The sequence below is a fragment of the Nannospalax galili genome, unplaced genomic scaffold (genome assembly GCF_000622305.1).
Source record: "Nannospalax galili isolate Female #2095 unplaced genomic scaffold, S.galili_v1.0 scaffold284, whole genome shotgun sequence".
NCBI classification, from domain to species: domain Eukaryota; kingdom Metazoa; phylum Chordata; class Mammalia; order Rodentia; family Spalacidae; genus Nannospalax; species Nannospalax galili.
In genome coordinates, this window is record NW_008354281.1 from 876,129 (window position 1) to 936,156 (window position 60,028).

General features: G+C 38.2%; 1 protein-coding gene across 1 annotated transcript; it reads right to left on the bottom strand.

Moving 5' to 3' along the window:
- Nucleotides 1-6,501: 6,501 nt before the first annotated feature.
- On the bottom strand, nucleotides 6,502-43,033 carry Trhr (thyrotropin releasing hormone receptor). Its single transcript, XM_008851500.2, has 3 exons — nucleotides 42,799-43,033; nucleotides 41,398-42,274; nucleotides 6,502-7,250 (listed from the first exon to the last, which is right to left on the bottom strand). The coding sequence occupies exons 2-3, from the start codon at nucleotides 42,184-42,186 to the stop codon at nucleotides 6,843-6,845; spliced, it is 1,197 nt and encodes a 398-aa protein (XP_008849722.1). The 5' UTR covers nucleotides 42,187-42,274; nucleotides 42,799-43,033; the 3' UTR covers nucleotides 6,502-6,842.
- Nucleotides 43,034-60,028: the final 16,995 nt, after the last annotated feature.

Genomic DNA, 60,028 nt, shown 5'->3' on the forward strand with positions numbered 1-60,028 from the left:
TATGTGTGTGAGTGCACCTGTGTAATGAAATGTCAGAAGAGGGCATTGGATCCCCTGGAACTGGAGTTACAGATGGTTGTTAGTCACCATGTAGGTGCTGGGAACCAAACCCAGATCTTCTTCAAGAGCAGCCAGTGCTATTAATCACTGAGCCAGCTCTCCAGGCCCACACAAAAATATTTGAGCATACTTTGTTATTGTCGAAAAGTGATAGTAAGAAATATTTGAAACAATTGCACCGAACAGTTTCCCAGATTATAACTACTTGTTAATAACTGCGATTTTGCATCATATAATAGTAACATTAAATGAACTCATTAATACCAGTGTAATCATGGATAGCATGATGAGTTAGTCAGCTTTTGATTAACACATATTAAATTTCTTATTAAAATGAAAAAGTATCTATTTATGCATTACTTATAATTATCTGAATACATCAGTGGTACATTCTGGGTAATAATGAATCTAAATGAACTACTGGGAGCAAATGGTTTAAAGGTAGACCAAACATGCAGTAATTCAAAGAAAAGAAAGCAAAAGAGCCAGATCTTTCAGTTTGATGTTTTATTGTTCACCATACACATGCAGGAACAGACACAGTTTCTCTCTATAGAGCACAGAGTACTGCACTTTCTTAAAGATCTTTGTCCCTCAAGGACACAGTGGCTAATTTTCAGTGATGAGATGAGTCATCCTGTTCTCCTACTGGTAAAGGAAACCAAAGCATTCTGAGGCACATCATGAGCAGCATGCATGTCAGCAGTGTCAAGGGGATGAAAAGCTACTCAATACATGCTTTTCAGTTTCATGTTTAATACTGAAGCATAAGTTAATGAAGGACTTAGGTCCCTGAGCTATCCCTGATCTCTATATTTAATATAATTGGACAACTGCACAACTGTTAAGAATCTCACCTCGGCATCGTGTGTGTGTGTGTGTGTGTGTGTGTGTGTGTGTGTGTGCATGTGTATGTGTATAAACATGTTCCCGTATATGATGACAACATACTATAGAAAAAAAATATATATATATATTGTACTTTTCACTTGGAAAATTGTGACTATAAGAATGCGTTTAGAACTGTTACAAGACAAAGAGTGTACTATGTTTTCTATAGAGGATAAGTAAAATTCAAAAGGTTGCAAAATGCACATTATCTTTCTTTTGTACACTTTTACTTTATATTTTTAGGTTGGTGAATATTTTATCTTCAAATGTAAGTATCAGTAGGTACTTTGTATCCTTTAGTTTACTTTCCACTAGCTGCCTTGCTTAGCTAATCTCTGATGAACTTGACCTGTACTGGACACATATCCTCAATATCCAGAGCTCTTTCTATCCTTCTGCACTTACTCATCTTATTTCTCTTATATAGATTGTCTTTCCTTACCTATCTAAACCAAATCTATCCTTAAAAGAAGTCATAGCCTCTTTACAGAATCTTCCTAATGACTCCAAAACCCCTGATTACTTTACCCCTCGAAGAATTCTAGTTTTTCTGTCTGCAATCACACAATTTGGTTTTCTACATGTTTTGCTTTTACTGAATGTTTCAATCATTAAAATGTAACCTCCTGAACACAGAGGAAGTTTTTTTAACCTTTATTTCTCATCATTAAATTAGGTGACAGATGTGAGTGCTGTTGGAATTTTCTCTCATGATATATACATAAGAGTTAGTTCTGGCAAACATTTGATACAATGTAGTACTTTTCAGTGAGCCAAGAGAACAGTTTAAAACAACAAAACAGAAGTAAACGAGTTATATAATTGTGAAGATAAATCTGTGGGCAATCTAGGCATCATGAGGATTTTAGATTAATATTTCTTAGTTGGAGAGTCATTGATTTACTTATTCATTCATTTTAACAGAAAGTTAAGGTCACCATCTAAATTTAATTTGTGAAATACAGAGATGAAATGGATTTGCCTTCAAGGAATTTTCTCGTTATTTGCTTATTAAGAGTTGTTTGATTACCAAAGGTCTTGATGGTTCTATATACAGGTTCAGGATTAGGTGATTTTCAAGGTGTGCTCAGAAAACCATAAGCATCAAAATCAACCAAAAATGAAAATTTTTTGAGTTAGATACAAAGCACATATTAAGATAAACTCCTCAATAATTTTTATGTATATCAAAGCACAGGTGGCTCATTATTCATGAATAGAGATTAAATATTTTCTTCCTTACTGGGGCATCCTATTTCACTTCAGCAACATAATGTCCTTATTGGCTCTGAATGTAGATCGTTGGTTAGGTGAAACCTTGCTCTGGGTCATATTATATTTGTTTTCATTTCTGGTAAGACTTCATCTTTATCACTACTAGTCCAAGACATTGTTGAGGAAGCTCTTACTTGCTCTTGTTTGGCACAGAATAGGCACATGCAAAAGAATGGAGTCCAACGGTCTGTAAAGAAGGAAATATTCACTTGTAGACTTTCAGGACTGCTAGCTAACTCTACTGATTACCCCATCTCTTCACTTAGAACTTCCAAAGAGCTTCACATTTCCATTATTCCAGTTGAGAGTCTATAGTATATATACACCTCCATCAGGACGTACAGCCACTATGCCAACATGTGGTTTATTGGCCACTAAATTTTTTTTATTGGCTTGCTAGATCAACATAGTTTTGGACAATGTGCCATCTTAATTTGCATTACATATTCAAGCTTTTTTTCATTTTCTAGATATAATTCTTAAAACATGAATTAATCACCCTCTGTTGGGTTGCCATGAATTTTCTTGGTATAAGAGAATACTATTTATATCTTGTTTGCCCTGAGAACACTGAGTGCAAACATCCATGATCTGTCTTGTCAAAGGAGATCATTTGAGTTTTGCACTCAGAACCATATAGATTAAACTTATCAGTACAGTTCATTTGGTGCTAACCATCTTAATGATGAATTACTCCTCAATGTACAGCCCTCCTGAAAACATCAGTTGTTGGATAATTTAAGATTATAATTATGAACTAAACATACAACAAAAAATTACAGGATCTTCTTTGGTTTTGTTTCTTCTTGTGTGTTATAAGTGGAAGTTAAGAATTAAAATAGTTGTTATTCCTAATCAGAGTTCATAAAATATAATCAGAATATGTAAATAATTCTTATATTAAGTCACCTTAAAACATTTGCAGGTAACTTAAAAGTTGCACTATGACATATTTTTGATGTGTCTAATTTGTATTTTTAATGTTGCCTAAGAGTTGCATCTTGAAGTCATATTATCTGAGCCTGTTCCTGCTCAATGGTAAGAATGGGAAGAGTCTTATTTCTTTCAACAAATTCTAGCAAGAGTTGTACATACATTGAATGTTCTTTTGTTGGCTTCTGACTGAAGCTTATGAAATGTCAAACCTCTGCTCTGTGAGAAAAAAAAAAATCCACATAAAGTAGCTCAGCTCTGAACATGAGTCCTGCCATATGAATCATGACAAAGTTAAAACAGGATTTAAGAATCATCAGACCAGTTTTTCTGTTATTTAAAAGGGATTTTTTATAAAAAAATGATCATTTTATACCATTTTATTATACATAAGTATACTTGACATAACATTTGTACTTTTACAAATACTTCAGGTTCAAGTTTACTTTCAGGAGGTTAGAGGAGTCTCCCTGCTCTGAGGAGGGATGAGAGTTTGAAAGGAGGGAAAGACAAAAAATTATCAATAGAGGGTTCTGTAAATTTCTTCATATGTGTTAGCGTAAAATTTATATTTTCTCAGTTTAATTTTGGTTCTGGTGGTTACCAGCTAAAGAAATAGAAAATAAATTGCTAGAGATTCTCATGTTTGTGTCTTCCGAGCCAGTGAGTGATTCCAAGCATTTGAAACATGTTTCTTGAACTTGAGGTTGACTAGGTTTCTGAGTGCTCTGTTACTCACATTTGGTCTCCTGACTTGACATATAATATTCCAACCCCTGTGGGAGTTGAATTGAGAGGCAAAAATAATATTGGCTATGATATTTGTAAAATTCATAGACTCATGGGTTAATGATTTAAAATATTTTCTTTCTATTTTTTATTACTTTATAATTTTTACAGATTTAAAGTAGTTTAGCATGACATCATTAATATTTTTGAAGGAGAGGCCAGAAGAGCATAGCCCTTGCTTTACTGAAACATACTGTCCTGTGATTCAACATACTCTGAAAATGAAGCAACTCTAATATCCACTTAAGACTTAGTTATACCAAATTAAATTCTAACTACAGTTTCTTCTTTGTCCTTATCAAATCTCATCCATTTCTTTTGGTAAATTTTTAAGATGTATGGTTCTGTGCATTTCATTTACTTAAAAGTATTTAGAGAATTTGAATTTTTTCTATTCATCTTCTATATATAGAATATTTATTCTGTGCTAAACTTTAGAAATATATTCACCACACTGAGGAAGAAATTCTAAAAGGGAATTTGTTTGCTTGTTTTATGCATTCACTTTTGCCCACTTTCCTCAGGTGTGTAACCTAACCAAAGGCCCTCAGCAATTAATAAAATTGGAAGTAATAAAATAACGCGAAGAATTTTATTAAGGGAGTTTCTTAATAAGTTCACTTTACTTCACCAGCACATTTTAATTTAGCTTCAGTTCTCATTTGATGATATGCTGTTTCGATCATTTAAAGACATATTTTGTAAGTTAATGTACCATGATATCAAATACTTTATAAAGCTATACTTCCTTTGTGTAAATTCAATTATTTGTTGGACATTACATAGGAACATTTCATTTTCCAATGGTATTTGCTTAGAGCTGAAACACTATGAGGTGAATTCTTTTGAATCTCCCATGTGGTCTAAAACTAACAGATTAATAACAAACAACATTTCAAAAATTAAAATGGGAAAACTGAGCCCATACACATAAGCCCTGCGTGCATTATGTGAAATACATTTTTCAATATCTGAAATTATGTGTGTGTGGCCATTGGGTCATAAGAATTTTGTTAGAAGGCCAGCTTTGCAAAAGAAAACCCCTTCATATTTTCTTCCTTTAGTGGTCACACTGTCTAGGAAAACAGCATGGATACTTGTTTCCTGGTCTCATCATCAAAGAAATTGCAGCTGTCAAGACGCTGTGGTGAAGACAGCGGTGGTTAAATATAGTACCTACCAGCATGCCTGAGGTGTGCTGGATACTTTTTGATATTAGTTCTTTTCCCTAATGCAAAAGGTCTAATATATTCCAATTCTCTTTGTACATCAATTTAAGTACATGTGGGTACATGTTTATTTGGACTTGAGCCTACACTTACATGATTTGAAGTTGGATCATTCTAGGATCATTCTAGTGCCCTATTCATATAACTCCTAGAATAATATTTAACCCAAAATGAAAATTCAGTTTAAATACATTGCTTCATGCCATGCAGATAGACTTATGTACTTTTAAATATTTGATTATCTCTGTTTTCTCATATGGTGGGAGAAAAACAAAAAAACTATCTTCCCGTGGTAGATAAGGCTAAACCTCATATAAGTACAATCACTAAGCTTTCATCAAGGGCAATTTATACCTCTGGAGATCTGACTGGCTAAACCTTGGTGGCTGAGTCATTTGGAGGGGGTTAAAACAGGACCTGAAAAATGTCCTGGGTAGATGTGCATTCATACCTGTCTAATAATGACCAGAAGGTCAAAGTTAAAACTAGATAGATGAGATACTGATAATAGGATGAAATCAGTTTGTGTATTAAAATTAAATCCAGCAGAGCTGCAATACTTTGATTTAGAATCTATAAACAAAATATGACTACTTTAAAAAAATGAACCCACACATATGACAAGCAGGGAAAAAGGAAAGATAATTACAGGCATGTCAAAATCCACACAGGACAAGGTTCACTGGGAGGTCTTCATCTTGAAGTTCATAGCCAGAATCTGGTCGATTTAGAGTAACAGAGAAACATCAAAGGGGTTTGCAAACTTTTAAGCTGGAAGGAGTCATTTGACATGGCTCAGTAGTTTATGAGCAAGAATGTTCAAAAGAATTTCTTCCTTTAAAGTTTCAGAGAAATGGTAAAACCATGCTTTAAATATTAAGCCTTATGTTGTCTACATATTGCAAGATTCATTGTATGTTAGCTGGTATCTTCATAGAAATTTCAGATAGTTATGCCTTTGTCCTATCCATCTCTTAGGAAACTTAAAGAGTTGGTAAAACCAGGATTCACTTCAGAATCAAATCAGCATATTTCTCCAGTTTATAATTTTAGTTTTATTTTACATTATAGTTGAATGGCTATCTACTTTGTAAGATAGAAAAGCTATCTCTGATTATTGTAAGCATTATGAAAACCTTTTACGAAAGCAAAACATGTTTGTTTGAAATCTCATTTGTACTCAACAAATAAAATTTACTTTTAGTTTTTCACACAGTCTAGATATTCACAAAATAGCACTACCTTTTGCTAAAATGAAATATTAAATTATTTAAAACTCTACATGTTGCCAAATTACCAAATACATAGATACTTGGAGTGTGTGTGAAATTACATTTGATAAGGTTATTATGAATGACTTAAATCTATGTCTGAATTTTACTGAAATGTCATTACCCCAGAAAATATAGTGATTTCCCACATGAAATGAGAAAGACTATATTTTTAGTTTCCACCAGCAAGGTCTTCCAGAGATAGGTCTCATTTTTGTGATACTAGGTTGGTAAGAAGGAAATTTAAACCAACCTCCTGGGTTAAAGTATTTAGGGCCAAGACTTGCAAGAGTAGGGGCCATGCCTCTGCTCTGTCTTCACATGTAAGTATTGGCTTTGTGGATAAGTGCACAGATTCTTATCCACTGTGGTCAATTTCTTTCTAATTCATTAATCAACTCTGGCTAAAGGTTACCTCAGATGCCACGCAGGTGTCATTAAATGACACTTTTGTGGCAGACATATAGGTGTCAGTGATGGTGATGTCATCTAGCTCTGTGCTAAAATGGTCTGACTCCTTGATGACGCTGTAATTGAGAGCCACGCTGTAGTTAGTAGGTTTTTCTGTTGGCTTCTGCTTGCAGTTGCAGAGCTTTCTGAAGGCTGCACGGAATTTCTGGGACATGAGATTGTAAATCACTGGGTTGATGGCGCTGTTGAGATAAATGCAAATTCTGCAAAAGAGCAAGAACCAATTTTCTTGGAAAGGGCTGGAGAGGAATGAGTTGACAACCACAAGAGTCCTGTAGGGCATCCATAAAAGGGCAAACAGAATTACAACAACTGCAAGCATCTTGGTGACCTACGGAGAAACAGAGAGAAATGCAGTACAAACACAAAAGGAAACAAAACAAGATTACTACCCCTCCCCAGGCCCTCCAATTCCCACCCAAATCTTTATTTCCCAAACTGTAGACTGAGACTGCATTTCTTTGCAGGTTGTTTATTTGGGAGGTGAAACCAAAAAGCAGGATTGAGGAAGTGAATGTCACAGAGGAGGAAAGAACAAGGTAGGGTGATGGCTCAAGTTCTGCATTTCAGAATTATCTGCTTGAAAGAAGAGAGTCATTTATCTACATGTTACCCATTATTTGTTGACAGGTACCCTTAAGGATTTTTAATACTGGTGTACTCCCAGAACTTTCTTTCTTGGGAACTCTTGAGGACTTTAGAGGGGAAATTGAGAGAGAAAAGAGGAATGACATACAGGACACCCTAGGTGCTGGAGTGGACTGCAGGCAGGGCCCATCTACTATAGCAGTGGATGAAATCAGAGGCTGGCTCAGCCTTTTAGCACAGGCCAACAAAAGTGTCTGTGATAAAGCCTTAGGAGGTCTAATTCCATCTTTCCTTAGCTGTAGGAAATTGTCCTAACTTTTCTCATAGCTCATCTGCAAAATGGAGGCAATGACACCTTCTGGAAACAAGTGTGGTTACATAATGGTGTGAAAACGACAAGCAAAAACGCAATGATTATTGAAGGTCTACCATGTGCCAGATGCCATACCAGATGTTATGTATTTGTTGCCACAATAACCAACTTAAAACGCTTCAAAATAACTATTTCACTTTGAAGATTAGAAAAGCGAAGGCGAAGTACTGTTGCTGATCAGTATGTTGGTGGCAGCTGCATAGTCTTAGAGCTGAGACTGAAGTCCATGTTGGCCTGAACCCAAACCTTTTGCTCATCCCACAGTTTAGCTTTCTTTTAGCTTAAAGGGAGGTAGGATGCAGAAAAAAAATTCTGTAATTTTACCCAGAGCTGAACCATTATGAAGTATAAACAAAACACAAAGTGTAGGAAACCAGATAGGACAAGATTAATATCTAAGATCTTACCTTAGTGCTTAATGAGATGCTAGAACTGGTTTGGACTTACAGTAAGGTCATTTGGCTTTGACTCTACAAGTGGTTTTAAGACCTTAATCAAGTCACTAGTCCATTTGTACATCTGAAGATATGCCTGGGTATATTGTTTTCCTTTGTTTGCAGAGGTATTGAGGAATAAAATGAAGTAACGAACGAGACAGGGCTTTGAAACTCAAAAGCATTGTGGAAATACTACCCTTTTATTAAGGGCAATATAAAGAGAACACAGTATTTCAACTACATGACAAATACATGAAAATTATAGCAGAGATTATCTTTGAGTACAGGAATGATAATTTCTTGATGTTCTTTAAAAATGGGTATGCTGGCACACGCCTTTAATCCCAGCACTCAGAGGCAGAGGCAGGCGGATCCCTGTGAGTTCAAGGCCAGCCTAGTCTACATATTGAGTTCCAGGTCAGCTGGGGCTACAGGGAGACCCTGTCTCAAAAAGACCGAAAAAAGCAAAACAAAACAAAGTTTTATATACTTAAAATGTTTTCAGTTATTTTTAGTCACTAACAGCATTTGAGTTCAACTTCCTTAGTTGAACATTTTGTGAATGCTCGAAAACTAAAAACTACCAAACACAAGAAACTTATTTTTCCTCCATTGTTCTTTTCTGTTGTCACAATGAACAGCTCTGTCAGCAACCTCTGACTTGCTCTGGCATTGAGGGGTATTGTTCTGGTCATAGAGAAGGGCTTTAAAATCTCAGTGAAGAAACAGAGACTCTACATCTAGACAACTACTCTATCATTAGTACTGCTAAACACTCAGTTTTCACAGCATATTTTATCTGGTAACTGAAGCCCTCAGAGTGCTTTGTGCTAGAAGGTTGCCCTTGTTCCCCAACCTACCCATGTCCTCTGATCTTAGGTTATATTTTGTCTTTGTCTGTACCTCTTCCATTTGAGCTAGAAAGGCTACGTGTGTATGACATTGTCAGGGAATGCTATCCCTTTGCTCTGATTTTTCCTTGATTTATAGATACTTTCTAGTCTCCTTCCTCAGTTTCCCAAGTATCTTTTGCTTCATGACTTCTCATCTGTGGCATATTTAGCCTTTAGCTCTTTTTGAACCATTCTTAACTTCCCATTTTCCTGCCATGACCCTGGTGAGCTTTCTATATACTCTAAAGTTACTGTGACCAAGATTACCACTGCCAAGCACATTTTCTCATCATCTTCAAGCTCTTTCTGCTTCCATGAACTGTGTCCCATGTCCCATGTCCACTGCTCCCCCCCCACCTCACCTCCTGTTCTAGGCCCCTCACTGCTCACTGATTTTCACTTCTGATTTAATGGTTGTAGGATACTTAGCACTACACATTTTACAGTGTGAGTAGAGAAGTTGCTCCCTGGGAAGATGCAATTTTCGCATGGGTTCATGTAGACCAAGTAAGACATTCAAGAATCTGACTTCTTTTAGAGGGAGGGAGGGACGATCCATTCAAATTTCAGGTCAACTCAAACTGTATTATTTCCTAAGCAGACTTTCAAGATTACAATAACTATTTTATCTGTTTCTGAGAAATCAAAAACTTAGTTGAGCAATTAATATCCTGAGCTTTGGAGGGAACTATAGAAATTATCACCTTCATTGTCACCACCCACCACCATCATCATTATCACATCTCTGCCTTTATCCCCAGCCTGGTTCCTGAGATTCACTGACATCAGACAACGGCATCATTCCCCACCAAGGACTGTGTATCATACTTTGGAATCTCTGCCTTGATCTGCAACTAGATCGCTACTGTCACATTTTAATCCTTTATGACAGTCTAGAGAAATTTAGTAAGTGCTATATAAATATTTAATAATTCTTTGAGTAAATTAGCATTAGCTATAGTTTGCATATGAATAAATTGAAGTTTAGAGAATTCAGTCAGTGATCTAAGACAAATAGATGGTGATTGGACAGTAACAGTTTTTTCATTGCCCACAAAGAGATTTCTGCTGTGTTATTCCCATTGGGGTCACTAAAACACTCCTAGGTTTAAGCTCAACACCTTATTGCTGCCAAATTTCATTGGAAGAGTTACATTTCATGGTTATCTTTTATCTACTATTATTTATGTACTGCAAGATGAACTATGGAAATCGCATTTGACATCTACCTGTCTCTGGTTACTTAATGTCATTGAGAGAAGTAAATTTCATTGTGTTAAAGAACAGCAACTAGGCTCGAGGCTGGCATCTCTCTTGCTCTTCTGCAGCATCCCATACTCATGTTAACATTATTGCCGAACATCTCGTTGCAATGAATTATATCCCTTGTCCAGTGCACAATGAATACCTTCAAGGTAAGAGTAAATGCCTTCATTTCTTTGCTCTCAAGAATTTAGTACAGTATGTGACATAAAGCACTCCTTAGAAAAAGGTGAATAAACTCAAACAGAATGAATTACTTTAGACTTTGTAACCATGATTCACTTGAGGTTTAATACCCCAAACTATTGTTGGAAGACTTTTGCAAAGATCTTATGCTTTAGTGTTCAAAAGTAACTCCTCTTAAAAATAGGTCAGATGAACTAGTAAGCTAAGATCTTACCACATTTAAGCTTTTTGATTGAAACACATTTAAGAGAATTTTAAGGATCGAAAATGAAATGAATATGATGTTTCTAAGACTAAGAGGACCTTGTGTTTCCCATGAGATGATAGAGAATATATTTAATCTTATAATTATTTTAATTAATTTAAAATATCCTTGATCATGTTTAATCATCTCTGAAGTACAAGGTTTTAGTAGCACCATTGTCTGGAGCCTACAAAGAAAATACCCTGGAGACTGCCTTCACGCCTAATTAATTTCACTGTGGTTATCAAAGTTTTATTTGTGGTGTTATTCATTATGCTGGATAAAGTGAAAATAATGGAGGTTTGGAATTGGGCCACTGTTGTTAAGCATTAATTTATCTTTTTCTTTGGCCAGGGTAGTGAGTGTATAGTAATAGAAAGGACCACTTATTTACTACAGACTCTGCCCCAAGTCTTGAATGTCTTCTGAAACATGACACTGTTGGGAGAAAATGATCTTATAGCATATTTTTAACTGAGATAGATCCTTCTAGTTCATTCTAAATTTCTCACTTGCATCTATATTATGCACAGATGTGCTGGCTTTTGAAGATTTTACTGCCTTCCAGGGAAATACGGCCGACGCCTCCATTACCTGAAGTCGGATGCACTGTGATAAAGGTTAGAACAGAGCTAGTGCTATGAGGGTAGCTGGTCTGAATTTGGGTTGAGGGATGGTTAGGTTTCTGGCCCAAGTAACATCTATACTAAAATGTTAAGGTAAATAGAGGTGGAAAGAATGGCCCTGTGATTTAGTGTGTGACGATGTAGAAGTCTGTGAATAGAGCAGAGCAAACAAGTTCCAGCTGTAGGCCATGCATTGTGGAGCTACTCGCTCCCTAGCAAGACCTGGACACCATTACAAAAGCCATTATTTTATGACCAGGCTATGTGACACTCTGTACAGTGTTTGGCCTCCATTTCTAGGAAAGACACAGCTGCAATGGAAGTATAGCTGCTCTATCTAGGGCATCACATTATGTTTAATTATTAACCTTTACTTAGATTCCTCCGGGCTTTGAAAGTTTCTTTGTATTTCCTTTTATATATGGCCTTGACAATTCTGAGGAGTCTATCAGATATTTTATAAAACATACCTCACCTGGAGTTTGACTAATGTTCTTCTCTTTAATAGGCAGAGTCTAGAGTTTGGGGAGTGGGCCACGGAAGTGAAAGGTTTTTGTCAACAAAACGTATCTGGAATGCATGTTGGAAATTTGACTTATTCTTGACGTTTTGGCTGTTAGCCTTAGCCTTTAATAGCTGCGTCATCTCTTGTTTTGTTGAAATGGATTTGCATGTAATGAAATTCACACACTTACAGTGTGTAATTTAGGAGTCTTTAGTATTTTCACAGAACTATGCAGCATCACCATAGTCTAATTTTAAGCCATTTCGTTATCCCCGAAAGGATCCCATACCACCTTTCCTCTTCCTCCCTCAGGCTTTCATAGCTATGGATCCGTGTGATGTTGTTACAGATTTGCCCATTTGAAGATGTGATGAGGCTGGAGGCATGCGGTGTTTTGTATGTTACTTGCATCATTTAGCATGATCTTACAAGGCGAGGCTCTAACATCCACTGGTACTTCATTTCTTCGTATTGCTGAGTAATATTCCGTAGTATGCATATATCACATTTTAGTTATCCATAAGAATATGAAATACTCCTCTACTCTTTGATGAAATTCTGGGAGATAATACTTATTCCCAGCAAAAGTACTAATTGACTTTACAGGGATATCAGAGCTCAAGAAAGCTAAAAATAGAGATAAAACTATAATGGTTGGACATTATTTTTTATGTTGTTGTAGAAAGCATGAGAGTAGGAGTTGGAGAGCTAGTGCTGTGCCTCCAGAGGGTCATAGTTTGGTTCCCAGCACCCATATCAGGTAGCTCATACTGCCTTGTAACTATAGCACCAGGGGATCAGGTGCTTTCTTCTGGCCTCTGTAGGCACTGCACTCACATGCACAAACATATGCTCAGATATATCACATAATCAAAAAGAAAAATAAATCTGAAAAAGAAATAGATAACTATGAAATCAGAAAACATGAATAAGATAAGACAACTTTTGAAGTAAAGTATTACTTTTCTACACTATAAGAACTTTCATTTTTCAGACAAAGCTGTTTGGAGTGGGTTCAAAAGAAAAAGAGAAGTGAAGCACCTGTAGATATGTCTGTTGAGATTTTGCTGGAAAGAGGAGTAGAGAAATCAAGGACTTGCAGGAGAGGAATGAAAGCATCAGTTTTCCTTATTTCTCACAAGGATGGAATACAGCGCACACCTTTGTTTGCTCAGGAGCCATTTCCATAAAGGAAAACATTTATGATCCAGGAGAGAACAAAGAACAGGATGTTCAGGAACTGTGTTCTAGAATGGAGGGTGTCTTCCAGAAAGAACAGTTAATGGGGGTAGACTCCTTTATGTTTTCAGTGTTCCTTTCCTGCTCAGCCACATTTAAGTGCTCGAGACAATGCACCAGAAAAAGAATCACCTTTCTTATAACCTCTAGAATCCTTAGTAGAGTTCTTAGCAGTTAATTGTTGAAGTCTCTGAAATTAACAAAATTCTTCCATGTCATCAGAGTATTTGTGTTCATATACCATTAAGGTCTGTGGGAGAAGTGCTGAGGTTTCCAAAGTGTTGAAGAGGAGATGGAAAATGAGCTCAGGAGGCTGAGAAAAGGGGCATACAGCTCAGGGAACAGAGGGAGCTGTTGATTTGGCTCTAGTTCTTATTTTCTTTCCAGATAATCATAAAAATCAATATATTTAATGAGTTAAGACTTTCACTTGCTATACATTTTGCTTCTGAACTATTTGGAAGTTATAGCATTGTTGCCAGGAATCACTGATCACCCTGGAATCCCTTGTGTCTTTTGTCTCCAAATTTGAATCCTGCATTTAAAGAGTTGTCACAAGGCAGACAGGAGTCCCTTACACCAATCTATTTCCCAGGGAAAGAAGCAAATAAAAAAATTGAAAATGCAAAAATAATCACACGAAATAATGGAAACTTGCATTTCTTAGGACACAGCCCAATTAATCACACATTACTTATTAGGCTCTGGTTCCATGGGATCTGGAGATATTTTAATTAATTGCCAGAGATCAGCTTATTAGTCTGCCTAGGAAGTCATGAGGATTTGATTCATACCTCTGTTCCCTAGGATATTTAGTTGGAATTCTTGCACTGATTCAGAAAAGTATCTGAACTTTGATTCTGTTAATGAGTCAGAAAACAATTCTATCTGTGGTAATGGCATTTGCTGCTTTCTGGAGACAAAGAGCAAGGTACTGGCCTGTGCTGTGATGAATGGCAAAGTGGAACAGAAGAAAGAGGTGGGATTGGCATGCAGCATCAAGGTTTTACCATCTGTGCCTGCCTCCCAGAGACATGAGGCAGGACACATAACTGCCATCTGCACCTCTCCTAAGTTCTATACATTCCCAAGGAGTAGAAAAGTGATGTTAGTGCTAAAAAGGCAAACTCATAGAAGAGAGGTGACAGCCATGTCATTAAACTTGTATTGAGAACTATTAACCTCTTTTTTTCATGAGTGATTTTCAAGGGGTCATAGTAGGAAATCTTAATTTGTGAACAGGTTCTGTATCAAATTTAGATTCCACATAGATAATACCAAAGATATGCTTTTGGTTTCAGAGGAAACATAAACCAACAACATGCTTTCTCAGCATCTACAACGTGAACGGTTACAAGTCCTCAGCACAAAAAACCTGCCACATAACAAGTATTCAATGCACGGTTACATTACTATTGAGTAAATATTTACTTTTAGAAAATATATGTGGGTTAAGGGTTTTCTAAATGAACAAAGTACTGTAGTTTTTGTACTTTTTTTCTGGCTGGAAGAATTTCAGTTTTAGAAGAATGCCTCCTCCTAGAAACAGTTATTAGTTAATGAATACAACACAGTTAGCCTTTAATATTCTAATGCCAGCCTTTAAAGGCTAACAATACGTTCTGTGTCTGGCCTGCATCCATGTTCTCCTGCTTTCTGCATATTAACAAAGTGTTCTGAAACTTGAGATATTTTGCTTTCAGCCCTCAACCAAATGATCAATGACCTATTTCATTTTGTTATATTAATTGAACCAGTTAAAGGATAAACTAGGTTTGGTAATTAAATAAATCTAAATATAACTAAGTTTCTGCCCTAGTTGGGGGCTCTGGGATTTTCTCTTACAGACTATTCTGTTTTGTTTTGACATATATGTGGACACTCAGTTTTTAAAAGACAGTTATAATCAATGTGGGACACTGTGTATCATAGAGTGAGATCATTAGTGGGGTCTGAAAGCTGAATAATGAGAACGGAAAGTGGCTTGGAATCAACTCAAGGTCAATTAAAGTATAATAAAAGTGAATAAAAGCTGAGTGGTGATTCATGGTGGCAAGATCATGGCTGTCAGGCTCTGTGCTCTATATGACTTATGGATTTCTTGACAGGAAGCCATGCAGGAATGTGAATACATGGGTTTCCTGACTCTTCCTGTAACTGCTATATCTAAATGTTTCCATTTGGAATCACCGCTCTAAGAAGTAGAGTGCTTTCAGAGTTCTACCTGATTAAAAATGTCCATGAAAGAATCTGCTAAGTTCCCCAATAGAGAAACTTTGTTTATATTTGGTAATAGTTGAGAGAGAAATAAGACTTGAAGGGAGGGGGCATAGTGATAGAGGACTATAAAAATATGGGAATATAACCATGATGCATACAGCAATTTTTTTCCCTCCATGGTTCTAGAAGGGACTGAGGAAGATAAGCAGTTTTTCTTAAGACAGACATAGGAGGGGCTAAAACTGGAGTTGTCTCACATACCAGCAGAGTCACATGACCTGCATTGGGAAGACACCAGTGTGGGAGTGACATGATGATGTATTGCTGTACAGTACACCAGTACACAGTGTGACCCTCTGTGATACTCAAAGTTCTTCAGGAAAATAACTATTACCTAATGAAGTATGAAGGCTTTGTATAAAAATCTGGTACGGGATGAAGGAGAGATGAAAAATACAAGAACAGGGAAAGAATGATGAAACTTTGAGCTGTGTGAAACTGAAGTGCAATGCTAGCTTATACACAAACTAGATTGTATGAGAAAGCTTTGATTTCTAAGAATATCTGAATAAAAGCTGAGTACCTGTTCTATGAAGACTGTGTCATATTTACTTGACATGTCTCAGTTTAGAATGGGAAAACAGGATGGAAAGATATTCTACTATGGTAATAAAAATTAGAAGATGAAAGGGGAGAAGAGAATTAAGACATTATCTGTGATATACCATGAAATACCTTGGTATTTTCCTCCTAAGTACTCTAATTCACCTACATTGTGGTGCTGGTTAGATTTTTAAAAATGTTTTATTCATTATTTTTATTTTATGTGTATGAATGTGTTGCCTGCATGTATGTGAGTGCACCCGTGTCATGCAATGCCACGGAGGTCAGAAGAAGGCTTTGTATTCCCCTGGAATTGGCGTTAGGGACAGTTCGTAGCTGCCATGTGGGTGCTGGGAATTGAACCTGGGTCTTCTGCAAGAGTAGTCAGTGCCCTTAACCACTGAGCTGTCTCTCCAGCCCCGTGGCGTTGGTTAGATTTTTGTCAATTTAATGCATACTAGAGCTCCCTGGGTGGAAGGAACATTGACTGAGGAATTTCCTCCATCAGACTGTCCTGTGGCCAGGTCTGTGAGGAGCTTTCTTAGTTATTGATTGAAGTAGGAGTGCCCGGCCTCCTGCAGGCAGGTACCATCTTTAAGCAGGTGGACCTGGGCTGTATAAGAAAAGCAGTTGAACAAGCCAGGGGAGCAAGTCTGTGAGCCGCATTCTTCCATGGTTTCTGCTTCAGTTTTTGCTTTCAGGCTCCTGCCTTGAGCTTCCCTTGTTGATGGACTCTGAGCTGTAAGGTGAAATAAATCCTTTCTACCCAGGTTGTTTTTGGTCAGAGTGGCTTAACATAGCAACAGACCAGCAAAGTAGAACAGTTGTAGAGGATAAGACTGAGGTCAGAAAACTAATACACTAATGATGGAGAGCCATCGTGAAAGCACATGCATGTCTGATGCCCAAATCTTCTTTTTCTTTTTATTGAACACCTTGAATTTTGAGAGGATATTTTTTTGAATGCCCAAACCAAATAAACAAAATAATTTAGGCTTAAAGTTGGAATTGGTGGAGACTATATGTAGGAAGGAAGCAAAGAGAACAAAAGTTAATTCTTATTTCCACACAAAACTGCATGCCTGTGGTACCTGACAAAGATGCTCTTATTCCCAGTGTGATGCTAAGTCCTGATGGGACAGGTTTTCAATGCTTCTGAATTCAGGGTTCTTCTCTTACAAGTGGAGAAACAGCTGTGTACTCAGAACATTTGCAGTTAGGCTTGATGCAAAACTTTCTGTGACTCTAGCAACTACTGCCGCATGGCGGCTTCAGGATTGATTACTTGGTCCTGGTAACACTGTGTGATGAAAGGCTGGCTTCTCTCCTGTTGCCTGGATGTTTTCTTGTTCACAGGAGGTAGATATTTGGAAACATGCTGCGAAATGAAAATCTCAGCTGGCAGCACTGAGATTCAGATTACAATAACATCTGAATTTAGAAAATAAAATGTCATTCTGATTTTTTCTTTTATGAGCCATGCTGTAAAAAGTGCTACATGTTTATCTACTGTGCTTTTTGGTTTGCTGTTGAGCCTTTGCTGTGTTTCCTTTCTTCCACGTAAATTACTGGTAAACTGCTAAGCATGTGAGAAAGGCTGCCTTTTATATCTTGCTTTGGTTTTCTTACTTTTCCTATTTAAGGCATGATTACTGATCCTGGTCATTTTGTATTTGGAACCAGGCCTTGAAATTCTAAATGGCTGAGCATCTTGGCTGGGCATCTAGGATTCTATTAGCTGTAACACTTCTCTGTAGATATCGATCCTTTCTGAAGGTGATATTTTCCCAACCTTGTCTGTTTCCTGTGATTCCCCTCACTATATAGCCTGAGTCTTGCAAGGGTGACATTTTAGACTAAGACACAGACTAGTGATTCCTTAGCTCCTCACTCACTCAGTGGGAACTAGGAAACCAGATTTAAAGTGTAAAGTGTGAATGATGGAAAGGAAGAAGGGAGAGGTGATTTCTACATAGAAGTAAACACTCAGAGTTTCTAAGAGGGCTATAGGCATTAAGTTTTCACACTATTAAAACTCTTGGACAAGAGTCATACAAGGACTTTAGTCATACAAGGACTGAGAGTGCTTGGGAAGCATCAAACTCCTGCACCTGTGTCCCTCTCAGGAGACACAGGGGCCGGTCAGGAGTTAAAGAGCTAGTTTTTAGACTGTGCTGAAAGCATGCACAGAGTCAGATCAAACTGGGACCAGGTATGTTTTTTGTTTTCAGCAAACAAATGCACCCTTTTTCACAATCTCTGCTTTATTTTTTGTTTAGATAGGGTCTCCTATAACCCAAGCTGGTTTCCAAAATGGCATCTTCTTGCCTCTACCTCCCAAGTGATGTGTACTACCACACTTGGCTTGATTTTAACTCTCTGATGTGCTTGCTAAACACAGTATTTAAAATCGAAAAATTTTGTTCTAAGCTTCAAGTCACCACTCGTTCCTGATTTTTTTGAGTTTTGATTATTGCATTTAATATGTGAATGAATATACCCGGTGATTAATTGCAAGGAAGATATGGAAACCCAATGTAATATCTTTTCTTCTTAAAGGGCTGTTACACTCACTATCCTGCCTTGAAGTATGCATCCTTGGTTAAGGGTAACCACTTTTTCACTGTGAAAGCTTCTTTTAAGTGAAGCTTCTTTGCATTTCTCTGTTTCTTATCTCTTTGACTAGAAACTCATTTGAATCTATAAGGTCTACGAGGCAAAACAGGGCTTACTAGCCTTGGCTATGTGGCCTAAGCTTTCAACACAGATTTGTATGAATCAGAGACTTTTGGATGATGTGGTTTGTGTTGCTTTGCAGTTATTATGTAGTGGTTAAGGGGTCAGGCTTTTAAAATAAATATAGCTGGATCCTATTTCTAGTTCTGCTGCTATCTGTACAATAGGGGAAAGCCATTTCAATCTTCTAAGCCTCAGTATACAAATCTGTGAAATGCAGGCAGGCCTGAAGGATCAATGGGGAACCGGGTATGGTGGCAGTCACTTGTGTTCCCAGTACTCAGGAAGTGGACGCAGGAGAATCTTAAGTTCTAAGCAAGACTCAAATAAATAACAAAACCCTGTCTCAAAAAACAACTAACAAGAACACATGAGCTAATTTAGCAAAGAACCATCATAAGTACGGCGTTCAATAAATAACTAAATTTACGTTATCTAGAGTAGTGAAGTTTTTCACTATTTGGAGGATATGAGGGAAATAGCCAAATAAAGTAACACAATTTATATAGTAGTAATACTTTGTATAATACTTACTGCATCTTAACCACAGCACCAGGGACTCCATCGAATTATTTAACCTTTTTAGCATTTATGAGGTAGACATTTTCTTCATTTTGGCCATCTAGAGAAGTTAATATTTCTAGAGAAAATGGTGAATACTAATCCTTCCCCAAGCCGTGCTCTCATATATCCCTGCTCATTCTATGTTAAAAACTATAACCCTAATTGATCTTGTTCTTCCATTTGTCTACCTGCTTATGGCTTCCTTTTTCTCCCTAGAATGATGAGTCTCCTTGTGAGGGGCAGCACAAAAATCTGGCATATCATAAGTGCAATAATGAAGAAAGAGGTCATTGATGCTGTTCGAAGCCTTGCTGTCTCCAGGGCTGGTTTGCACTCCCAGCGTCAATCACACAGCTCATTATTATACTGTATCTTCTTTCTTCTCTGGCTTGTAAAAATCTTGATGGCAGGAATAACTTTTTATTGAATATTTTTAGCTCTACCCTACAAGTTTTGGCATAAAAATGCTTGAGGTTAAACTTAGAAAAAGAAAAAGATTCTTTCTAAAAAAGAGATGATAAATCAGACAATGCATGGTGACAAAAGTTTTCTGAGGAATAGTCTGTTATTCTGTGAAAGTGAAGAATTATGAAGAATTATTGGTTATATTGTTATAAAGAACTTAGGAAAATTAAAGAATCAAGGAGATTCTATCTCAATGTGATTTATACTTGGTTCATTTCCCATACTAAATACTGATTGATGCTATGTTAATGTAAACTGAAGTGAAATGGGATTTGCCACCAAAAGATAAAATTCTTACTCTGACAGCTATTCTTGTTCTGTCTTATATGTCTCCTTTCACATTCAGTCATTTGTGGCTTCTCTGCCACTCAGAATGTAGAAAAAGCTCTTCCCCCAATGTCAGTTTGAATGTGTAAATTACAAATTGTCTCTTATGGTTTTTGAAATCAAGGATTATTTAGTATAATGGTCAAAGCATCTTCTTTAGAGGATACAGAGTTAAGAAGAAATATGCAAGTTACTAATTTAAGATGCTTAATTGCAAGCTTGAACTTTTCTGGTTTTGCTTTGTTTTTTAAGTTCTGTTGATACTCTATGAAAACAAGCAATAGAGCTGCATTAGCCCATGATCACAGTTTACCAACAAATAGAACAGTTGAATGCATTAAACAAAGCAGACAAACCCCATTCAAACTAGTACTATGATTTACAACTAATATTTTCAAATCTTTTATCTAATTTGTGAGTCTCGGATATAAACCAAATAACTGTGGCTTTGCTCTGGGACCAAAGTTTTGACTTTAATTTTTAGCATTACCTCTCTACCAAGTTATGGTAGCACTGTGATTTTAATAACCATAGAATCTCCTGTTCTAAAAGAGGAGAAACCCCAAGAATAATTACAACAGTTGTTATGCAGTTGTGTACAAACCAATGTAGGAGGTCTTGGAGAAGACATTTCCAGTGATGGAAGGTGACCTCTTGGCTCTAAGTGAGCCAGGTCCCCAGCTTCTCCATTAAACTGTTGTAATCACCAGTAGAAAAGCCTCTCCAAACCACAGTAGTCATTCTGGGTTAGCATCCTGGCCATAGAATTTACCAGTTACTAGACTGGGCCATCATTATTTCTAAGTTTCAGGTTTCTCTTTAGTAAAATGGTGGTGGAAATTTCATCTATCTCATAGAGGTGTTGTGTGGATAGAGGCAGTGATGTAAGTACTCATGTCAGTTCTTGGAACAGCACAACTGCTAGAGAAATGAAAGGTATTTTTTAGAAAACAATCACTACTTTGCTTCATGGCCTGGTCAAAATAATTCACTTATATATTGGTTCATTTAATTTCTGCAATAGCATATAAGGAATGTGTTTTAATTATCTCCATTTGGCAAATAAGAGAAATCATGCAACACTTACAAATGGTAAAACTAGCATCTAAATCAATCAGAATAGTCTCTTGTCCCATTTCTTCTCACAAAGGAAACTTATTTCCCGGGTGAGAGATTGCCATCCTTTCTTTCACAAAAATGAAGAACGTTAACACAATATTTGCATAAAGGATCATTTATCGCATCTTTTCTTACTTAGCATTCTACATAATGGTCCTTATTCTACTATTGGGGAATGCTTCAGTTCCTAACCAGAGCATAAAATGTACTTTCTTTTAGAATGAGTGTTATCAAATGTTATGAAATGTAATTGAATGGTATTATTGATGGCATACTCTTGCTAAAAAGCCAAATGACCTGTGTAGGTCAACCTGCTGTTTTCACATTTCATCAATAGGAAAGACTTGGTTGAGTTCCAAGCATTGATTTGACATTTGTTCATTTGTGCACAGCGAATCAAGATTTGAAAACAAGTTATTTGAAAACTGTCCTATTTTAAATGACACATTCTTGTTTCATCATTTTATTATTATCCTTCAATCCAAATTTTTCTCCTAACACTTATATGTTGCACTTTTGTATAGCACATATGTTTACTTATTTCCCTACACTCCTTTCTTTTGGAATGTAAGATTCATGGGATAGAGATTTTTGTCTTATTTGTTCATTGCTGTGTCCTCAAGGTCTAAAGTAGTACCTAGAACATTTAAGCAGATAGTGAGAACTTTTTGTGGAATGACTAAATGAATAATTGTTATATCTGTAAGAAAAAGTTTCCTTTTTCTTGGACAGATTTAGCCCTCTCTATGTGCACCTTGTGTGTGAGATGCTATTAACACAGAGAAGTATGTGAAGATGTGGCTCAAAGGCTGTGATTATATGCTAGAATTTGGAGGATTTGAATGTATTATGTCTCAGGTCCCTCATCTTTAAAAGCAATAGGGGCAATTAACGACACTTAAAAGTCTCTTGTCACCATGCCTGGGTGTACCAAAGGGCCCAGTATTTTTACCTACCATAAACACTAACACTTGCCTGATAGCAGTACAAATGGGACAGACTATATTACAGGTGCCATTGTTGGAAAAATCAGACAAGTAGTATCGTCTGTGATGTTAAAGGAAGAATCGATGCTAGAATGTTTGAACAGTGATTCTTAAGCTATAATGATGAGGTCTAAGGAAGGTTTGTGCAAATATTTGGAAGACTTTCTAAAAGTCTCCATGTTCTAGATCCTGTAATGTTACTCTACCTTTAGAATTTGTTGTGAGGTCATTCTGTTACTGAGGGAAAATTCTGTTTCACTGGCGTTAGAGTGAAATAAATATGTATAGCAAATACAATATTAAGATACAACATGTTCAAATCTTTATGATGAATGTGAGCATTGCAGATGTATTGGTTAGTTAGTATTTAAGAAAACACTACTTGTTTCAAAGCTTTTTTGCATGGTATTTCCTTTACACTAATGTGTAACATTTTTAACGGGGCGTTTTATTTCTGAATACCAACACTTTTATTTCTTTTTAGGGAAATTGCTTTTGTGAATTTTATGCTTGCTAAACATCAAGGTGTTTTGTGACAAATTATGGGTGTTTCTGAAAGCATATCTTTCTCATTGTTAGAAAATATCTTGAAAATATCTTATGTCCCCTTAATCTTTGAGTACATGTTGGGTCAGTTTAGGTCAATAAAAAAGTAACCTTACTCACTAAATGGGATTCTACTGATAAAAGCTTTGGTTTTTTATATAGCAGAATTATCCAACAATAGCCTTCATTTGCAAAGTTAGTATTCCTTTCTTAAATGCTTTGTAAGACATCCTTAATGATTGCTAAGATTTATTTCAGATAATTAATGCTCTCATAACCCAGAAGTTTGTACATTTGACTATCAGGGCATAATAAGAAAATGTTTCCTTCTGGTGATTCAGTAGTTGTAATTAAAAATACATTTAAAAAATCAAGATTGCTTTCTTTACTTATGGAATGTATATACACAAATCTCTGTTTTAAAACATGATTGTGATGGGGAAAATAAGCCAGGTACAATTCAGTAATAGATGAGTAATTACTCTAAGGAAGTAGGTGGAGATGAGGAGGAGCCATCAATAGAAACTGCTATTCGTCAGCTTAAAGGGCAAGGTCAATAGCAGCAGTTTTCCATCCTTCTGAATTTAGACCTGCAATGGATTTTTGAGTGGCTGACACAAAATCTGGAACATTCCCCTAAGGAATAAACAAACATCTTGTGGTGCTGTGTAAGAGCAGTGCATTGGTAGAGAAAGACTTCTGGCCTTTTCCTTGACTGCTCTCTATGGTCTTTATGAGGTAAACACAAAATATGCTTGTCAGCAAATGAGGAGTCAAGCGCTCTTGATGTGTTGAACTCTGTTAATTGAGAGCATTTGCATTTCATGGCACCACATTCCTTTTGAGGTGAAATCAGTAGCAAAGTAAAATCAGGAACCTTGGGCTTTTATCCAAGACTAATTTCTTCTAAATGGGTTTCTGGGTTTCCAGAATTCTTCAGAGACAAAGTGGAAGGAGTCAGGACAACTTGGTTAAAGAAGGAACTGGCTGAGCACCAGGTATGTGACCTGAGGATGCAGATAAAGGAGAGATGCAGTTTAAGATGTGGGGAAGGAATTACTACCCATGAGCTGAGGGAGGTGTCTGACTTCTATTGATTTGGAATCAGGCTTCAGATGGAATTTCAGCAAATGAAGAGAGCCCTGCCTTGTGGTAATTCATCCAGTCTGGTACTCTACCTTAAGATCCCTGTCTCAGTGAAGGAGAAGTAGAGAGCTACATATTGAAATTGTGCCAACTGTGATGTGTTTCTGTTGTGGTAGAAGACAAACAGCCCTGAAGACAGTACCAGCTTAACTTGTGGTGAACGAACTGGAACATCTGGAAAGTGTTTACATGTCACTAAGTTCAGGTCTCCTGCGATTTATGATCTTGCTAGCTCAATTTCCCAAACATGAATGTTATTCTGTTATCATCCAATTTGTTACCTAGCTCCCCATTTTCTGCACTGGGCAGCTAACTGTGTCTCTACTGGTGCCCCCTCTACCTCCTATTACCTGCATCATTCTCAGTCTTTCTATTCTACCAAGAAAATAAAGACCAGCTTGCAAGGATTCATCAATTTCTGCCCTATAGCCTAGAATTTATTAGTCTATGTATCCTTGTTTCACATTTGTTCCTTTTAAAAATATTTTATTAATTATTTTTATTTTATGTGTATTAGTGTATTGCCTGCATGTAAGTGAGTGCACCCGTGTCGTGCAGTGCTGCAGAGGTCAGAAGAGGTCTTCTGATTCCCCTGGAACTGGAGTTAAGGACAGTTCGTAGCCGCCATGTGGGTGCTGGGAATTGAACCCGGGTCCTCTGCAAGAGCAGTCTGCTCCTAACCGCTGAGCCATCTCTCTAGCTCCTGTTCCTTTTTTATTTTTTAATTTTTAAAAATTTTTATTATTTTAATTTTTTGTTTTATGTGTATGTGTGTATTGCCTGCATGTAGGTAAGTGCACCCATGTTGTGCAATGCCCGCAGAGGTCAGAAGAGGCTGTCGGATGCCCTGGGATTGGAGTTACAGACAGTTGTTAGTTGCCATGTGGGTACTGGGATTGGAACCCAGGTCTTCTGCAAGAACAACCAGTGTTCTTAACTGCTGAGCCATCTCTCCAGCCCCCCTGCCCCATTCCTTTTTTAATTCCCTCTTTTGCTCACACATGTATCTATTTGCTTACTTGAAACACACTGGATATTTCCACATGAGAGATGACGTATGAGGTGCTGTAGATAAGTAAATTAGACACAGTGTCTGCTGATAAGGCAAAGAAGATTTCTGTTTTGTAGCTCTTCTTGCTCCCTCGGGCATCAATATGAGTCTTGCTTTAATATCCACAAATAATTCCTTCTACTCTATTAGGTGAGTCTCATCAAGAGTTAAGAGGCTCAGGTTTCTTCTATCTTAAGGAGTAAAGTCAACAAAAATGCCTTGTGTCCATGTCACTGCTGGTCTACCAGGCTTGTCTACTGTTATCTCTTCCAGTTCTTCTTCCACTCACCATCTAGCATCTCTACCTGGATCATTCATTTTCACCAAAGCTTTATAGAAACTATACTCACAAAAGTTGTCAAGCCCCTTTGGGTATTTTTCAGTCCTTATATTTACCTTTTTATATTGATCAGTATTGAAACAATCCCCTCATGTTTCTTCTGCTTACTATCTGGATATTTCATCTCTATTTATTCCCCAGATTCTTCACTCATTCTCCCCAGAACTCTAGCTGTTCAAAGTTTTTTCCTAAACCACAAAACTTCCTCCAGTGATCATATCCACTCTTCTGGTGTCATCAATACCTTACCTATATGCTAATTGTTCAGAAATCTATATTTATAGGTTAACTCTTTCTTCTGAATTCTAAATTTATATTCTAAATTGTATCTTTGTGAACTTCAAATACATCATAGTTAAGATAGGCTCACCCCATTGAAATCTGTTGTTCTCCATTTACTGTCTTCATTAAGGCAAAGTATGCTACCTGATTAAAAGCAACAATAGCTAATGGTTATTGTGTCAGGACTCAGGTTTGCTTTGCTTAGGGGGGGACCTACTGGCTTTGGGGCAGAGGGTCTGATTGGCGACAGAGTCATAAACTCTGGGACCTGTGTCTTCCCAACAGGCCAACTTATTTTAAAATTCAGATGGTTTTTATACATCCTAAGGAACTAGCAGTCACGTGGGATATGGCAGTCACATACAAAGATTTAGGGTACAAAGAAGCAGGACATTTAGTCTGTTGGTTTGGACCAGAAGGATTCTTAAACTTTTACTCAAGGTTATCAATGCCCATCCAGTAATTTATTGGCCACAATGTTTTCTTTCTTAGAGCTAAAAGCATGGTGAACTTTTAGCTTTTAGCTCAGGAGTAAACCTTTAACCTGGCCTAATCTCTTAGCCAGGGATAGCTGAGTTATTTGTTCAGGACAAGGAGATGAGCTAAGGGTTGTTGACCAAGATGCTTTCCCACAGAGCAGAGAGCCTGCACTTTTATGACCTGGCCACTTCCTCTTGCCAGTCTAGCAGTGTTCTGCAAGACAGGGATTATCAGAGCAACTGTGTTCAGTGCCTCTCCCTTTAGCAGAGAACGCAGCCTGGACCTGTAAGTTTTAGGCTCACCTCACCCTAGGGTCTGGCATCCTGGTTTCCTACATTATTGTTTCCATGTTCCAGGCACTGTGATAAGTACTTAGTTTTTTGTACTAAATCCTAATTACCTTTGAACAAAGATATTATTATTATCCTAGATGTACACACCAAGAGTCAAGATTATAAATTAAGTGGTTCCTGTCACTTAATTGTAGGGAGCCAACCCTGGCTCTAGCATTATGCTATGAGGTTCTAGAATTCTCAACTGTCACACTACTTTCTCTTTCAGTAGTTCGAGTGCCACCTTTGATGTCTTTCTTTTCTGTTTTCTTCCCATCTATTGATCTATTGATTCTGTTGTGAGTGGATGGATGTCTTTTCATCCTCAGTACTTTTTATCTTTAGGATATCCCTTTGCATGGTGACTCATATTGCTGCAGACCTCACTTACATGATGTATTTGACTTTAGGTCAATTCTTTGCCTTTGCTGAAGTTAGAATGATATTCATAAATCTGACTACATTTATTTTTGCCTTTCAATCTGTTGCTGACTCTGCAAAAATTCATGGAGCACTCGGCATTCACCTTTCTTCTGTCCTTTCACTTACGGTAGTGCCACTTCTCTTACTGAGTCACTTGTTTCCTAAGCTAAGCACTGCTGCTGCCTGAAGAAAACACACTGAGCTCTCCCAGGGACATAAATCCCCATAAAACTCAAACAACGACTCCAAATGGAGAGGCATAGGATGCTTTACCGGTTCACAGCTACTATATAATTATGCTCTGGGCAATCTGTCCAAGGGGTATTGCTGGAAGTTACTTGTACTGTTTATGAAAGGGTGCAGTACTTTATTTTTCAAAACGCTACCTATTTTGATTTCAACTAAATATGTCTGTGAGGTGTTAGAATTTTCCATTTTATTTCACACATGTATATCTTTGTCCTTTTCTGCTCAACTCTTTCTCAAATACCACCACGCAACACTAACATGTTCTGTTTGACTCAGTGGTTAGGCTGCGATTTCTATTTTAGATGAGTCCACTTTACTTTTTTAACAGTCTTTCCTTGCTCTCTGGCTTGTTCTTTCTTTTCTTTCCCTCCCAACTGGGAACATCCACTGAAACACTCTTTAGCCCTCTGGCCATGTACTGAGAAGGAAAAATGGTTCTTTTATCTTTCTGAAAGTCTCTGACCTTCTTGTAGTCCCTGGGACGTAACAGTTATTGTCAGTTTGCCCTTCCCTTTTTAAGAATTCAATCTTTGCCATTCCTTCTTTCCATGATTCCAATGATTGTCAAATCTGTACTCATGACTGAATATTATCACTCTCCACATATAACTTCTAATCCTAAGTGAAACATTTCTTATAGTTTTTAAAGTATCTTTTTTTAAATATTTATTATAATATTTTAGCATTTTCAGTCACCCAAAGAAGCCCTTAGAGGCAGATTTGATTGTTCTATTTACTTCACCCTTTATGAGCAGGGTTTACTGATCACTTAAGATCAGATCAAGAGAGGCATCATGAACACCAGAGAGAATGGATTATGTCTCCGTTCTTGTAGAATGCACAGCATGGTGAGAGAGGTAGTATTTGATAAAATTATCAACAGCAACGTGGGCTGTGCAGATGAAACCAGCAGTACTACAAAGAGAACAGAGACACCAAGTTCCACTTGGGGAGGGTAAGGATCTGTCTTGAGTGGTGACCCACTAGAAGGTGGATTGGAAATAACAGGCCAGTAAGAGGCTTAGGACTGCTTAGGAACAGGGGAATGGCTGCACTGGCTTCGAGGTGAAAGATTGAGTGAGAAAAGTAGTGAGTGTGAAAAGTAATGAGGGAGCGGAGCATCAACATCCCAAGAGACCATGATAATGGCTTGGGTTTTCAATGTACAACAAATATTGGAGGTTTTTAGGCAGAGTAGTGATGGCGCCTTTTGCATATTAAATGATTCTAGCAGCACTGGGAGATGACTCAGAAGAGGGAATTAAGAATCAGGGACATTGGTTATGGAGCCTCTGCAAGTCTGGTGATTGGCCACCTCACTATGGTGCAGAGAAGAAATCACAAAAGTGAAACAAGTAATTGCAATAGAAAGGGGAGGTTGAAAGTGGGTTGCATTTCTGAGGAAAGAGTGACTTGATAAAAATGGCATTTGAAAAAGTCAGCTAAAACATGAAAAGGAACTGATCATGATATTGCAAATATACCTAGAGATCACTGAGGGCCTATTTGGAATAGAACTCCAAGAGCAAAGTGGCTAAGATTTCTAGAATGAGACTTTCTCTAGCTTTGCCAATGCATTATGTGAAGGCAGAAAATGTTCTTGTGTTTGGTTTTCTAGCCTCGCTGGCCAAACCTCAGCCTGTGTGTCTTTGACATTTATTGTCCATATCTTCATAAAGTGAGCATTTGTTCTCCATGTCTCAACTTTCCTCAGACAGAACATACTCATTTTCATACTGGCCTTTCTTCTATTCCCCTATTGATAACAAAATTTCACATCTTTTCCTTCCCTTTTTCTGAAATGACTTCTTTCATTCTCTTTAACCTACCTCTCCAAATCTCCACTCCTCTTTCACCCTACCAGCTCCAAGATGTTTAACTTCCACAAAATTCATCGTTATTTAATTTTTCTCTTGCCTTTCTGGTGACATGCTGGAGTAGAAGCACCGTGTTCAAATCCTGACTTTGTTTCTAGATGTGTGATCTGGGGTAAGCTACTTAGCATTCCTGTGCTATAATTACTCCCTACTTCTCAAGGTTGATGTGGAGACTTACTGCATTTGTTCATTCATGCTAAGCACTTGCTTAGTAGGAAGTACATAATAAGAAGTCAGTTAGTAATGTTTAGCTTCTGTTGTGTTTGTGACTTGGAGGTGTATTTAGTGTGCTTCTCTCTGAGCATGTAATGTAACAGGAACTGAAGGAACATTTACTGATTTAGCCTTATTAATACTCTGTTAGAGATGTCAACCATCTACCTATATTTCAATTTCTTAAATTTTGTCTACTCCTTTAGGAAAGAAATACAGTCTATTATTTTTATATTTCTTTCTTTTTTTTTTTTCTTTTGGTCTTTTTGAGACAGGGTCTCCCTGTAGCCCCAGCTGGCCTGGAACTCCCTATGTATACCACCTGGTCTCAATCTCATAGAGATCCACTTGCCTCTGCCTCCAGAGTGCTGGGATTACAGGCATGTGCCACCATGTTTGGTGTAATTTTATAGTTCATGAATAAGGAGTGAATAAATGCTATTTGAAAGTAATGTATAATTTAGATGTAGTTAGTTGAATTTGAGGGTACTTATGTACATTTCTTCAGAGAAACCTAATGAGTGAATCTTGTTAACATCCCATTCTATGCATGAACCAACTGAAGTATCAGTAAGTATAATAAATTGGGTTGGCGAGATGGCTCAGCAAGTAGAGGGCTTGGCTACCAAACCTAACACCTTGAGTTCAATCCCTCGACCTGCATGGTAACAGAAGACCAATCCTGCAAGTTGTCCTCTGACCTCTATGTGTGTACTGTAGCATGCGCACCCATAAACACACACACACACACACACACACACACACACACACCCCAAATGTAATAAAAACAAAAATGTAAATAGTATAATAAATTAACTTGCCAAAAGTTAGATAATGATCTGGAATTTGTGCTTTTCAGGCTCGAGAACATGCTCACTTGCCTTTTGTATGGGATCTTTAGATCTACCTGTAACCTGAGCTGAGAAGCTGAGTGGAACATTCTGGAAAAGCACGGAAGTATAAAAATGCAGAGAGGGCCTTATGAGGATGGGCATAGAAACATAAGCAAAAATCACAAGGCATAAATGAGCTCGCCCTGACATAGTCCGAGTTGACATATTGGGACCAATGGAGAAGGAATAAATACAGATAAGACTGGTCTTCTTCTTGCATTCTGTGCTATGCTTAACAATACCACTGCCCGCTCTAGCCAAGAATCTGGGATTCCTTTTAAGAACTGCTCCCTTCCTTATCTGCTACATTTATGTTAAGTCCTACTGATTTTGATTCTTAAATATTTCTCATCTGCATTGCTTCCTAGTCTCCTGTACCATTCCTTCCTGCCTGAAGTCTTATTTCCTTCTTTCTGAATTGCAATAGCCTCATTCCTGTCTCTGATTCTGGATTTGCTAGATAATACAGTTCTTAAGAATAAAGTCCCAAGCATCAAGTCCCATGTGCTGTTGTCCCTAATAAAGGCCTTCAGTGATTTTCTACTGATTTAAACCAGGTTTAGATACCTTTTGATGACACAAAGGGCTTACTCAGCTATGGGCTTATTCTGGGCAGCTTGGTTATACAATTTCTGTTGGCTTGAAAGTCTGTGCTTTTTGTGTTGGCCTAGCAAATGCCTGCTTATCCTTCAAAAGCAGGTGTCTTATCCCATTTGAGGCTTGCTTTCCAACCTTAAGTACAGTAATAACCCCTTTATCATTGCCCCTTATGTATGCTGTATACCTTAACCTCCTGTTTTTCCCTTGTTATGAGTGTCAATCTGTTTTATTTTATAGTAAGCTCTATAGAGCAATGACTGTTGTTGCTTCTCTGGAATAGTGCCTGGCATGAAATCAGTGCTCAATAAATGTTTATTAAATTAAAGAGACAAGAGGTGAGCAAAGCCAGGAAAAATGATAGGGTTTTGAAAGCTAGTCAGAGGAGACTGGAAATATATTTTTTTAATGGGAGATGATGTGTATGAAGTATTTTAGGAAGACTGGCCACATGGGGACACTCAGTTGGATTTATTGGTGCCTTCACGCTGGTGCTCATATTTGCTTTCTCTGGGTTGCCACTGCTTGGCTTCTCTCCCCTTCTGTTCAAAGTAGCTCCTTCATTTAGGGGAGAATTTTGAAGGACTGTGGGAGAGTCAACTGCATTTCTTTACTACAAAGTGAATTATTGTCTTTGCTATGTTTCTAAGTTAGCTTGTGCTGTTTGTAGGGAGAAATCTTCCTGAAAGATTGTATCTACTCAATCATCATCATGCTAATTAGTTCCAACTGGGTTATTTTGACATTCAAAGAGGGATTTAATAAAAGGGAAGGAAATTTTACTTATAATTGGAGAAGGATATGGCACATATAAGCAGTGTTTTGCAAAATAGAGTATTGAACTTACTGAGGCCCTAAGTGCACAAACCTATACTCTTTTAACACTTTTATTTATATTGAATATGAAAAGCTACATATTTGAGACATAGCCGCACATATAGAAACATATTGTAAACATTGGACATTTATTTCTCCACCAAAGGATGGAAGACTGCAACATCCTGTTTGCTGATTTCTATAGCGAATTCACATCAACTATGGCCAATCTTAAGCAGTCTTGTGATGGTACTGGATGTAGACGTGGAAGGGACAGCCAACCTGCTCCTGCAAAACCCATGCTCCTTGGTGGCAGCACAGCTCTGTATCCATACACTTTGGGTGACCTAGTCTTTACCAAGTTCAATGCTGAGGAGAATGGAGGGGACAAGGTCTTACTCTTAATGATGTTAGCAGGTATTGGAAGACAAACAGGTTAACAATTATGAACTGAAAAATTTCTAAACCAGAAATATATGAGAAGTACTGTGAACACATAGGGGACACCTTACATGTGTACTGTTAGCTGGGGGTGGGGGCAGTTATATGAACTGGACTGAGAATTTCAGGGAAGGCCTTATGAGGTGCACGAGACATTATTTGATTTGAGATTTGGAAGACATTTGGAAACTTGCCAGATAAAGGGTGTTCTGGCTGAGGCAGAGCATGTTCAGAGAACTGCAAATAATTCAATGTTGCAGGAGCATAAAGTGTGAGTTGACAGAGCCTTGAGGGATGAAGCTGAAAATATAGGAAGGTGCTGGGATCTTATTTGTTACTCTAGGGGGTTTAACTGCTGGGCTTCAGGGAACGCTAAAATTATTTTTAATGATGTAGTTCTGTATTAAAAAGGTCCCTTAGTCAGTAATGTGCAGAGTGGTTTGGGAGAGAATGGGATGGGTGTTGGAGAAGCTGGTGAGTGTATACTGAAATACAGCAGTGAAAGCGGGTGAACTGGGACAGTGGCAGTGTGGGTGGAGAAGTGGGTCATCTGTGAGTTACCCTAGAATTACTAGGACTTGGCTATTGCTTAGATTTTGGTAAAGGGATAATGGCAGAAAAAGGTATTAGGAACATAAAACAGAAAAGAAAGAGGTAAAGACTTCTGAAGGGGAAAATGAGCTTAGTTGTAGATGGATTGGATCTAATGTGATTATATGATATCCAAGAAGGAATTACAAATATGAATCAGGAGATATCTTTTTCAGAACGAAATACTGGAGACTCATGGGTGGTGGGTGTAAGCATGGGAGGAGAAGAAATATAGAGCTCAGGAGCAGGTTTGGGAAGAGAAGTAGGACCACAATGTGTTTCAGACCTTGTTTACCAGTTAGTCCCCTTAATGGTACTGGACAGTTCTCCCTGAATGTGCCCAGTCCCCACCTATTCACCCCTCATTGCTGCTCAACTCTCTTCCTTCCATTTCTACTTGTTGCTGCCTTAAGACATTCAATCCATCTCTATAGGTGTGGCACAAAATGCCAGGTACTCTTCTGTTATTTGCTAAATGAACATAGCATCAAACTGCCTTCTAAATACTTATCTGTATATCTGAATATTAATGGGGCTCTCACTCCTCATCAGACAGGCTTCTTATAGCAGTGGTTGGTGGTTAATACAGAGACTCATAACTAGTCCAAGTACAGAGAATAGGTGACTGTGGAGTACTCAGTCCACAAAGGGACACCTATACAACCCCCCTTCAGGGAGCATTGTAGAAGAGGGGGATAGAGAGACTATAAGCCAGAGGCTGGAGTGGAAAAGACTATTACAAAACAGTGTCTTCTGGGTATGATAGGGCCATCACATTCACAACTCAGAGCAGCTCTGGATGTCTATATAAGAACTTCAGAAAAGCAGGCCAGCCAACATCCCAGCATGGATGATGGGAGGGCTCAGGAGGCCCTACCATAGGCTGGAAACTATTGGCAAATAGATGGCTTTTAGGGAGGAGGAGTCAGTTTTCTTCAGGGTTGCATCCTTTCACAGGTTGCTCGTGCTCCAGTGGATGTCCCCACACCCAAGTGCATATCGGCAGCACTAACCTCATCCAGTTATAAAGAAAAATGAAAAAGAAGAGGATACAAAATCAGAAGGGGTCTGCAGGGGTCTAGGAGAAGTTGGAGGAGGCATCGGGGCAGATATGATCAAACTACATTATATTCATCTATGAAATTCTCAAAGAATAAACAAAATTAAATAAAAAATATTTTAAATGTGAGTAAAAGCATGTGATGTAGCTAAGTGCATTACAACATCTTCCCTCATTTTATTTGTTCTCTACCAGTGCTGCATCTGCTCTTATAGAACACAGTAGTCTGTTCACAATTGTGTGTGTAGTGAATAAGAAACTCCTTGAAGGTAGAAAGGTCCCTATATCCCTGCAGCCTCCATACCTTAGGGTGGTACTAAGGCTTCTGGGTTATGAGTGGTGGTCTAATGACATTTGAGGTATTGAGTGGAAGTGACCTAATGTGGAATTTTGCTGGCTCAGCTCAGGTGTAGTTTTGTACTTTTCACTTTTTCCCTATTCATAAAAAGCAAACACACCCCAAAACTGTCACATCTCTAGACTAACGCGATCTCTTACTATGTGAAAATATGGATCCTTATATTTACAGATGAATTCTCCAGTCACCACTCATCAAAGAAGTTTCTTTTGCACCAGACAGAGACTATTGCTGAGTGCCGAAACAGGTCACACACAGACATTGTCTGTGAATTGCCTAGGCCTAAGTGGCATATCTACAATGCAACCTCTACACCTAAGGTTCATGGAACACAGAACAAGGGGTAAAGAGAACACTAATGAATATCTCAATTCTCATTAATGAAGCTCCCTCAAGCAACAGAGCGCCAGGAACACAAGAGGTTACAAATGGCAAAAGCGTAGAGAATAAGAGTCTGCAGAATGCTGGTCCTTGGCTAAGACTCCTTTATTAACCTATACCCACCCAGGGCTCAGGGACCATTGTGGAAGAGAGGGAAGAAAGATTGTAAGAGCTAGGGAGGTGGTACATGACCATATAGAAACAGAGCTCCACAAAATCCTGGGACCCTGCTCATATGAACCTACAACAATAGTATCAGCATACACAGGACCTATGCAAACTCAAACAGACAAAACTCTAGCATAGAACTGGGGAAATGGACAGGTGACCCCAATCTTAGCTGAAGAAATATTGGCAACTGATTACTGCTGGGTGAGGAAATGCTGATCTTCCTAAAAGTGAGAGACTCTAGATAGGCTGACTAGACCTCAGTGGGTGAACTTGCACTGAGGGACATCTTGGACACTAACTTGACACAATAGACCTTAAGACAAATGATATAATGTATTAATTCTAGCGGGGGGGGGGTCTGTGGAAGGGTGCCGGTGGGGGTGGGGTATAAAGATGATTAAGATTGATTGAGATGTTCTATAAGAAATACACAAAAATTCAATAAAAAATGTAGAAGAACAAAAAGAGATGAGGGTATGGATGGAATAACTAATGTAATCTTTCTAAATGTTCTCTCTGTGAGTACAGAAGTGATATGGTGTGAAGAATTGATACCATGTGAAGAAAAAAAAGCACACAAGACTCAAAACCTGCTGACAGATCAGTCTTCACTCCCTTGAAACTTAGGATATGCTTTTCTTTTAATTAATTAATTAATTAATTAATTAATATTTTATACCCACTTCCCAGATAGCACCCTCCCATATCCTCCCTCCCCCGACTAGAGCCCTTATACTCTGATATCCCTGCTATAGGATATGCTTTATTTTAAAGAATTCATGAGACACTTTATAATTAAGTAGTTTGTTACTCTGAAGGATAACTGATTTTAAGATTTTGCTGTTGTTGTTGTTGGCCAAATTGAAAATTCTGTTGGAGTGCAGGCTTTCCTTTTCTGTATGCATATATGAAAATTTATTTTTTCTTACTGGTGAAATTTTGGCTCAAAGCTGAATATCTAAAATTTCAAGCAAACAGGGTGTACTCATCTAAGGCAAAGGACACAAGGTGTATAGCTTCAGGGGACTGACATCAGTAAATTTGTGGAATCTTCCCTTCAAACAATATGTGAACAGAAAATAGTAAGCTATTCTTCAGTAATAAAGTGGCATATTCAGTTGCATGTGTGCTAAGTGACAAAATTGTACTTTTTCTGCAGTGTAAAGATATCTATACTCTTACGGATGTGGTTGAACCCAGATATCTGGGACAAATAAGACAAAAATGAAAGCTGTGCCTGTGTAAACAGCCCCAGTATACTTGGGAAAGCTTTAGTGTAGGTCAAATGCTAAAAAGTTTAGTACTCTTACATTGCCTTTAAAGGCTAATCCTTGGCTAAGTTCCTGGAGGGAAAGGACCATTATATTATGTTGAGCAGGATATTGAACAGGATTTCTTTAAGATGTGTGTGCAGTTGACAGATGCAAAGCCACACAACTTAGAGAACTTCTTTGTCATCCCAAACCCCTGGCCCTGACATGCCATTATTATGCCTGTCTCTTTTCCCTTGTGAGCTGCTTTTTCATTTTAAATAGATCTTGCTATGTACCCCAGGCTGGTCAGCTGCTCGGGCTGGCCTTGAATTTGTGATCATCCTATCCCACCCTTTGAAGTGTTGATATTATAGGCCTGTACCACAACACCTGATTTCCTCATGTCTTGTTTAAGATTTCTTCTTTAAAGAGTACACAGCTCATTAGGAAGATGGCTCATTTGTTAAAGACTTTGCCACACAAACCTGAGAGCCTGGGTTCAGATCTCAGCACCCATGAACAGCCAATATGCATTTGTCTGTTACCTCAACACTGGTAGTGCAGAGACAGGAGGAACCCCCAGAGCTCAGTGGCCAACCAGTCTAGACAAATTGATGTGCTCCAAGTTTAGTGAGAGAAACTTTCTCAAAAAATAAGGCAGAGAGCAATTGAGGAAGACACCTGATGTCCATGTCTAACCTCCATACACAAACATGTACATATTCATATGAGAGAGAGAGGGAGAGAGAGAGAGAAAAACAGCATTGGAGGCAGGGTGAGAAGATCAGGCATACTGGAGCCTTTATTTCATAAGCAACTGAATGTCTGGGTTCCTCCTGAGAGGGCAAGAAGGTTGCTTAGGAAGATTCAGTACCTGAAAAGAAGGGACAGGGAGGAGCAGCTGACAGATGAGAGCAAATATGAATTTTTTTTCTGGTGCATTTTCTTTGATTTCAGCAGCAACTATGTAAGGCAATCACTTCATTGATGCGAAAACTGAGGCTTAGAGAAACTGACTCTATTCTAATTAATTTCTTTTACTTTTTGTGTTCTCTTTGAGAAGATTAATTGCAACATTTCATGTGCAAAGGTAGAAAACAAGCTTAGATCTACTACTGCTGGCTATAATTATCTAAAATGATCAATAAAAGCAGAAGAAAAGGTACATAAGGAAATGACAGTGATCTTGGTCTTTGAATGCTGGAATACACCTCTTTATCTTAATTCTTCATGCTTTCCATAGAACACCATTGCTTTTATATCTGCATCAGTGTCAATTCCAAAAGGCATGTGTTACTTTAGAAAGGAAAGCTATTTTTGTTTCTTGAGGTATCAAGAGTCTTCTTAGTAGAATAAAGGGGTTTTCAGTATTTTATATAAACAACAACTGGTATTTTAAAGACTGGATTAGTCAAATAAACCCATAATGAAAAATTTGCCACAGACTCTGGGAGCTTCTTTAGGACTGGGTCACACAGTTTTGCTACCAGTTATCCTGTGAGAAAAGAAAAGAGTTGTTAAGCTCACTGAAAATAAATTGGTAGCCTGGTCTGTAAAATATCTCTGCAGTCATGGCAAGCAAATGTTTGGATTGAATGTATGTATTGATAGCATAGAGTTTTATCAAAAGGCTTTCTGTGGTTCCAATTTTTTTTTTAATTTTATCAATTGCATAGAAATATATAGTCAATGATAGTGATGCCCTTTCCACATAAGGCTGAACACAGGAATTGGGTGTTCTGAGACATCTTTTGCTTTGTGTAGGTAGAGCTGATATGTAAGAAACATCACCATTTAAATCGTGTCTCTTCAAAATCAAAAAACCAACAGCAAAGCAAAAGCCTTAATTAGATAAACTCTTTACACAATTTCTAACCACCAAATGGACTAACATATTTCACTTAATTACCCCAACTTAAGCTGGTTTGCTAAAACATAATTGAATCTTTTAGTAATAGAAAAAAATTCTGGTCTAGATTTTCTGCATTGGGGATACAAATTAAAAACAAGCAAATAAAAACATCACATTTGTCTTTTACAGCCTTAATTAGATAAACTCTTTACACAATTTCTAACCACCAAATGGACTAACATATTTCACTTAATTACCCCAACTTAAGCTGGTTTGCTAAAACATAATTGAATCTTTTAGTAATAGAAAAAAATTCTGGTCTAGATTTTCTGCATTGGGGATACAAATTAAAAACAAGCAAATAAAAACATCACATTTGTCTTTTACAAACAAATAATCTTTTTTATTTCCTTCAAGAAATGTAATTCTTTAAGCTATGTACATTTGATTTTAATAACTTGGCTAGAAAACCTGGCCTAGATAAGTATTTATTAAAATGTAAATTAAACTTGCCTAAAAGAAAAATATTCAGAGAGAAATATTAAAATAAAACTCATTGGGTTATAAGAGGTGAAGATTTGAACCTTATGAAGAATTAAAGAAAGAAGTATTTTAGAAATGGATAAAGCCAAATCATACATCACTAATTCTGGACCAGACTGGTCTCGCTTCTCAGCTGTCATCCCTGGGGCTGCAACAGTCCATCCATACGTAGAGCCCTGGTGCTCTGTTGAATGGATCTCTCCTCATCATTTGCCTCATATAGCCACATTGCACATTCATCCTCATCTGAAATGTCTATCTGCATGCACCTTACTTTAAATTCTTTTGATAGAGGATCTTAATACCTTATGCTGTATCACTACCAACAGCTCTCATGGGTGACTTTCTGTCACCCATCTCTCAATCTTCAACTCTTCCTTATCCATGGCTGTCAGTTTCTCATCCCCAAACACCCAACATTGCTGTCACATGTTTGCCACTCACATTCTTTGTTCCCTTCCCCTTAAGTTCAAACTCCCAATTATCCACCTGATATTTGGGATCCTCTACAATGCTTCTCTCTCTTTCTCTGTCTCTCGCCCCCTTTCCTCCTCCTCTTTTCTGACATACAATGCTTATATATATTTGTACACATTTATATTAATCCAATCTTCCTTTTTACTACTACTACCTTAAACATATCATTTATTTAAGTCAACCAAATCAGTCTTTTCTGTAAAAGGCCCCCTGCCTACTTCTTATCCCTTTTCTAAACCTGTAGCATAATCATCCCAGTCACCATGTCTTGAGATTTATGAATGAGGCGACATTGCTCTTGACTTCTACTTTTCAGATAACCCTTATCCTTCTAGAGTCTTCTCAGGCACAACCAAGTCTACAAAGTCTTTGATGATCCCTCAAGACCATAATTTCCCTTCTTTTCTTCCAAACATCCATCCTATCTATAATCTGGATTAGTTAATCACACATTATTTAAATGAGTTTCCATTAATTTATGAGTTGCCCCACATTTCTCAATGAGGGGGTTACAGGTATCAGTAACTCGGTTGTTCTTTACTGTGTAGAACTGGCTGGCACATTAGAGGACATTTAGTGTCCCTTACCCCTGGATGCTTACAGTGACATTTTTGCAACAATCCCAGATGTTCTGAATACACCCCCAAATGCCCAAAGTTCCTTAGAGAAGTTTCTATAACATACAAACCTATTCAACAAATAGTCTTTGACAAATTGGTAAGTACATGTATTTAAGAATAAGTCTATTTCTCTTACAGTTGCCAATCCAAAACAAACAAACAAACAAACAAAAAAACAAACAAAAAAGCTAAGAAGGAACTCAACTAGCACTGAGGTGAAAAGTCACTGTTCTGCTTCAGATGTCTTCCACAGGACTTACCCTGGACCCTCACACTGTTTCTGGGTGTTTCTGTTCATCTCATTTTATAGATGAGGAATCTAAGGCTTATGAAGCTCTAACTATCCAAGGACATACAACTGATTGGAACCCTGGTATTTAGGCCCAGAGTTGTTTAGAGCCAAGTCTTTGCCCTTTCCTTTGATATCATAGTTGTATAAAGAGCTTATCTGTAACAGCTTTGAAAAGAGTATGAACATGTAACATAATTAGCAATTTAAAGTGCATTATTAATGCTGATAGGTGCTAATGAACGTAATTGAATGAGAGGACAGTTGACCTGACAAACAGGCTTAATATTTTTAGGCTTTATTTTTTCAGAATTTGTAACAAGAATATAAATGGGAGTCTAAGGACTGACCTGATTCACTGACCTACCTTGCTGTAGATATTAACCCATATTTGGCCTCTAATTGAGATGTACATAGTCTTTATTATCTCACTGTATGTGTAAATGTTTATCCTGTCAGATGGCCACAGTATCTCTTTCCATTTCCATTAATCATGCCTTGGGAAATGGCCAAGTGTACTGGTATTAGGTGGCATTGCTCCCTTCCCCAAATCATACAAATCTAAGAGCTGGCAGTAGCTCCTCAGGTTCTCTCCTTTATCTTTGTAGTAAATGCATATGAATCAAGCGTCATATGCCATTCAACATGCTGCTTCTGCTTCTTTCTAGCTACAGTTACTTCTTCATTGCAAACATCTACACTTTAGTAGTTTATTTCAGTATGTGCCGGTGTACCTGTGTATATTTATTCATATAATAGGTAACCTATGCTTCAGAGAGTAATAGTGTAGGTGACCCATATATATATACTTTGAAGAGTGTATTCGGTTTTCTTTCTATGTACACAGAATTCCTGGCAGAAAACAAAATAAAGAAAATTCAAGTCATTTGAATGAAACAGTATTGTTGATTTCATGATTTCTTTTCATTATGAGAAAAAATGTTTACCATGTATTTATTATATTCAAAAAAGGAGAAAAAGAGCTGAAAGCTAGGGTCATATGTAGCTTAGAATAGTTGTGCAGATACAAATTAGTGAGTGTATGATATAAAACTGTCTTATTTTTTCATTGTTTAACAAATAAGGTACTTTATTCACTAATCAAACCACCACTCCAATGTAATTGTGTGGGCATTTAGGTTATCTGGAAGCATAAAAGAGTTTTCAGTTTTGATTAGCTACAAAACCACACATTAAAATTGCTTATAGCTAGTGTCTAATGTTGGCTCTTTTATGAAAGCTTTTTTTTTTCAGAGGAAAATGCATTTTCAACTTTTGCATGCTATGACAACTGGTAGGGTGCCAAGGAAAAGGATGAGAGATTTTTTTCCCCCACTAAACCCAATCAAGCAAGTCTGATTCCCCCTCTGCTATGATCTCAGTGGTAACTATAGAAGAGCAAGGAAAGTTTCATTAGTTTGACTCATCTATTCTCAAATTCTCTTGATAATTGTGCAGTAAAATTCTTGAAAGGTAATTCTTTGTCATGCAGAAATAGTCTAAATGTTCTGGTAACATTTCCAGAGAGGCACAGATGTTTTATTTATATGAACACTTTTGGGGTTCTGCTTACAGTTCCTTATATCTTAATAGCACCTGAACTGGGTACCTGCTAAGGTGCTATCAAATCTTCCCATTTTATTTTTAGCTCTCCAGTTGCTCCAGAGATGGGTTTAATATGTAAGACAGAAGCTTACCCTGAGAGATATTTGCATGACTGTATTTTGAGTTTGCCATCAGCTAAGTAGGGCAAAGCTGATCCCATCTCACAACAAACTCTATTCTACATTTCCCTCTTGACTTGGGGGTTCAGTTTTTCTTACCTGTTTCCTTGAAGATACTGTGCTGTTGAAACATCTATTGGAAGCATTTAAAGTCAAATTCTTGTTCTGATGGGTTGAGTCATTTTTCCACATCTTAGAGTTTTCTTTAGGGTCTGAAGGAATGGGATTTAGGAAGAGGATTCTAGCTATGAATCCATAGAGCACGGTGGCCAGGATCATTGGCACAACATAAAAAACACCGAAGTCCATTAGGTAAATAGGTGAGTAGTAATTCCTAGAGATCTTGTAGCCACAGGATACCACAGTAGCATCTCTGTAGGTGCTTATGTTGAGATCCAGCAGGAAGAACCAGAGCATACAGTAAATGGATGTGAAAGCCCAGACAAAGATGATGATCTTTTTGGCTCTGGAAAATGTGCAGAGAAACTGGGCTTTGATTGGGTGACAGATTGCTATGTACCTCTCAATGGTAAAGGCTGTTATTGAACAAGAGGATGCATTGATTCCTAAGTACTGAAGGTAAGTAATGCAGAGGCATCCAACATAGCCATAGACCCAGGAGCCATAGATGCTGTCAGTTATATTGGGGAGGCCTGCAGCCACTAGGACCATGAGATCCGCCACTGCCAGACTCACCAGGTAGCAGTTTGTGGGGGTCCTCATGTGCTTGGTTCTCATAACCACCAGGACAACCATGATGTTGCCCACGATGCCCAGTCCACAAATAATGAGCACAAGTAGGATGGTGACCACCTGGTACTCAAGGGCCACCACTGCTCGTGGCTGAAGCTGGGTTTGGTTCAGTTCGCTGACTGTTTCATTCTCCATCTTTAGGAGCTTGAAGTGTCTCTGACACACTGGCTCTTTAAAACATCTTCTTTCCAGCCCTCAACTTTTATTGCTGTAGTTCTGTCCCCTGTGAAAGGTTATGAACATATTCAAGTCACACAGGTAGCTGTCATTTTCTCTCTCTTTGCCTCAAGTTTCTACAGTAATGGGGCTCCTATGTACTTCTCAAAACTTCTTTTATTGCAACTCTGGTGTAGAATGGAGTCACTGCTTTGACCTCTTCACATTAAGAGGGACTAGTTCCCTCTTCACAGAGAAAAATGCTTAAGAACAGAGTAGCAGAAACACTGTTTTGAAACAGTGTCCAACTGAAAACAAAACAAAAAAACATTCCCAAACTGAGCAATACCTGCTAGTGTTGTTCAAGTATTGAACAATACACATAAAGAAACCTCTCACATGCCCAGGGAAAGTATAATGAAGAAAAAGGTGCTCATGGAAAAAGCCAAGAGGTCAGTGGTCAAGACAGGTAGGAATTTAGCTGTTGCCTCAGCCCTCAGGGGTGAAATCGCCTTGGTATACAGTAGCAAGCCTTGGCACCTATTCTTCCCCTTGCCCCCAGCTCCCAGAGAGAACAGTTTCTTCTCTTACCTTTTCCTCTGCCACGCTGCCTGCTTTTCTGGGTAGATGAAGTGGTAGTAGGTCCAAGTTCCCAATCCTGCAGAAAATCTGTCTGTTTGACAGGGAGACCACCTGCCAGCCGCTCAGTCTGCAGAGCTGCAGTTCTCCTCAGCCCTCACAGCCCTTTTCAACTCATGACAGACCATCCAGCGCAGCAGCAGCAGGAGCAGCAGCGAGACTGTCAAATCACAGATCGTACCCTAATGAGAGCACGCATGCTCTCTCTCTCTCATGCTATACACACTCACATTCACGAGTGCCAGTCAGTCCTGACTGATTCATAATCTTTTCCTGTTGAAGGATTTAATTTTAAATGTGTAGCTGGTGCAGTGCTCAGTGTGGAGTGTGAAAATCACAGATAAGGGATCTGGAAGCAGCTTTTTCCTCTCATACGGTGTTTCAGTTAAGACGGTCTAAGTTCTGCAGAAACTCCCATACCTGTGCTGGCCTGGAATATGTTTTTACTTCTTGCCTAACTATTTTAGGGGGTAGCAAAACCTTCCAAGTCTAGACACAGCCCTTGAAGCCTGAAATATGTGTCTACCCTGAAATCAACTTCTTTCTCTACTGTGAAAACCCTTAGACTGTTTCTCCAGTGAACCAGTAAAACCAGCTCCTTTCTCTCATGTGGATGAAAAAATGAATTAAAATAAATTTCAAACCATTTCAACTGTGATCTTCTGAGTTTTTTAAAATTATTATTTCATGAAAATGATCTCAGGACTCCCTGGGGTGGTGTACACGTGAAAGCTCAGCACTCAGGGGGCAGGAGGACTGTGAGTTTGCAAACTTATTTCCAAAAAATAAAAATAAAAAGTGAAAAAAAGAAAAGCAAGATGACCTAAACTAAGATCATTGGTCGAAACTTATAGATCTCTGTGGCTCTCTATTTGCTATCAGCGCCTTTGCCCTCAGTGCTACCTCTTGAACAGCAACCACAGAAGGCACCCCACAAAGGTCTGTCTTCATGTGTTTCTAAGGAATTATGTAGCAGAATTTTAACCCACTGCTACTTTGGGACCAGGTGTCTGAGATGAAATTTGTCTCGGACCCATTACCTTTTTTTAGAAAACTACACTCTAGCTTGATTTTTATTTCTCTAAAGCTGCCTATGGCAGATCTGTACTTCCTTATGAAGCTCAGGAAACGGCTCTCTTCTGTGAACACCAACTGAATGCACCAAAGGTTAATGTTTGTACACTTTTATCTTATCCACTGACAATGAAAAAAGCCTTTTGCTAAATTCCCAACATAGTGCCCATTCTCTATTTAAAAAACTTCAGACTCTCTTCCATCTAGAAGGCTATACTATTCAAGTAGACAGGACCACCAGGGTTTCAAAAGTATGTCCAAAGCTGGGTAACAATGAGATCCAGGCAAAGCTCAGCTTTGTAGTGAATGACTTCTACCCACTGACCCTTGTTAGAACCCTTGAGTACCCAGGTCTCCTCAAAAATCACCTGTAATTACAAATTAATGACACAGAAGTTACATTCAGACTTCAGGTGTCAGTTGTTTGGACTACATGGGGCAGGCCCAAGTGTGTTTAAAATAATTAGATTATTTTTACCTTTCAAAATTGAGAAACTGAATATTAATCAAGATTTTTTTTCTCATAAAAATTCAAAAGCTCTGGCCCTCATGGGCCCACAGTCCTACACTGATGTTATATGAGGACAAGCAGTGACTAAGGGAGAGGTCAGACTCCTTGATGTAGGATGCAATTTCTCGTTTCTTCATGCCACACTAACTCCTGCCCATCTTTCACACATGTCAGCTTTTTACTGTCATTATCCATGTGTGGTCTTTGTCAGTGTTTGAGTTTTGACCTCTGTATTAACCCCAAGTTCTGAGAGACACAATGCAGGGAACCAGCCAAGCGTAAGTTCTTTTGTCCTAAGTAGATATTTTGCCTGAATTTTAGTTTGTATTTTTAACTAGTTTAACAAACAGAATGAGGGATACCCTACAGCTCTCCTCCGAACTACAGGGCACAGGCTGCTCTAAATAGCGTGTTTGCTGCTTGTTATTCAGCACGGAAATGCTTTGTAAGAGGGAGGCATTGCTCCTACTCCACTGTGACCCAGTACCTCAAATCTATATGTTACTTCATAAAGCTCACCTTCTCATTCTCCCAGGGACTTTAAGCCCTCCTAGGTGTATGGGGTGACTACTGTGCTGCATGTCTTTACCACAGAGTGAGCATTTACAACCTGCATTCCCTAGTTACAGTTCTAGCTCTGTGTCAAGCCTTTTATATTGACATTCTTTGGCGTTTCTGTTCTGAATCAACGCTCTGTATCCCTGTTCATTCTTTCAACAGATAATGCTCAGGTTCTTATTATGTGCTGGACAGCTAGTAAACAGAATAGCCCTTTTAATTATATTTATGTATTTATTTATTATTTATTTATTATCTTTTTGACAGTGTCTCCCTAGCCTTAGCCAGCTTGGAACTCACTTAATAGACCAGAGATGGGCCTGCCTCTGCCTTCCAGGTGCTGGGATGAAAGGTGTGTGCCACCACACCCAGTGTTAGAATACCACTTTTTATCTTCAAGTAGGTTATGGCTATTGGAAGAAGATGACTTATAAACAGTTTCAGTGGGCTGTACATTGAAAACAGACATTCTGTGGGTTTATTTATGAAGTGGAGACACATGAATGGTAGTGCAGTAGACAGCGAGACCAAGTTGGGCTCTCCCAGACAAGGTAACACCAAAACACCATCTTGAAAAAAAGCACAGTTCTTTTGAGAGGACAAGTGATGGCACTGTGACTAGAGGCAGTGGCATATCCAAGGCTTAGCTGTACCAAATGGCATGGGTTTTATGGGTCTGGAAAAGTTTTACCACCCCCTTGGCCAAGAGGAGTTGAGTTCTGCTGAGACAGCCACGGGTGACTACTAGGCAAGGTGTTTCATGAGGGTTCTCCCTTTTTCTGTGACTTGCACTGTTCTCGAGTCTTCCTTCACCCCCTTAATTTGTTCTTTACGTGCTGGAAAAGGCACACGCCTGACTTCACCCTCCCAGGTTTCTCAGCTTTTCACAGTTCTACATGCTTTCCATCAGCTTCATGCTCTGTACAACATTACAGTTTTTAATTACTTGTGGCTTTGTAAGGTAGGATTGGTTTATAAACTGCAATCAACTAATATCGAACACATGTCCCTTATTTGCAACAAATAACCTTAAACTAGAGTGAATAACAATACACACATTTGTATTAACTTTTTAAAATAATAGTATCTTAAATTCTAACCATCTGTGGCCTTTAGATTTTTTGAGTTCTTCTGACTAGAGATAATTGAAGACATTTGCTTTGAAAACAGTAGGTGAGTCACAGGACAGTGTCTACAGATGGCAGATAGACATCTCAAGTCCATGCTCTGTTGCCTTCTGCCTTTAGGCAGGTCTTTTCACTCACTTGTGACAACTTTTCTTGAGACAAGAGAAATGTGTCACAACTCACAAGGTGCCTTGTAAGATTGTCCTGGCTGGGACTTGTTTATTTATTTTCTGATCTAGCCTCAGACTTTCTCTTTGAACTTGGGAAAAGTTCTAGAACAACCCCTCCCCCAACCCCATCCCATTCCCAGATAGATGACTTGCTCATGTATCTGGTTTCCCTTTTCTAGTTACCACAAGAAACTTCCCATCCATATGACCAAAACTTCTGCCATAAGACACGTATGATGGTGTGCTGTCACAAGTTCTGGGCTAAACTGCTCTCCATAGGAGCAATTCAGAAGAGGTTTATCCCTACGTCTGGGAGGAGGTTTGTTGTCTACAGGGTAGGTGGCTCTTCACTGGTCATCACAAATCCACTACTATGTAACAGTTTATACTACCCACATTTCTCATACTTTGTGTTAATCTCTAAGTCACCTGGAGAGTCTCTATGTCTATACCATTCTGAAAACATCTCATCTAATCTGAATCACCTGGAGAGCTCATCATATCTCAGCTCCTCAGGATCTAAATACCATCAAATCACAGTGTACGAAAATCACAATTTAATTTTAAAAATGTTACAGGTAACTTGGCAATATTCAGAGAGATGATAGGCTCAGAGACAGAAACTAATGGTGAAATAGTATAAAATGAAGGGTTTGTGGGTTAGGAATTGCTGAATGTGGCGTGGTCTATCAAATTCAGTCTCAGACACTTCTGCTCAGGGGTGGATTTCACTGCAGACCCTGGAGTAGGAGAGAAGGTATTTAGAAAACTTCATAGAGAAAATGTCAAAATAAACAACTTGACTGACTAGACCTTAACATATATGACAGAATGCATGAAATCCAGCAGGGAGGCAATGGGGAGTGTTCTAAATATGATGGAGGGAGAGCATCTAAATATGATCAAGATTTATTGTATGAAATGCACAAAATTTTAATTACAAAAGGCGACCCTAAAAAAAGATAGCGAATAGTGTATTTTCTGGTGTCACAAATCTCCCCCAACTTTGTACTCCTTATTTAATATGTAATTGTTTATTTTCCCAAATTGACCCAAGAAAAATATTTGTTTCTTATGATAGTACACTTAATGAAAATGAATAAGAATTTGTGGCAAAAACCAACAGCACCAAAAAAGAAAATGCCAAAATACATTTTTGATGAAATTTGTATATTAGCCAAAGAAAATTGCTGCCTTTTGACCAACAAATGAAAATACTTTATGTAATGGATTATGAAGTTGTATTTTTGCTTAATGGAAAAGATATGACATCTTGTTTACTTTGAAAGGTAAAATATACAGACATATTATCTCATTTAGGCACAAGCTACTTTTCATATATTTGTGTCATATATTTTCATATTGTTTGATTCATGCTTATGGGAAAAAATGGGACCTTAGACTTAAACAAAAATATTTGAACCTGGGAATGTATCAACACACACACAAAACTTCTTTTCCTTATAATACATACTATTCTTATCTGGTCACATAACAGCATGTTCCTGAAGGGTTAACATGATTTGGAGAAATTTCTCCAAAGTGTTACTTGGGGATATGACCTCAGAAAAGATTAAAGAATAGACTTTTAATCAAACTGTCTAGATAGACTGTGAGCTCACATTTACTTTGATTTATTGCATGTTTTATTAAACACTAAACTTATTTTCAAAAATTCATATAATTTGAAAAGTGTACTATAACGAAACTAGGGTAAAATTGTTGTGGATCATGTTAGTCTTTACATTGGCTTTTAGGAACTTCAAATCAAACTTACCTCTTTATATCAAGAGTTGTGTAAATCTTTACTACTAAAGTGGTATTCTTTTCTCACTAAGTCCATTAATATAGTATTTGACCTTCAGTTGGTCTTCTGGTCTTAAGTCTTGATTATGTCATAGATATATATGTGCATATACAAGCAAACACCTATATACACTGCTTCCCAGAGCTTTTGAAAAATTCCAAGAACCAAGCATGTGTATTCATAATTTAAAAAATTTTATTGAGAAAACCCCAAGACTGTCACATCCCTAATATAATGTCTTCCTATGTGCAAAATATGTATCCTTATATTTACAGACAAATATCCCAGTCACCACCCATCAAAGAAGCTTCTTTTGTACCAGATGGAGAGTGTTACAGAGTACCACAATATGTCACACACAGACATTGTCTGTGAATTACCCAAGCCCAAGTGGCACATTTACAATGCAACCTGTATACCTCAGGCTCATGGAACATAGAACAAGGGGTAAAGGGGACACCAATAAATATCTCAATTGTCAGTAATGAAGTACCTTCATACAACAGAGGACCAGAAACACAAAAGGTCGCAAATGGCCAAAGCATAGAGGTTAACAGTCTGCAGAATGCTGGTTCTAGGACAGGACCCTTAAACTTCACTCAACGGGGGCTCAGGGACCATTGAGGAAGTGGGGGTGGAGACTGTAAGAACCAGGGAGGAGTTACATGGCCACATGGAAAGAGAGTCCTACAAGCTCCTGGGACTCTTCTCCTATGAACCTAAAGCAACGGTGTCAGCATGCACAAGACCCTTGCGAACCCAAGCAGACAAAAACCTAGCATAGAACTGGGGAATGGGCAGCAGACACCAATCTTAGCTGAAGAAATATTGGGCAAGGAAAAGCTGATATTCCTAAACCAACGGACTCTAGACAGACTGACTAGACCTCAGTAGATGAACTTGTACTGAAGGATATTTGGGGACACTGAGTTGACACAATAGGCCTTAACACAAATGACAGAATGTATAAATCACATTAATCAATGACAGAATGATTGAGATTGATTGAGATAGTGTCAAAATTTGATAAAAAATAAAAAAATTATTGAAATGCAAGTTCTGTAGAACAAAAGAATTATTTTTACAAGTTTTTTGAGTTTTAATAATAATACAAACTTTTTGTCGACACAGAAAATTTCTATCATACTAAAATGATCCTTATACTCTGTGCCTGAACAATTCTGTCATCAGCTAATCACAGTTCAGATTTCTGTCTCTAGACTATATTTGTCTCATAGAGTTTTCACATAAATGGAATTCTTTCCATCAGCATAATTTAACCAAAAATTATAAGAATCAGTAGTTTGTTTGCTTTTTATTGCTGTATAATATTTCACTGTATGAATATGGTTACATCACACTTTGTCCCTTTACCCATTGGTTCACCAATTAGAATTCTTTGTGTTTAGTGTATTAGAACTTCAACTTTCCTTTCTTAACCTTAGTTTGATTATCAATTTTGATGTTATGTTTTTATCCTCATTCAGTTCACTATGATTCTCTCTCTCTCTCTCTCTCTCTCTCTCTCTCTCTCTCTCTCTCTCTCTCTCTCTGTAAACCAATGCTCACATGTGCATGGGCCAAAGGAGGATTGTGACTGTCCTGCTTATTTCCTTGAAACAACATCTCTTGTTGAACCTGGAGGTAGACTGGTAACCAGCAAGCCCCAGCAAGCTTCCTGTCTTCACACCCCACAATACTGGGGTTGTAGGTACCTGTAGCCATGCCCAGCTTTTTCTATGTGGGTTCAGGATTTGAACTCAGGCCCCCATGATTGTATGGCAAATAGTCTTATCCAGTGAGCCATCTTCAGACACCAAATTATTCTATTTTCTGGCTATCTTTTTACATCATCATTCAGACTTCAGGAGTGGGCTAGTTAATTTCCATATCTGTATCATCCAGTCATGTTTTAGTTATTTACTGATTTCTACTTTGGCTCTATACTGTATAAAATTTCAATTCTTTTTAATGTATTGAGACCTATTTTATGGCCTATCATCTGGTTTATCTTGGTGAAGATACCACATGTTCTTCTTGGGCTTGATGCAGTGTTCTATAAATATTGATTAGTTTAAGATGGTTGATAGCACTAAGTATTCTACATTGATTTTTCTGTTGACTGTTCTATCTATTTCTGAGATATATTGTAGAAGTTCACGAAGATAATTGTGGATTTTTCCCATTTCTTTATTGCTGTCATGCTGTGAATCATGTATTTTGAAGCTCTGTTATTTTGTCTCCTTGGTGATGTGGCACTAGGGTCTCTATAGAGATGTGCCTGAGCCAAACCACCAAAAACTCATTGGATACCGAAGGAGATATTTGTATAATTTAGATATTACTTTAAATGTGATATTTTAGCAAGTATAATAATATCACTTATATTTTCCACTGTCTCTCTGTGTTTATAGAGTAGTGAATGTAAGATTTTATCAGGTATCAGGAGCTGGATTGAATGCCCAATACCTATATGTCATTTTATACATCATAGTTATTCTATAAATTATATTTTAAGTCAATCATGTGAGTAATCAGGTCACTTATTTTTACATCAATTTTGTATTATGACATACTGCCATCCCTCTGTGCTGCACTGACAAACAGAAAGTATAGCACAGGGTAGCAGCGCTAGATCCTTTTTTCTAAATGCAAGGAAGACAGCAGCTATTACTAAGTCTAGTTACTTAGGTTGTAAACTGGTAACATTAGCTGGCTATTTGATGTTAATGTAAGGTTGTCCTAGCCCTAATGTGCAGCTTCTAGCTTTATATTTTTATGCGGAAATGTTTTCTGACAGCTCCATGAGTGGTTCAAATTTTGGTGGGTAGTGTGAGGACTTCTTTGTAGTGGTCATGAGAGGAAATGCCAGTTTATTTGAAGGAGATTAGAAAAATCCAGCATGGTCATAAATATTGTATTGTTTATTTATTTGTTTTATGTATATGAGTGTGTCGCCTGCATATATGTAAGTGCACCTGTGTCATGCAATTCCTGCAGAGGCCAGCAAAGGGTGTTGGGGTCTGCTGGAATCGGAGTTACGGATGGTTGTTAGCTGCCATGTTGGTGCTGAGAATCGAACCTGGGTCCTCTGCAAGAGAAGCCGGTGCTCTTAACTGCTGATTCAGCTCTCCAGCCACAGAAATATTATATTTTAGATTACCAAAGGTGACTTTAATATTGGAAATATTAAAATATTAGCATAGCACAAATAACATTGAAAGTAAGATGTGGAAGTTTGCCTCTCTAATCACTTACTGGTTAAGTGCTCACTTACAAAGTGCCAATTATTTGTCAGCCTGTGGGACAAACACTGCAGTGGGAAACATAAATATGGAATGCAGAGAGGAGTCCTTAGCCTGGCATGATGACAGCATAAACATATAGAGTGCCAATTACAGTGCACCCTGTCAGCTGCTGTCACTGAAGTGCCTTTGCATTTTCAAGCTACAGGAGTCAAAGTAAATGGTGCAGAGTAACTTCCCAAGACTAGAGAGAAGTCAGTAAGACTGACATGAGAGGAAATAAAGAGGGCAATACAGAGTTGAACTGAGTCCCTGACCAATCAGCTGAGCTATAAGGAAGACACCACGCATAAAAAATTCTCAGAAGAAAACAGTGAATGCCTAGTCTTCCTCTGAGAAGATCCCATGGTGAGCTTGACTCCACAGCTCATGCAGAGGCAGAATCCTCGCTGGGCTTACAGCTTGATTAGAAAGCCTATGTTGACTCCAGGCCTCTTGATTTTATTCCCAAACGATTTGCTGACTGTGTGACAAAAACAGTAATTTCTGTGTGCGTTGATTTCTTCACATGCCAAGTAAGAAGAGTAATGATAGTTATGTCTTAAGGATGTGTATTTTTTTTTAACAAGAAATGAAATAATATGAGTTAAAATATTAGAACAATGCCCACAAAATACATGAAAACTCTGTCAACAGTTTCTAGAATTAGAGTGGGAAGAAGATTCCTCTCAATCTTCTGACCTTTGAGGTTTGGGCCTCTGAAGCTGTTGGTACTTACAGGACCACGTAGAAGAAACTGGGTGGGTGCTTATCTGCAGTACAGAGAACAGGATTCAAATATTGTAGTGTAGATCCATTTTCATGAACATACCCTCTCAATAAAGGGCCAGGCTTGTTGACTCCCGAATGTATAGTCTCCCCATTCTGAAACAAAGCAATCATTTTCACCAGCAACATGGGCACATAAAGACTGGAATTGACAGGGAATGACATTCAGTATTGGGCTGTGATATCAATTTAAAGTTTTCATGACAAATTTGTTTTAATTGCAGACAACATGATCATCATTTCATAAGCTTCTAGGTTTGTTTATGCATACAAATAATAACAATAGTTAATGTTGATTATAACACCGTACTGTTCTAAGAACTTGATAGATGATAATTCAATTAATTCCTTTTTGTTTAAGCTTTTACAATTTTATTAAAATTTTAAAGAAAAAGAAATCCAGAGCTGGAGAGATGGCTCAGTGGTTAAGAACACTGGTTGTTCTTGCAGAAGACCTGGGTTTAAATCTCAGCACCCACATGGCAGCTAACAACTGTCCATAACTCCAGTCCCAGGGAATCTGACAGCCTCTTCTGACCTCCATGGGCATTGCACGACATGGGTGCACTTACCTACCTGTAGGCAATACATGAATACACATTTTAAAAAAAGAAAAAGAAATCATCAGGGCAGGTGAGCTGGTAACCTTGGCAGCTACCTTGAGGAGGTGAATGGTAGGAAGAAGGAGAGAAAGCCATAGAGCCTGCCTGGGAGGTCAGACACATGGCTGACTGGCAGCCACATGGCTGGGAGAAGGAAGCTTTAGAGAAAAAGCAAAGAAATGCAAGATGCTAGGGGTAGCCGAAAACCTTAAAGAAAGCATGTTTAGTAAGAAAGGCATGAAGAAGAAAAAGGGCAACTCACAGACTACATGGCTGTAGCTAGGAAGTTCTGTGCTGGTGGAGGGGGGTCGCTATCTCACACTAGGTATTCTGCCCATCTATTTAGCATAACCTTGCTTCCTAGAGGTGGTCTCAGTTAATTCTTGTAGCTACCCCAAGAGATAAATCTTATTGCCAATATCAATTTGCAGATGAGAAAACCAAGAGTTTGAAAACTCTTTCCCAAGGGCAGAGTTCTTGCCAACCTGGAAGTCTGATTCTAGAAGCTAGGAAAGATATGACTCTAATATATACTGAGTATCTCACTGTGAGTCTGCAGCAAAAGCATTTGTTTAAAACCTGTATGAGGGAGAGAAGACAAGCAACCCCACCACCTCCAGCATTCCCATGCAAGCGCATCACCCCACAGACAGGGGATGGTCGTGGTGAACAGTGCTAGTGCCAGTGTTCAGGTTACTTCTGAGTTTTAACCAAATGATCTAATCAATTTAAGATTGAAAGAGGAATAAAAGTATATATAAGAGAATAAACATCAAAGTCTTGAAGGGCATGCTTTTAGGGAGATAAAAGTGTGAACTGCTGGGATGTGCCAACTATAAAAATTCAGTTAGTATTATTCACAAAATATTTCTTAGACAATAAATATTACCATGAGGTTACATATTCCAAGGACTATAGGTATGACACTTTGCATACAAATACTTTACAGACCTCTGGGAAAAATAAGCAGGCATACAATGTGAGTTGTAATCAAACCTTGTAAGTGGGAAGACAGAAGCGACTGTTCTTGTGGCCTTCAGGTTCAAAGAACTCATGAACGAGCTAAAGCTTGACCTCCATCTTGAGAGAAAAAGACTAGGGTGTATTTCAGGTTGAGGGGAGGCTGTGTGCAATGAAGTAAAAGAACAAGAAGATGCAGCCTAGTCTTGAAACTGGATTGTTCCAATCTACTCCACCAGAGTCATGCTCCAGTCATTCTCAAGGCTGAGAATGTCATTGGAAATAAATATATTAATATTTTTATGTCCTAATAACTGAAGAAAGGCTGAATATTGCCAGATAGACAGATACTTGCTTTCTCCAAGACTCTGTGTAACTGAATGAATGCAAGACTAGAAAGAGAGTGTCTCTGACACTATGACTATTAGTTCTTGATGAAATGGCTTTCTTAAGGGCTTAGTATGCTTTAAAGGTTAAAGCACACTTTATTGAGAGTCAAAAGAGATGCTCTGGGCCTCAACTTTAAACTTGTCTCTCTTGTCTCAACTAGATTACGTCAAGTGTTTACTACCTCAATTACTATGTCAAGGGTGGAACAAGGCATGAAAATATTGTCTCCTAGACACAGCATTTGTGTTGTTTTGTCTTTGTTTAAAATAGCTTATTGGCTCCAAATTACTTGCTAACACACATTATTGTCTAGTTTTTATTTTTAATATTAATTCTTTGAGAATTTCATGCCATATGTTTTGCTCACGTTCACCCCTCGTTTCCTCCTCTAGCTCCTTCCAGATCCACCTCCACCTCTACACCCACAACTTCATGTCCACTTTAAGTTTTTTTTTTTTGGTCTTTTTAAGATAGGGTCTCCCTGTAGCCCCAGCTGGCCTGGCACTCACTATGTAGACCAGGCTGGCCTTGACTTTCCAGAGATTTGCCTGCCTCTGCCTCCCAAGTGCTGGGATTAAAGGCGTGTGTACTTTAAAATATTTTTAATTAACCCATGTACTCCAATTTTGTGGGGTGTAGATACTCCTGAGTGTGGGGCCATCCACAGGAGCATGGTTGACCTCCCAGAGCCACACCCTTAAAGAAAACTGACTCTCCTTCCAGAAGCCATCGAATAGGCACAGATTTCTATAAAGTCTCAATAAGCAATGAAACTCTTGTCAACCAGAGCTTAGTATAATTTGTGGTTAGCCTGTGTGGATTTATTTTTTAAATTTTTATTTATTATTTGTATTCTGTATAAGTGTTTTGCCTGCATGTATGTGAGTGTACTCATGTAAGTAATTTCTGTGGAGGCCAGAAGAAGACACTGGGTACCCTGGAACTGGAGTCACCGACAATTGCTAACTACTGTTTGGTTGCTGGGAACCAAACCTGGGTCCTCTGGAAGAGCAGCCAGTGTTTTAACCACTGAGTCATCTCTCCAGGTCCTGTGTGGTTTTAAAACAAGTGGTTCCATGCTGCTGTGATAGGAGCTGCTGATCCTAAATATAATGGGAGCAAAGTATGTGTGAGCCCACCAAAATTTTAAAGGCCAGTAAGATGGCTCAGCGAGTAGAGGTGCTTTTTGTCTTCAGATCCCAAAAGGTCACAGAAGAGAACTAACTCTTGTCAGTTGTCTTCAGATCTCCACATGTTCACACCTGCCCTCACAGACACATACATATATACATATGCACACAAACAAAGTTAAAGAAGTGAAGAAAAAATCAAATTTAGTACTCCATAACTCAGATAGATGACCCTGTGGTATTTCCTTCTATTCTCTATGTGTCATGTTTTTCATTTATGAAATGAACATCAGAAAGAATGTTATGTTATGGTTTAAATGTTGAACTTAAACTCATTTCAGGCTCTGTGGGAGAGTTGCCTGAGGTTCAGGTGGCTTAGAGTCATGCTGCAGCATCCTTTCCAGCTTATTAGTTTGAGGAAACCGAAGTGGCTGTAGGTTTCTCCCCTCAGTAGACAAAGCTTGATGCCACTCTTAGCCTGTGAAGGTGGACCTGCTTTTCATCACCTCTGTAAAATTCCATTGCCTATGTTTACTGAATGCCTGCAATGTTCCTCTGTGTGACCTCCCTTTTGTTATCTCTATTGTGCTATTTATCCACCCTTTCTAAGCCATGTTACAGTTATGCCTGAATAGAAAAACAGCCTGAAACTTAGTTTCACTCTAATACCAACAGTGAACCCAAACTCAGCACATGTTCCTTCAGATGTCTCAGAGCTGTGCTCTTGAGCCAGGGTCACACATTCTTTTATTGAAACAGTATCTCCAGCATGAATTGGGGAAGTAGAAGGTAAGATAGGATTCTCCCTTATCAGAGTCTTGCCCTTTGATCCCTAGACCTAGAATATCACTCACACAATTTCAGGCAGACTTTCAAGTCTTCTCATTGTTTTCAACAGGAAAAACACACTGCTTCCAGTGCTTTGATATGCTAACCAAGCACAGGCACATTCAGTCACTGTCTTGGGTTAAGGGCAAGACAGGGACCAGAGGAATTAAAGTCAGGTACCCAAGTCACAAGAGGAGCAGATCTCAGTGAGCTTGTGTCCTTTATAACTCTTTGGTTGCAAGGTTAAGTAAAAGTCATTAAAACAGATTATGTTCATGTTATAAAAGTCATTGGTACACTATTTTACTTCCACTGTGGAAAACTACCCAGCCTCTTGTGTATTCAAGGTTTAATGCTATCAGCTGGTATCTATGAAAGCTAGGAGTTATACAAAGCAACAGATAAAAAAATCCCACATGATGTCAAAGAATAAAGCATGGGATCTTTAAAGCTCTGTATATATGCAGACAAATCTCCCATGATGAAGAGTGCTAGCTCCTCTTTGGAGGCAATCATGATATTTACCCACATGTTTTGTGTTCTTACCAAATCCATATTAATTCATGAGGGAAAAAAAAGCAGATATCTATAGTCTAACGAGTTATATTTTACTGTCCTTTCATTGTAAGTTCACATCTTTTATCAGTTACTCGCTTAACTGTGGTTAAGGAAATACTGAATCCTGCACTGATGCTGTTGCTATAGAGGTTCCTGAGTGATAAAAGCCAGGCATGAAGTATTCAGGTGAAAATTATATCAAACTAGTGTTTAAATTAACCGCGGTTTTTAATTTATTTATTAAAACATTTGAAATCTGGTCATCTGTGGCACTGAAGCACTACTTCCCCACTTGTCTTTGCCTTCTCTTTCACTGCTGTTTTATGAGCACAAGTGTCTTCATCAGGAGCAACTCTCCTGTGTTTTCTCATTCTTGGCTGAGGAGAGCTGAGCCACAGCGAAGGCATGGGCTGATCAGTCAAAGACTTTTCTGTGTAGCTGTGTAAACTGTGATCCTTCGATAGGAGCAACCTAATTCAAAGGAGAAAGGCTTATTTCCCCGTTTCCTTCTTGAACACTGGCCAAGATAGTATGATAGCATGTGTATATGTATGTGTGTGTGTGTGTTCATGTGAGTATATGTATGATGTGTGGTTGTATGCACCTGTGTGTCGGCATGAATGCCTGTACATGTGTATGGAGGTCAGAAAAGAATGTTGTTACTTTCCCTATCACTTGCTATTTTTTTCCTTTGGGATAGCACCATAACTAAACCTGGGACTGGTCTGGTAGCCAACAAGCCCCAGCAATCCTCCGGTCTCTGTTCCTGCCTTCAGCATTGGGGTTACAGGTGCATACGTGGTTATCCCTGGCTTTTTAAGTGGGTACTGGAAGCCAAACTCAAGAGCATTCTTACAATGAACCATGTGGGGGGGTGGGGAGAAAGGGCCTCACAGAGAGACATCTGCCTCTGTCTCCTGAGTTTTGGGATTAAATGTATGTACCACCATACCCTATACTTCCTCAAATATTTTAAAATAAAATCATGATTACTATACTTATGAAAATGACGTTATTTCTAATTTAGTTTTGTATAGAATGTCTTCTTTCATCTTTGCTGCTGTTCCATGCTCATATTTCTACCTGTACACTTCAAGACAAACTGACCTATTTGTGATATATCAGAGATTTGGTGTTGTACTACATTCCAACTCAAGAGTAGAGACATAAGCAATTGGCCATTGTCGCATAAAGAGTCATAGAGTATGCATGCATAGATAATCTCAAGTGTGCGTTAGTAGGAATTTATGCATTAATAATGAAACTTGGATTTTATGTTTTTCACGTATACAAAATATTACTCATCTTTTGAACTACCCTCTTATTCTTAATATGAGCTATTGAAATAGCGAGATTGCTGTGGCTAGCAGGCTGAGGTTTGTAGATCTTGGATAAAATGTTAAAAAAGTAGGATTTGGGGTCAGATTATCTCTCTTTGAATCCTGGATTATCCCTTCTTACCTGTTTTAATTTGGAAAGTTAATTTCTCCATTTCACGGTCTCCTATGTGTACAAAGAATCTGGTAATAATACAAAACCAAAGAAAAGTTTGACAACTGATTAGAGTTGTTCTTAATAAGGTGTGCTAACTCATAGGAACAGTTATGAGTCACAGAGGCTTCTGAGCACCATGGGAAATATGTGACCATTATGACTAACTGAAATAGGAAGAAGATATGACATCTACAGAAAGAACAAATGTAGCTTAGAGTGAGGCTATCCCCACCCTTCCTCTCTTCTGTGGTCACCAGAGCAGTGCAGGTCCCTTTTTATCCGCCTGCCCCTGCCCATCCTATATGAATCGCTTATGATGAATTAGTCCCCAAGGAAACAGCTGTGTGGGATCTGTATTCTGGCACCTTCTGTCACACAAAATTTAATCATTTTTATTTGCTTCGCATTGCAGTTTCTAAGTGTTGACATGGTGATTTTAGGGCTGATCTCAATCACTTTCAGATCATATGACAGCCATATTTTATACATCATAAATCCAAAGAGGCAAATTTTTTGCTGAACATTATGTAGCTGTTGGGCAGCAGATAACTGCCCTCTCAGAGTTGTCCATACAAACACAAAGGTTTTTTTTTTTTCTTTTTAATAATTCTTTTTTTTTTCTTTTTTTTTTTTTTTTTGCTTAACTTTTCCTACTTATTTATGATTCCTGTGCCTTTCAGAGAGTTTGAAACTGAAGAAAATGTTTTGGAGGGTTGTATAGAAGAGGGTGGGAATGTCCTATTTGGAAAGTTTGCAAATACCTAAAGCTTGTCCCACAGATGATTTGCTTTTTGTTTTTTAGCATAGTGTGATTTAAAATCTTCCAAGTCAGTTTTTCTGGGAAAACAAAACAAAACCTTGACTTAATTTTCTTTAAAAAGGGTTAAAAGCAGGCTGTAGAGATAGCTTAGTGGTTAAGAGCGCTGGTTGCTCTTGCAGAGGGCCCGGGTTTGGTTCCCAGCACCCACATGGTGGCTAACAACCATCTGTAACTCCAGTTCCAGGGAATTCAGTGCTGTCTTCTGCTCTCCATGGGCATTGCACAACATGGGTGCACTTACATGCATGCAGGCAATACATTCATGCACATAGAATAAAAATAATAAAATATTAAAAGAAGTTTAAAAGCTACAAAAGGAATGTTGCACAAAAATACTTCTCTAATTTAGGAGCCCAGATGTCAGTGTGTAGAATTTCAAAGTGGAATTCCAATGTGGAGACCACTGGAAGCATTTTCAATCACTTCTTGATAAGAATGGCAGACATTTTCTGAGTTTGATAATTTTCAAAGATTATTCCCATGAAAAAAGTCTTATATGTGTGTGTTTTAGGAGTTATGTTGTAATTCATTAAATTATTCAGTCAATACATGGAAGCATGCGTTTTAAAGTCAAATCTTGTTCTAATTTGTTTCTCTATTGCTGTGATAAACACCATGACCAAAAACAATTTGGGGAGGAAAGGGTTTGATCCAACTTACAACTTCCAGGTCATAGCCTGTCACTGAGGGAAGTTACAGCAGGAACTGACACATAGACCATGGAGGAATGCTGCTTTCTGGCTTGCTCCCCTGGGCCTGAGTTCAGCCTGTTTTCTTATATAACCAGGGACTACCTGCCCAGGGGTGGCACCATTCACAATGGGCTGGGCCCTCCCACATCAATTAGCAATTAGAAAATGCCCAGCATGGTGGTATAAGCCTTTATTCCCAGGACTCAGGAGCCAGAGACAGGAGGATCTCAATGAAATCAAGTCCAGCCTGGTCTACATAGTGATTTCCAGGTCAGCTGGGGCTACAGGGAGAACTTGTCTCAAAAAGCAAAAAAAAAAAAAAAAAAAAAAAAAAAAAAAAAAAAAAGTAAAAAAAAATCTCTGAAATCCAACAACACGTCCCTGCTAT

What these genes read in the sequence shown, in the direction of transcription:
- Trhr (XM_008851500.2), bottom strand. Translation starts at nt 42,186, where the DNA reads ATGGAGAATGAAACAGTCAGCGAACTGAACCAAACCCAGCTTCAGCCA. An exon ending in CAGTATCTTCAAGGAAACAG is followed by an intron (nt 7,251 to 41,397) that starts GTAAGAAAAACT and finishes GTTTCTCCGTAG; the next exon opens with GTCACCAAGATGCTTGCAGT.